We start from the raw sequence: 69,593 nt of genomic DNA on the forward strand, positions 1-69,593 counted from the left end.
TATCCAGTAAGGCAAAAAAAAAAAGCATGCAAACGAGAAATTGAATCAAGGATAGCAACAACTTTTCGAGCATCAACTTCAATGCCTTGGCCTGACACAAAATGGCCTAAGTACTCCACTTTAGTTTGGTTAAACACACATTTAGATAGTTTAGTAAAAAAAGCTTGTGCTGTACTAGCAAGTCCAACATTTGTGACAGATGTTCCAAATGTAAAGCCTAAGTGCCACTGTATATTAAAATATCATAAAAAAACCAAGATGAACTTGCATAAGAATGGCTTGAAGACATCATTCATTAAAACTTAAAAGGTAGCCGTGTATGTTTATTAAAAACAAACAGCATGACAATCCACTCATAATGGCCACGGTGGGTCCAAAATGTAGTCTTAAACCAATTGGTTAGGTGAACCATCACCTGACGATACCTAAAACGAATATCAATCTTTGAATAGAATTGAGAACCATGCAGCTTATCCAGCAACTCGTCAACCATCAGTTTAGGAAACACTTCCCTAATGGTGACAGCATCCAGAGCATGATAATCCATACAAAAATGCCAAATGCCATCTTTCTTTTGTCTTTTTGAATGACAGGATATTGATATAGCCAAAACTTTATGGGGGCATAGCTTCTAGTAAAAGAATACAATGATCATGCTTGCGTGGTAGAGGTAGACCACAAGAAGCCTGGAATACCTGCTCATATTGATGAACCAGAGAAACTAAGTCAATAGACAAATCGAAAGGAGAAACAAAGGGTGTGGTGATGTGGCACACTCTGAGTAACTCAGCAGAAAACTATCAACAATAGCTTCAATAGAAGATAATTGTCATAGCTGGTTAAGTTGAGCGGGTTGTGGCAAATTCAGGTGATACCCTTGGAGAATCACATAAAAAGCATTCAACACAAATTTCAAAGTTGCTATGTGATAGTTGGTGATATGGTCACCCAAGGTACCAAGTCATGCAGATTCGATGATCATATCTGATCCTGCGATTACAAGGATATCGGTGTGAACGAGAATAGAGTACCCTTACTTAGTGAGAGGAATGTCATGAACCATTCCATCCCTTGTCATTTTGAAACAGTAGCCAATTTACATAACAGAAGAAGGCTTTATAGGTAATTTGAAATGATGAACAATCTGAGGATGGATGAAGTAATCAGATGCACCATTATCGAGTTAGATCTAAACCTAAGTTCCATTAATAATACCAATAAAATGTATGGTAGAATGACTCTCAGCTCCATTAAATGTTTGTAAAGAAATGTGGTAGAGAGTAGCTATATTAGCAACGACTGAAATGTCCTCCTTTGACTCGAGGGTGGTCTCCTCAATTAACAAGGCATCTAAAGAATCCGACTCTGAAATAAGCATTAAGAGTTGCTTATGGGGACACTTATGATTCCATGAGACTATGAGAACTTTTCATCGTAATTATAATAGAGGCCTTTCTCTCGATGTAACTACATCTTGGCTAGTGATATTCGACGAATTAAAATATCGTAGTTTAGAAGAAGGAGTGGGCAATAATGGGAGCTAAGAAACCTTCAGACCAGTAACAGAGCCAACAAATGATAAACCAGTGCCACTTGCAATAGAAGGTGAGGACGTTAAAGACCCTGTGGGTTCACCCACCCTTAGTCGTGAAGCAAGCAATGATGTGTAAGATTTGTTGGATAAAAGATAAGCTAAGGTGGTTGCTTGCAACAACATAAGGGGCTCTCGAGCAAGTACCTCACGTTAGAGATTAGACTTCAAACCATTGATGAAACAGTGTAACAGGGCAGCGTCATCTAAACCATCAACACAATTAGCCATGTAACAAATTCATGATAACAAGAGTTAAAAGACTTAACTTGAGTAAGCTTAAACAACTTCACACGAAGGCACTCAAAATGAGAAAGACTGTAATGATCCTTGATCGCCCGAGCTAAATCAACCCGTGTGGGAATTTGATTAGATTTCTCCAACATTTGAAACTAGGGAACAATAGTACCATCAAAATGAACAAAAGCAACTAACAAATGATGCTCACTAAGGGTGTCGTAATATTAAAAAATTGCTCGGCATGAAAAAGCCAATTGAGAGGGTTAAAGCCATCAAACTGTGAGAAGTCTAGCTTAACTTGACAAAGTTGGAATGGCTGTGGTGGAGGTTGCAGAGGCAATAGAGGCACTAGCTATAAAGAAAATGGATTAAATGGAGGACACTATAAGAGCTGATTGAAACAATGAGCAAATTAAAGGACTCCAGCTACAAAATAAAAGCGTGCATGGTCGACTCAACATGCTCTAGATGATAATCCGTCAATGCTACCTGATCATGAAAAAGAGCATCCCGTTCATCAAGATGTTCTTGAAGGCGTTTAATAGCAGGACCCTGCTCTTGCAAGCATATGCCTTTAGCCATGGAAGAAAACAACAAAAGCACCAATTGACATGACTTACAATCGAAACGAGGAATGAAAATTATGCACAGGTATTATTATGATCAAATTATCACTGATAAGCAGTTACTATAGAAATCAAGTATAGAGAACCAAGATAACAGAGATTATAATGTAAAGAATAATCGAAAGGAGAGAGAATAATGGGAGGAGAATCTACATCAGATTTTGCTCCCTCACTTTCCATGTGCTTCTTCGAACTCATTCACTTTGCCACATTGGACCTTGTGCTGTTATTGGGCTCTAGACAATAGGCCCAGCTTCCCCACTTGTCCTAGCATCAGAAGTAGGCTTCACAACCATGACAGAGGGCATCGCCGAGGAGGAGTGGAGGGGGGAAGAACATGCATGAGCTGAGATGAGAGAGTGCTCAAATGTGATGAAGTAGAAAGAGTGTTCAAAGGTGATGAAGGAGAGAGAGGGAATGGAGGAGAGAGATTGCTAAGACTAGGACCAGAGCAAAACAGAGCAGTGACAATGGAGACTCTCACTCCTTCCCGTAATTGTTATGACAATGAAGGTAATATTTGTTGTTTTCCAACTTGTTAACCTTCATTATGGGGATTCTATTTTCTCTTGAGGGGGTAAAAATGTATGTGACGAGAACCTGCGGTCTAACTAGGCCAGTTCTAGCTTTGCTTCATCTGCTCAACAGATGCATGTTGAAGAAAACCAAACCAAATGACAATGACTCAACCTTCTTAGTCAAGAAATACAAACCCAATTTTTTTTTTTTTAGGCCAGTTCTAGCTTTGCTTCATCTGCTCAACAGATGCATGTTGAAGAAAACCAAACCAAATGACAATGACTCAACCTTCTTAGTCAAGAAATACAAACCCAATTTTTTTTTTTTAGGCCAGTTCTAGCTTTGCTTCATCTGCTCAACAGATGCATGTTGAAGAAAACCAAACCAAATGACAATGACTCAACCTTCTTAGGCAAGAAATACAAACCCAATTTTTTTTTTAGGCCAGTTCTAGCTTTGCTTCATCTGCTCAACAGATGCATGTTGAAGAAAACCAAACCACATGACAATGACTCAACCTTCTTAGGCAAGAAATACAAACCCAATTTTGATAGATAACAGATCAGCCAGTTTCAGATTGAACTTGCCGGGACTCTTTAATTGTGGGTCCCGACTTCGTGTGTTCTAGTGATCTTGGTCACGCAAATACATACGGAAGTCAGAAGTCGCCCCTTGAATATATGAACAGTACATACCGAGTATGTTAGGCCTATTATGATTATCATAACATGTGCACGGCTTAACGATAATGTATACGGCACATGCCTAAGAAAGCAACAATACTTGAGTTGACCCACAGTTTTCATTGGAATGGATCAGATCGACTTATTAAGTTTAATTAACAAGCCAGTACGCAACGCAAGCAACAACTAGCTAGGTTGTGTGAACAAGGTCAGCACGACAATGACATACCAAACACTGGCTCATTACGCCTGAATTAGGCACCCTTAAAATCTACCACTCAATAATTACTTCCTATATAAACTCTCAATCAATCAATGCAAGAAGCCAAGAAACCTCTCATTTTGAGTTAATATGATATTATAAAGAATAGCAGCGTATCATAGAGTCCCTTGATCATTTTGTTTATTTTTCTTTCATTGATCATGATTTTCTGTTTTGCCAACACTCGAATCTATTATATTTACTTTTTGTTAGAAAATGTTTTTATTCTTTTCTCTAAGGTTTGCTGCTCCACTAATTTTTCTTTTCGTTTCCTTTTTTACTTGTTATAATCCAAGCATTTAAATGATATCTTTAAAATTAAGTTATTAATTAGGTTATGACTTTCAAATGTTGGGCATGGTTTGTTAAAAAATAAATTAGGTTATTAAATTATTAAACTGGTAAAAAAACCTTATGCAAGATTTATTGGTTCAGTAATGATTAAATTGATCGATGATAATTAAATATACATATTTTATTTTTTATTAAAAATCTAATAAAACAGATTATAAGAAATAAATATTAGGGGCTTTTGTAGATATAGCTTATATTAAGGACTAAACCAATTAAATAACCCAATATTTATTATATTTTGTATTATAATCAATTTATTATATTTGTCAATAATATATCGTTATATATTAATGATAAATTTTTTGTATATCAATATGAATCGACCATACTCTCAAATTTTTAAAAATTTGATCCATCTTTTTTGGACATGAGATTTTTTTTTGGCCAGTAGACCAATTTATCCTAAATATTAATCAATTTTAAATCATTGAACAAGTATGCCAATATTATAGAACAAGTAATCTTTCAGTATAAAATATTATACTACATGAAATATTTATATCATATATTTATATAAAGTTATGTATCATATTTTTTTTTTTATTTACAAATATTCTTTTATTGATGACAATCTTATCAACATCAGGTAATAAATCGACATTAGGTAATAAATGTAGACACCTCTCACAGTTAAAATTCAAATCTTAATTTGGTTATGTTATCATGAATGAGTCTATTCCATTACACCCAACTTTCATTGATATTCATGCGTCATATTGTTAGCAAGACGGAAGCCACAACATTGCTGCCCAGCTGATATGGATCCTCCCTGAGAGCTGGGTCCAAAGATCGGATGCGTATATGATTTTACTCTCCATTTCATGTATTGATATTCCAAATCCTCCGTCCAAGAGCTGAGAATACATTCCCTCACATCAATCCAACATGTATATTCTTTGATTTTGTTCATTGAACATTTTATTTAGCTGCTGAAGTTTTTCTCTATTCTAAGACTTAATCATGACTGTCTTTTTTGGGTAAAGGCTTTAAGTCTGCCCTTGAACATCACGGCAGGCTAAAACTACCCTATAATTTAGTGCAAGGCTTCCAATGCAAGTAAAAATCTCGATGACATAGGAAACTATCATATCATAGAATTTCTGCTTTTGCTGAGACCACAACAATCCACTGAGTGAATGAACCCTGGCTTTCACAATCACAAAAACGAGCATCAAGTGCAAAAGGACTTTTCTTTTTTATTAGATGCAGGGAATAAAGGAATTATTCTTAGTCTAAGATAAGATGGCTCAGTGTCTCATCTCATGCTTATGAAGGACGTACGTTTTCTGAAACTCCGATAGTTAGATGGGTTCTCTCTATCAGGAGGCTTTCTCTGTTCATCACTTCATAGCCTAGGGGCAACGCGTGGACGGTCCCATTCTGTGACAATGTGGTTGCGAGTGATCTCCTTGAGGGAACGGCAACCGCTTAACGCCATGGTGAGTTCAAACTCGTCACGCAGCATCTCAAGTACTTTTCTCACCCCAGCCTCACCATCAGCAGCCAGTGAGAATACCACTGGTCTTCCAATCTGCACAAATTTCAGTCTCAAGGTTAAGTCATGCATCCCAGGAATTGGCCTCTGATCTGTGTCAAAGTGGTAAAACTGGTTAAATGCTATGATAGTTGCTTTCTTGTGCTTACAAATACTCCAGATGCTCCGAGAGCCAATGCTTTAAATACATCTGTCCCGCGGCGGATTCCACCATCTATGAAAACAGGAACTCTACCTTGTGCAGCCTTGACAACCTATATAATTAATTCATCCAAAACCATGATAAAATCCATGTCTTCATTTAACAGCTGAACAACATACATGACTATTATGAACAAATCTCAAATGAAGTGATTGGGAGCTAACATCAAGAGGGAAGAGGAGTTATAGATTGAAACAGAACCTTCAAATAATTAACATGACAGCTACTTAGTGAGATTAAACAAAGAATAGGGAATAATTCAGTTGTACAACCAATAATTATAACATTGGAGACCTGAATTTGACGGTCAATTAGAGTTCTATTTCTACGTAATTTATAAAACACACAATATGATTGGGATACAGCACATGTTCGCAACTGAAGAAAATCTTACCTCTTCCAAAGCCACAATTGTTGCAGGGACATAGTCAAGTTGGCGAGCTCCATGATTGGATACAATGATTCCAGCAGCTCCAACTTCCACAGCTGTCCTTGCTACATTATTAGCATGAAAAAATGAGGGTTAATTGCAAGATTTTAGAAAATAATTTCAATCAAGATCATCAAATGGACATGACCACAAGTTGGTTTGTATCAGATGCTTACCATCTTCTGCTGTTAGCACCCCTTTTACTAGAATTGGCAATGACGTAATTGTTTGGAGCCACTTGACATCCTATAACAAGCAATGTAGGTTTTCTAGAGTATTAAATCCACAGTTCATGTCACAGAATTTCAATTGCGTGGGAGATCAGTATCACCTTCCAGTTGAGAGACCGGTCAACTTGACCAGCAGCATAAGACGCTAAACCAGAGTCATCGGTCTGCAAGGTAAACCCAACAAAGTAAAACAAAATAGCAATACTAATTCCCAACAAAAATAGCAATACTAAAAAATCATTTTTGGAAAAGTTTTTATCAGATTTTTTAAAAATCTCTCAACAGTTGCTCACCTTATCTAGCTTCCCAAGATCTAATCCCTTAAAGTTCTTCAATATCAGATGCGGTGGCAACGTAAATCTATAGCAAAATTCATCAAACAATCTCACTATTTACGTCTTCAATCAACAAGATTTTTCAAATTACCCATGACAACCTTCGCAAATCTTTGTTTAAGCTTTATCTCATCAAAATTTTGCAAGTGTATGCTGACCTATTCTTAATATCAGCCTCCCTGCGACCAAGAATTGGAGTATCCACAGTCAGGGCAATCGCCTTGAAACCAGCCCTTTCAGCTCTTTTTACAAGCTGTGCAACCACATTTCTGTCTTTAAGCACCTTATCAATGAACATAACAGCAAATGATTAGGCCATAACAGATTGAGAATTTTAGATGATCATAATTCATGCATTAAGTGTTTACGTCAGCACTGCATAGCAGTATGCAGGAATTCACACCTAATATTTATTTATATATCAAAGCATTAATAAAAATTAAACATATGAAAGAAAAGGCTAAAGCAAAAAGAAGATGAGGGATATTCTCATGTACTCACATAGAGTTGGAAAAACCGAATGCCAGGTCCAGTTGAAGCAACCTCCTCAACACTGGAAGTAGCCCACGATGATAGTGTCTGAAAACAAATAATGAAAATCAATCAACTGGCAAGAGAATGATCAAGGCAGAATGCACACATACTAGTCCCTTATTGAATTCGTATTGAAGCCGACAAAAAAAGGAAACTATAAGAAATATGGTATGCTTAGCAATAAACTAAAATAAAGACTAAAGATAGTGGAAACTAAACCATGATAGTTCCAGCAGCCGATGCTGCTCTAGCTGTTGCGTATTCTCCTGCATGAAAGTTGCATCATTTGTTTTAGTCTAATTTTTTTCCTTAACAGCAGTAATAAGAATATACTTGAAAAGGTAATGAAGGCTCAGAAACTTCTCGGTTAACAAATTCTCCAAAGCAGCTGTTTGGCTTTAAAGTATTTTGTGCTGAAATAACAAGAGTCTCATAATGTAAGGTAAAGCATTTAAGGCTTCAAATATGTCTGAATGCCCCTTCAACTCTTCCTATTTGGCTTGAAAACGCTAGACTGCCTTAGATAATCTCAAAGCCATCAGCAGCCATTTTGGAATGAATCCAGCCTGCCCCATTTGGTTAAGGGAAAAGAAAGGAATTCTCTTTCTTTTGTGCAAAAACTTAAGATATGACACTTGAGCCAGGGTGGGCCGAGGTGTGGCCATAGGTTTAAAACTTCCTAATGTATTAGAAAAGAAAAGAATATATAGTACTTATTGTTATCATCATTTAATGACAACAATTAATTTTTCTCATAAATGTAATACAGGCTGATTCCTTTGAGCACATACCTTCAGGGTGAGCCATCTTCTGCATGGCTGTAGGAGCAATCATAATAGGCATGGATATTTTGAAGCCCAATACTGTTGTCGTCAAGTCTATCTTGCTCACATCAACAAGAATACGTGGTCGAAAGCTGTTTTAAGCGAATGAAATATATTTTCAGAAACGGCTAAAGGTCTAAAGAAAAGAATTTTTGTTGGGGGAGAAAGGGAGCTTATAAGCAGCAATCTAATAATTTAGACATGGTAGTTTGTCATAACTCAGTTTCGTTCACTTCTTTCCATGGTAATTAAAGGATAACAGCACTTAGCTTAAAGGGGGGGGGGGGGGGCGAGTTTTATAGGGGGAGAAAAGGTGAATTACAGAATTCTTGAGAATGCAAATCGATTCTCTCTGAGAGTCCATTGGTCCTCTGCCCCTGATGCGTAGTAATCGTAAATCATCTTTGGCAATTTCTCCTTTGCAATTGCCTCATACTCAGTCACATTAGTTATCTCGTCCGTCCTCATATTTGATATTTAACCTGTCCGCTGGATCTTGCAGGGCTGAAAATACAGGGTCAAAGAACATGAAAATATGTCAAATAAATCTCTGCATTGAAAGCTAAAAGCTAACACAGAGCAGCTAGATGATATACAAGAACTACAAAAACGAGTACAGAAGAAAGTGAAATTCAATCATTTCAGAACATACTGTCGAACGTGCCAGCTAGTGTTATCCAATCCAATCCTGTGAAAAGCAGTAATGGGCAATATCATATCCAAAGCCAAAATAGAACAATAGGAACTTTTGCCAGAGTGTTTTCATTGCATATCAGGTGCAAGATTCATCAGTCCCCTCCTCAAGAAAAGCAGGGTCTTTCCCATTTTTCATGCCAAATCTCGCTTTCTTAAATCTTTTTTAGCCTTTTTCTGCTACTGATAAGTACATGAACACGATCAATCTGTAAAGTTGTTATACATGACAAATTCTGAAATCGCCCACTCAAGGTCTAGCGAAACCCAAGATTAAATAGAAAAACAATCTACGATATTGAAATTTCAAGATTTTCGAATTTCAAACATCAAATGGCCCAAGTTCATAATGAGAAAAAAACCGAAAACAAAAACAAAAGCAAAAGCAAAAAGCCAAAAAAACAAAAACTTGATCAATGGATTAGGGGGAAAAGGGGACCGCTAATCACGACTAAAACTCGATAATCATGATCATTTCAATATAATATGATAACATGCTATGAAAGTACCAAGCAACAGAAAATTGAAAATGAAGAACTTAATACCCGAGGAAAGAACACCCCTTCAATTTGCGCTGCTTCGGAATGAGACGGCGCTGGACGGGAGCAGCAGACAGCTGAGAAAGAAGTTGAATGTGAATGACAAGCAATCACAGGGAAATATAGTAGTGTAGAGACATTCACCCAAAAAATAAATAAACAAAGGACAGTAGAGACAAAAGGGGAGAGAATCAGAATTCAGAAGAGAGGGACAAGGGATACCAATATGGGCCGGAGTTTGAAGATGAGCGTTAGTGACGACTATCATTGAAATCTGTTTGATGGAATGTGGAACAATTGGATGGACTAAGGAGAGCGTTTGGCTGTTTCTGAATGGTAATGTCTGGGGAAGGCAAAATTTTCTGGATTAGACCCAATCCAGCATGGTCATGTTGGGATGCTTACCAAGTCAATTACGTGTCCAGGCTAATGTCCAGGGCCGGAGATGTTTCAATGTTCAATGGATGGTACCATGAACTACGAACCAGTAACTCTCCCAACTGATTCTTTTATTGGATAATGTAATTCATTAATATGATTTACTTTTTCCTAATGGTGTTTATGTGTGTTGACTTTATATTTCTATTGATGATGATCCTCAACATGCGCGCCCGCCACACACACACACACGCATATATCTTTTAGATGCGTTGTATTTTGTTGAATTTTGATGTTTTGTATTTAAAAATAAATGCACGCAAGAACGCGAAAGGAATTTGAGAGCGTGATATGATGATTAATAACTGATAAAAATATATTATTTTATTTTATTTTCCCCATTTAAGTTGATCTCTCAACTGTAAATGATTTAATCCTATAAGTTTTTTATTCATTTCTTAATCTTAGAAATAAATTAAAAAGTAAATAATTTTGTCGCTAAAAACCGAGTTTGGATTCTCTCCCTAATTTTGTTTGGCGGAAGGATGGTTTTCTCCTCCACTATTGGAGTTGATTAGCACAATTGGCATATGCTTCGTACGATTTACGATTACTGTGTCACTCTTCATCCCAATTCTCGGGGGAGATACTTGTTAAAAAACCGCATGCTCCATTTCTTTTTGTTTCTCTCCCATAATTTTCCCTCTCTTTTATTTGGTTTTTTTTTTTTAAAGAATGAGGCTTGCGAATTTCATATTTACAGCTACAACGTGGGCATATTGCTTACAAGGTTGAAGATTCTCTGCCTCTTCCTCAACACCGAAAGTCCAAGTTGACATCTTCTAATTTACACGCAGGATGAAAAGATGGCGCACGCTTGCTCCTTCATGTCAGACTTAGTGCGTTCAATTAGAGCCATCAATTAAAACTGAATCCATAAGACCGGTCTTTTTAAATCCAAAAAGATTAAGGATTAAGCTACTACTTTAGTCATTAATAAGGTAAATTGAATTTAAAAAGGTCAATCCTTTTAAACTTAAAAATAAAAAGGCTAACCCTTTTAAGCCCTAATATATTTTTTTAAAAAAATAACATTAAAAAATAAACAAAAAGTAAACATCACATTATTCGAGCTCAACACTCACTCTCTAATTCAAACAGTAGATACACACATTATTATTTATTTACTTTGAATATTTTTGCATTCTTTAAATACCTTAAAATTATGATTTTGATTTATTATTTATTGCAAATAATGATGATGAAAATGGAACATATAAAAAGTTTAATATATTTTCCATTGATGAGGATTCACAAGGAGATCAAATCATACTGATGTTGATGATGATGAAAATCATCAAAATTTAGCTGACAATGCTACTAATGTGTAATTGATGTTGGAGTTAATTTTGGGATCTTATTTTTTTTATTAGACTTAAAATTTTTATGGTGTGAATTGATTTTATTTTATTTTTCTAGACTTAATATGATGTGTAATAACTTTATTAAAATTTTAAATATATTTTTTTAAATTTTTAAATTACAAAATTAAAAAAATAATTAGAGCCAAGGCCTTGAAGGCTGACCCTTCAGCCCTGAGGGTCAGGGTCGGGCTGTTAATAATAGAGCTCTAAGGTATAATCAGGCTTAAAAGGGTCAACTCGTTTAAGCCCTAGCCCTTGAAGGGCCGGCTCTTTAGGTCGAGCCAATCCTAATTGACACCTCTACTTGCAATGCAACCTTTACTTCTTGCAAATTGGTTTTTTTTTCTCATTTTTTTCTCTTTCTTTACACTATTTATCTCAATTACTCTCTCCGTTTAAAAATATAAGACATTTTTAATTGAATTTTACCTCCTAATAAATTAGTTACCTATTTTCAAACTAACCTTATCTTTTTATATTTACTCCTCTTAAACACCCTACAGTAAATATAAAGTCATTATCAATTAAATAACTTTTGAAAAAAAGGTAATGATTACACCTCGAAAGACTAAAAATACCTTACATTTTTTAACATTCAATTCCTCAAAAAATACCTTATATTTTTAAATGGAGAAAGTATTAGATTAAATTTTAAAAGGTTAGGATTTAATATCCCATAAAATTAATATTAAAATATAAAATTATGAAAAATAAATAAATAAATTTAAAATATAAAAAATATAAAAATTTTAATCTAAATTACAATTTAAGATTTATGATTGTAATACAATATAAAAAATATTTTTATAAAATATTAAAACTTAATAATTTAAAATTTTTTGATTCAATGGTTGGTATCGAAAGAAGAAAGGAAATGGAAAGAAAAGAATTGAAGAGAAGCCAACTGCTGCTCGCCATTTCACTCACCAACATGACCTTAGAGTCGAGACTACATTTTTCATAAGGAGATTTACAATACAAAAATTACTGAAATTTTATATTTTCTTGATCCTAATTTTGCAAATGACTTTTTTCCATGCATGTTTCCAAGTCGAAAATAAGGAGTTACTGTATCAAATTGAGCAAATCTAGGACTAAGCTTAAAGCCAAAGTGAATAGGATGACTTCTAGATGCAGACGTGATGAACTTGAGCTAAAGTTGCTATATCAAGATGGCTTGATTCCAGCATCAGCCAAAGGTTTGCCACTTCTATCTCTTCTGTTCAGACAAGCAAGGATTTCCATCTGCAAAGAGGGCTTCTTCTTCTTTGGCTTATACATTATGCAGAGTCCACTGTTTCCTCTCACGTCTAGCCTCGTGCCAAGTCTTCCAATGAACTCGTCCGAAAACTGCAAAACCCCACTCAGATTCAGCTGATCTAAGTTTGGGAGTGATCCTAAATTTGGCAGCACAGGTTCAATCAGACTATTGTTGCTCATGGAGAGACCTGTTAGGTTCTTCAAGGAAGAGAGACAATCGGGTAAGGGGCCAGTCAATCCACATCTTGAGATGCTAATTGATTTGAGATTCTTAAGGTTACCAATGAACAAGGGCAGCCCTGCTTTTATGGGGTTCTTATCAATGAGGAAGTATTCTAAAAGCTCCAAACATGATAGGGTTTCAAGAATAGGCCCACTAATAAAGTTATGACTCAGATCAAGTGAGACTAATCTCTTGAGCCTTCCCAGAGTTGGTAGTACTTTTCCGGTGGGTTTGTTGGAACTCAAATCCATTTTTGTGAGAAATTGAAGTTCCCCAAGGGACTCAGGAAGATTGATAAATAATAATTTTACATATTTTTAACTTTTTAATTTATATTTTTAAATATTTATTTAAGATTAATTGAGTTTAATTAGATATTATTTGATTTTATGAGTCAATATTTAGTTTTAAAATTTTAACTATCTAAATTTATGATTTTAATATATAAATAATATTCTTAATATTTATACACAATTGCTATTTAATTTTATTTTATTTCTGCAGTTTTTCTAAATTTAATTTGAAAAATGTCAATAAAGATTATTTTGGATAAGAAGAATATGGGCATGTTTGGAGATCAAATTAAGAATTAAATCTTTAAAATTTTGTTTAAATTTATTTTGAGTTATTTAGTGTAGTTTTCAATTAGAATTATTTAAAATAGTTTTATTATTTTATTAAATTATTAGGTTTAGTTTATTTATGGAAGAGAAGCAGACGCACAGCACGAATTTTTTTTTTTTTTTGTTGGATTGAAGAAGGGACACATCACTTATATATGAATAGAAAAGGCAGAGATGGGAGAGGCAAGACGACTCGGACGAAAAAAGGAGAAACGGCGATGACGGGACATTCATGCGGGAGCCATCGCTCTTCCTCTTTTTTGGTTCAATAAATTTTGATGGCTTCTCCTATTAGGTGTTATTTAATTTTTAATTTTATAAATAATTAATTTTTTTAGAGTGATCAATCACAAACTATAATATTAAATTTTAATTAAAGTTTTTAATATTTAAAGAAAATTTTATTTTAACTTTATCCTAATTTACTCTTTTTCTTTTTACTTCTGAATTTTATTTAATTAACAAAACCCAAGATTAAATAGAAAAACAATCTACGATATTGAAATTTCAAGATTTTCGAATTTCAAACATCAAATGGCCCCAGTTCATAATGACAAAAAAACCAAAAGCAAAAGCAAAAGCAAAAGGCCAAAAAAACAAAAACTTGATCAATGGATTAGGGGGGAAAAGGGGACCGCTAATGACGACTAAAACTCGATAACCATGATCATTTCAATATAATATGATAACATGCTATGAAAGTACCAAGCAACAGAAAATTGAAAATGAAGAACTTAATACCCGAGGAAAGAACACCCCTTCAATTTGCGCTGCTTCGGAATGAGACGGCGCTGGACGGGAGCAGCAGACAGCTGAGAAAGAAGTTGAATGTGAATGACAAGCAATCACGGGGAAATATAGTAGTGTAGAGACATTCACCCAAAAAATAAATAAACAAAGGACAGTAGAGACAAAAGGGGAGAGAATCAGAATTCAGAAGAGAGGGACAAGGGATACCAATATGGGCCGGAGTTTGAAGATGAGCGTTAGTGACGACTATTATTGAAATCTGTTTGACGGAATGTGGAACAATTGCATGGACTAAGGAGAGCGTTTGGCTGTTTCTGAATGGTAGTGCCTGGGGAAGGCAATATTTTCTGGATTATACCCAATCCAACATGGTCACGTTGGGATGCTTACCAAGTCAACTACGCGTCCAGGCTAATGTCCAGGGCCGGAGATGTTTCAATGTTCAAAGGATGGTACGAACCAGTAACTCTCCCAACTGATTCTTTTATTGGATAATGTAATTCATTAATATGATTTACTTTTTCCTAATGGTGTTTATGTGTGTTGACTTTATATTTCTATTGATGATGATCCTCAACATGCGCGCCCGCCACACACACACACACACGCATATATCTCTTAGATGCGTTGTATTTTGTTGAATTTTGATGTTTTGTATTTAAAAATAAATGCACGTAAGAACACGAAAGGAATTTGAGAGCGTGATACGATGATTAATAACTGATAAAAATATTTTTATTTTATTTTATTTTATTTTATTTTCACCATTTAAGTTGATCTCTCAATTTTAAATGATTTAATCCTATGAGTTTTTTATTCATTTCTTAATCTTAGAAATAAATTAAAAAGTAAATAATTTTGTCGCTAAAAACCGAGTTTGGATTCTCTCCCTAATTTTGTTTGGCGGAAGGATGGTTTTCTCCTCCACTATTGGACTTGATTAGCACAATTGGCATATGCATCGTACAATTTACGATTACTGTGTCACTCTTCATCCCAATTCTGGGGGAAGATACTTGTTAAAAAACCCCCATGCTCCATTTCTTTTTGTTTCTCTCCCATAATTTTCCCTCTCTTTTATTATTATTATTATTATTATTTTTTCAGGAACGAGGCTTGCGAATTTCATATTTACAGCTACAACGTGGGTATATTGCTTACAAGATTGAAGATTCTCTGCCTGTCCCTCAACACCGAAAGTCCAAGTTGCCATCTTCTAATTTACACGCAGGATGAAAAGATGGCGCACCCTTGCTCCTTCACGTCAGACTCAGCACATTCAATTAGAGCCATCAGTTAGAGCCAAGCTCATAAGATCAATACTTTTAAACTTGAAAAAATTAAAGATCGGACTGCTACTTTGATTATTAAAAAGATAAATTGGGTTTAAAAGAGCCTGAAAATAAAAAGACCGGCCCTTTTAAACCCTAATATATTTTTTAAAAAATTTAAAAAATAAACAAAAAATAGACAGCACATCACTCAAGCTCAGCACTCACTCTCTAATTCAAACAGTAGACACAAACATTATTATTTGCTTACTTTGAATATTTTTGCATTCTTTAAATACCTTGAAATTATGATTTTGGTTTATTATTTACTGCAAATAATGATGATGAAGAAGGAAGATATAAAAAGCTTAACATATTTTCTATTGATGAGGATTCACAAGGAGAAGGATCAAATCATATTGATGTTGATGATGATAAAAACCATTAAAATTTAGCTGATAATGCTACTAATATATAATTGATGTCGGAGTTGATTTTGGGATATTATTTTTTTTGTCAAACTTAAAATTTTTGTTATGTGAATTGATTTTATTTTATTTTTCTGGACTTAATATGATGTGTAATAACTTTGTTAAGATTTTAAATATATTTTTTTAAATTTTTAAATTACAAAATTAAAAAAATAATTAGGGCCAAGGCCTTGAAAGTTGGCCCTTCAACCCTGAGGGCTAGGATCGGGCTGCTAAAAATAAAGCCCTGAGGTATAATCAAGCTTAAAAGAGCCAGCTCATTTAAGCCCTGACCCTTGAAGGGCCAGCCCTTCAAGGTCAAGTCAGCCCTAATTGACACTTCTACCTGCAATGCAACCCTTACTTTCTTGCAAATTGATTTTTTTCCCTCATTTTTTCTCTTTCTTTACACTATTTATCTCAATTACTCTCTCTATTTAAAAATATAAGATATTTTTAACTGAATTTTACCTTCCAATAAAGTAGTTACCTATTGTGAAACCGTATTTTATCCAGGCATTTTCTAAATTTAACACAAACAAAAATAAGTAACCAAAAAAATAAAAATATATAAAATTGCAAAAATAAAATTTAATCCTTTTAGGATTATATTTTCAAAACAAAAAAAAATTAATTTAATTGATAGGGCTTAATTTTATCTTTTTTTATTAGGATTTTATTTCTTTTAGTTCATTAAAATAATAAAAAAATCTTGTTTAAATTTTTAAAATCTCTCCTAAATTATCTCAATCATCCAAAATATTGGGAGTTAACTTTTGAGAACAAACTTTTCCCTCTTTAAATCTTAGTTTTCATTAAATATATATATATATATACATCTATGTGTGTGTGTTTAAAAAAAAATTAAAAAAAAAAGGAAAAGGCTTATCACAAGCCTTATGCGGTTCACATACACTCACTTTCAACACAGCAAAAAAAAAGACAACCGCACGACCACATAGCTAAAAAAGAAATGTAGAAGAACACCAAAGGCAGACTTAGGAAAGATTAGATGTGAAAAATGCTCAGTCATGCAGAGAAAAGTGGAGAAACACAGCACACACACACGCGCGCAAAGAAAAGTAGTCAGAGACGCATGCAGAAAAAGAAACACATGCACGTACGAAGAAGCAAAGAAAAGCAAAAGCTGGACACGCACGTGAGTAAGAGAAACTGGGGTTCAAAAATGGAGAAAAGGAGAAAGGAATAGAGAAGACGTGCACGGCAAAAGGAGGAGCCCGAGCTTCAACAATAAAGGGATCTCTCACACAGAGTCTGGAGGAGGATACGGAGAAGAAACACTGGAGACGAGAAAAGTCAAAGAGGAGATAGAAAAATGAAAAGAAAATAGAGGCAAGAGAGAAGGAGAAAAGAGCACGAGAAGCCTGGATAGAGACTGAGAGAAGGCACCGAGAGATGAGTTTTTCTGAAAAAAAAAAGAGAAAGAAGGAGGGAGAAACAAAGATGGAGAGACAGAGAGAAGAGAACGTCTAGAAAAGAAGGAACACCGGAGACAGAAAAATGAAGAAAAAAACAGAGCGTAAATAGCATTCTGAATGGAGCATGAAAATGGAAAGGAAACAGATGAGAAACAGAGCATGAGATCGAGAGAGGAAAGCTTGAACAGAAACTGGGCAAAAAAAAACAGAGCAGCAAGAGACAAAAAAAGAAGGAAAATAGACACAGCATGAAGCAGAGAGAGACAGAGAGTGAAAGAGAAGGATCAGCTGGGAACAAGATCCAGTAGGAGAAAGAGACTGAGAATGAGAGGAACTGACAGCATGCACACAAGCAAGCTGAACAAGAGAGAGAGAGAGAGATTAAAAGCTGGAGGAGAATACAAAGGAAAAATAGAGATTGGAAACTAGAACCGAGAGAGTGAGAAAAAAATGCACAAACAGTAGCATGCATGCACACGTGAGTTTTTGGACTGAACAAGATCATCATTTTCTTCTTCCCTTAATCACATGAGTTCTGGATGTTTTACAAGCAAAAAAAAAAACAACCAGAAACATGTTCAAAGCTTGAGGTTGAGGCGATGAAAGTGTTGCCTTGAGAGGAAGAAGAATGCAAACACAAGCTATTCAGGTAATATTTAAATCATATCATCTCCCTTAATCTGGATTCATTGATGAACATATATATATATATATATATATATTGATAGATATTATGAATATGGATTGATTCAGATATATGTTTAGGCATTAAAAAAATTTTAAAAATTAAATATTTTTATGTTGAATTTAAAACATACTTGAGAGGTGTCTGACGAAAAAAAAAGAGAAAGAGAGAGAGAGAGAGCCTGTGAAAATATTATTGATAATTTATAAGGTTGATTGTGGTTTGGAGCCTTGTCTTTTGTGGCTATGATCTTGCTAAAAGTTTATGCCAAATATAAATTTTTTAGAATGTATCTCCAAGTCAAAAGAATAGTGAACTGTTAAAATAGTTTATTTCTCTATTTTTTCCATTGCCTTTATTGCATGAATCGTTTAGCCAACCATAATATTATGCACCGACTACAAATGTAAATATTTTGGTTATCTATTTTTCGTGTGAGATTTTAAAAATCTCCGTAGGCATTTAGAATGATTTCATACCGTGTAAATCAATAAGATTTTGCAGGTATGAAGATCAATTTTATAGGTATTTTTATGGGTTTCAAAAGTTCATTATTAAAATTAATTCTCTCTTTATAATAAATATTTAAATCTCATGTGAGATTTTAAAAATCTTTGTAGAGACTTAAATTAATCACTATCATGTAGGATAATAAATCCTCACAGATATCGTGATTAACAATTTATATAGTAAATAAATAAACAAATTTTGTAAATAAAATAATAAACATTTTTATATATAATATTAATTAATTAAATTAATAAATTTAAATTATAATCACATTTTTTAATTAAATCTTTTAGTCACTTTTGAAACTCCGTAGACCTTAGGAATAATCATACTACTGCATGAGTCAATGAGGCTTTGCAAGCATAACGATTAAGATTTCTATATTTAAAAATATGCATTGTATAATTATGCACTAAAATATATTCAAAGTGAATATTATTTAATCATTTTATCATGTGAGACCTTATATCTCTGCAGATATTCAAGATAATCTCGTATCGTGTAAATCAATAAGGTTTCGCAGATATGCGAGTAAAACTTATATGTTAATATGGGTTCAAAGGGCCCATCATTAAATTTAACCCTCTTTTTATAACCCAAACTAATAATTTATTTAAGTCTCATGTGAGATTTTAAAAATTTTTATAGAGATTTAAATTAATAACTCTCCTTTTATAATTCAAATTATAAATTTATTTAAGTTTCATGTGAGATTTCAAGAATCTTTGTAGAAACTTAACTTAATCATATTATCGTGTGGGATAATAAGTCCTTGCAGATATAGTGATTCTCAGTCTCTATAGTAAATAAATGATTTTTATAAATAATCATATAACGCACAATTTAAGAAAATTAATTAACTAAATTAATGTATTTAAATTGTAACTACATTTTTTAATTATATCTTTTAGTCATGTGAGATTTTTGAATCTCTGTAGGCTTCTAAGATCATCGTATTATCGTATGAGTCAATAAGACTCTGTAGATATAACGATTAAGTTTTTTATATATATACATATATATTATATAATTAATTAAATTAAATCAATTAATTAAATTTAATTTCTTTATCGTGTGAGATTTTGAAATCTCTGCATATATTTAGGATAATCATATTACCGTATAAGCTAATAAGGCTTTACAGGTATGATGATTAAAATTCTTTAAAAACATGTACATATATGTTTAAATAAATTATTATTAGCATTTAAAAATAAATAAATTAAATTACTAAATTTTTTTATCGTGTGAGATTTTGAAATCTCCGCAGATATTTAAAACAACTGCATTACCGTATGAACTAATAAAGCTCTCTAGGTATAGTAGTTAAAATTCTCAATTATAAAACATAAAGAAAAATCATTTTAAACCCTTTTCTTTCTTTATTCTAAAAATTCAAAAATTGAAAAAATGATAGAAATTAAATCATTTTTTGCAATTTAAGACACACATATCAAAATTTCATAAATTATTTTATTTGCAAAATGGTAAATTATTTTTAATTAGTTTCTCTTCAAAAAAATATTTTCACCAACAAACTCATAAGCTCGAACTCCGTGGATTTTGATCCCCATCACAAGGTACGTTGGCCTCAGAGTCAGATTCTAAGTCAAGTCCATCTTTCCTCGTAAATAAATAAATATTTTTTACCTAATTTTTATCAAACACATAAATATAAAAGGGATAATTAAAATAATTATAAAATCCTATTAATAGAGCACAACAAACTTTACGTAACCGTTCTGATGAATGGGTGTTGTGGAGTGCCTAACACCTTCCCCATGCTCAACCGACTCCCGAACCTATTTTCTGATTTCACAGATCACCCTTATCTTCCCTTTAATTGGTTTCCCGAGATTTACTTCAAAATCTTGGTGGTGACTCCTCGTTCGATTCGGTTTTCGCCGTGAAGGCCGAGACCTCCGCTCGCGCGCCGTCCGCGTCACATTTTTTTGGGTGCGACACCTATTTTCAAACTAACCTTATCTTTTCATATTTACCCTTATTAAACACCCTACAGTAAATATAAAGTCATTATTAATTGTATAACTTTTTTAAAAAAGTAATAATTATACCTCAAAAAACTAAAAATGCCTTATATTTTTTAACATTTAATTCCTCAAAAAATACTTTATATTTTTAAACAGAGGGAGTATTAGATTAAATTTTAAAAGATTAGGATTTAATGTCCCATAAAATTAATATTAAAATATAAAATTATGAAAAATAAATAAATAAATTTATAATATAATAAAATATAAAAATTTTAATCTAAATTACAATTTAAGATTTATGATTGTAATAAAATATAAAAAATATTTTTATAAAATATTAGAACTTAATCATTTAAAATTTTTTGATTCAATAGTTGATATGAAAAGAAGAAAGGAAATGGAAAGAAAAGAATTGAAGAGAAGCCAACTGCTACTTGCCATTTCACTCACCAACATGACCTTAGAGTCGAGACTACATTTTTCATAAGGAGATTTACAATACAAAAATTACTGAAATTTTATATCTTCTTGATCCTAATTTTGCAGACGACTTTTTTTCATGTAAGTTTTCAAGTCTAAAATTAGGAGTTACTGTAGCAAATTGAGCAAATCTAGGACTAAGCTTAAAGCCAAAGTGAATAGGATGACTTCTAGATGCAGACGTGATGAACTTGAGCTAAAGTTGCTATATCAAGATGGCTTGATTCCAGCATCAGCCAAAGGTTTGCCACTTCTATCTCTTCTGTTCAGACAAGCAGGGATTTCCAACTACAAAGAGGGCTTCTTCTTCTTTGGCTTATACATCATGTAGAGTCCACTGTTTCCTCTCACGTCTAGCCTCGTGCCAAGTCTTCCAATGAACTCGTCCGAAAACTGCAGAACCCCACTCAGATTCAGCTGATCTAAGTCTAGGAGTGATCCTAAATTTGGCGGTATAGGTCCAATCAGACTATTGTTGCTCATGGAGAGACCTGTTAGGTTCTTCAAGGAAGAGAGACAGTTGGGTAAGGGCCCAATCAATCCACATCCTAAGATGCTAATTGATTTGAGCTTCTTAAGGTTACCAATGAACAAGGGCAGCCCTGCTTTTATGGGGTTCTTATCAATGAGGAAGTATTCTAAAAGCTCCAAACATGATAGGGTTTCAGGAATAGGCCCACTAATAAAGTTATGACTCAGATCAAGTGAGACTAATCTCTTGAGCCTTCCCAGAGTTGGTAGTACTTTTCCGGTGGGCTTGTTGGAACTCAAATCCATTTTTGTGAGAAATTGAAGTTCCCCAAGGGACTCAGGAAGATTGATAAATAATAATTTTACATATTTTTAACTTTTTAATTTATATTTTTAAATATTTATTTGAGACTAATTGAGTTTAATTAGATATTATTTAATTTTATGAGTCAATATTTAGTTTTAAAATTTTAACTATCTAAATTTATGATTTTAAAATATAAATAATATCTTTAATATTTGTACACAATTGCTATTTAATTTTATTTTATTTCTACAGTTTTTCTAAATTTAATTTAAAAAATATCAATAAAGATTATTTTAGATAAGAAAAATACGGACATGTTTGGAGATCAAATCAAGAATTAAATCTTTAAAAATTTTTTAAATTTATTTTGAGTTATTTAATGTAGTTTTTAATTAGAATTATTTAAAATAGTTTTATCATTTTATTAAATTATTAGGTTTAGTTTATTTATGGAAGAGAAGCAGACGCACAGCACGAATTTTTTTTTTTTTTTGGATTGAAGAAGGGACACATCACTTATATATGAATAGAAAAGGCAGAGAAGGGAGAGGCAAGACGACTTGGACGAAAAAAAGAGAAACGGCGATGACGGGACATTCGTGCGGGAGCCATCGCTCTTCCTCTGTTTTTGTTCAATAAGTTTTGACGGCTTTTCTTATTGAGTGTTGTTTGATTTTTAATTTTATAAATAATTAATTTTTTATTGTGATTAATTATAAATTATGATGTTAAATTTTAATCAAAGTCTTTAATATTCAGAGAAGATTTTATTTTAACTTTATTTCAATTTGCTCTTCTTTTTTTTACCTCTGAATTTTATACTTTAACTGCTGTTGCTGACTAAAGTAACTTTATTACATAATTTTTGGATTATAAATTTTATCTGAGGTTTTGCTTGTTACAGTCAATTGATATAGTATTGTAAGAGTAATTTGGTTTAACTTGGGTGATTATTTATGCTTGGTTTCTTGTATGATTAACTTAAAATAGTTATTAGATTGTGGGTTAAAGGAGATCTCAGTTATTTTATAACTTAATTTCTTTTTAAATTCTTAAATGACAAATTGAGAAATAAATTATAAAGCCAGAATAATAAGGTTAAATACAATTAATTTATTTTGTGAATGAGGAAGATTAAGTTTAGGTGATTGGGATTGTGATTGATTGCACTGTTTATTTTTGATAATTTTTTCAGTTCAATTTTATTTACTTATTTAATTTTAATTTAGATTTTTTAATTAATTTCATTATAAAAAAACCCCATTATTTACCTTTTCATATTTATAATTCAAATAATTACTCTACTGACTCTTAGAAAAACGACCTAAGTTGCGCTTTACTATAAAATTTAATTTTTATTAATTTTGATGCTATTCAATAGTAGTGTCAAAATTTTGGCGTCGTTATCGAGAAGTCAAAAGTGTTAACTTTTTGAGTTTGGTTGTTAGTTTTTTTTCCTTTCTCATTATTTTTATTATTTTTTAATTTTCTAGGATTTTTAATTTTTTTTCTTTACTTATTTTAGGTGTTTTTCATTGTTTTTCTAGTATATTAGTGTATGACAAAGTCTTTTTAAGATAAATTAATTGATTTGAACTCTGAGATTGAGAGAACTTGTTGTAGTAACCGTAAGAAACAAAAGTACCGTAAAATTAGGGATAGTATGATTTTTAAAATTTTGTCTGAATTGATTGATAATGTTATAAGTGATTCTAAATCTAACTTTGACTCTATAATTAAGTTGAAAAATATGACTGAAAATAATAATGATAATAGGACAATTAAAGAATTGGCCGCCCCTAAAAATTTATACATTCAATATCCTAATTTAGATGCAAATGCTAGTTTTAAATTGAAATATAGTTTAGTACATTTGCTACCTAAATTTCATGATCTTGCAGGAGAGGACCCAAACAGGCACTTAAAGGAATTTCATATTGTGTACTCTATCATAAAGCCTTAATGAGTTTCAGAAAAGCAAATCAAATTGAGGCCTTTTCCTTTTTCATTGGATGGAGTGACAAAAGATTGAATATATTACTTACAACTAGGTGCCATTACCTCTTGGAATCAAATGACACAGTTATTCTTCAAAAAATTCTTTCGTGCCTCTCGCACAGCAGCAATTAAAAAAGATATTTGTAGGATTCTTCAGATGACTGAGGAGACATTTCATGAATATTGAGAGAGATTTAAGAAATTATATGCAAGCTGCCCTCACCATCAAATATTTGATCAGCAGCTGGTTTAACATTTTTATGAAGGTTTCTTATCAACATATAGGTGGTTTGTTAATGCTGTAGCTGGTGGTGTTTTGGTAAAACTTACTCCAATTGATGCCATGAATTTCATCTCTAAGACGGCACAGAATTCTCAACAATTTGGTACGTGGGCTAACTAAGCAGTCAAAAGGGTGAATGAGATTCAAACACTATAATATGATTCTAAATTTGAGAACAAGATGGAGAAGATCTCTAACATGGTTAGGCACATTATCTTAACACAACAAAAATTAATAAATTCACCAATAGTGTCTATTTTTCCACAATCATATCCCCCACAAACATATGCACAACCTTAGTTTTATAATCCTCAACAGGCTACTGTATTTTCAGCTTTAGTTGGGCCTCTAGGTGGCATCTGTTCTTTGGCCACACACACTAATAATCAGTACCCACAGTTGACTGATGAAGTTGAGAATTGTGCTAGAATTTTTCCAACTAAACCTATGCAATGTCTCCCAAAGTTGGAGGTAAATCTCCGAAGAGGATTGGGTTAGATTGCAATGCCAAGTGTCCTAAAGAAGAAGAAGAATGAAAGATAGATGTAGGAAGAGTGACTAGTAAAGCTACAAAATAGCTAAAAATTGAAAGGGTTTTCAAGTAATGAAGTTTCACCAAGGATTCTGATAAGTAAGTAGATAGTTTACAAGGTGGGAAGATTATATCAGGACCAGTGTGGATCTTCATAACATGAAAGATTGATGGGTCTTCACTGAGAAATTGGCACTCAACGCCAGGCCATGGAGTTTCTGTACAAGGTTGTGGGTATGCCTGTGCCCAATCAGGGTCATATGGAAGAGCTCCCGTCACTTCAAACAACCTCAATAGTTCCTCCTCCTCATGTGCATTATTCTGCATTGCCCTAATTCCACTTGAAAATACAAGAAACTCAGCAAGAAGAAGGAGATGCGGATATGCCATTTGATACAATGCCAAAGCCAGAATGAATTGCAGGAACTTTTAGGTTTGGGGACAATTAAAAAGGCTCTTACATGAATGGTGTAGATGGGGAAAAAGAAACTCTAGACATGTCATCTTTTGTGTCAGCGTGAAAGCTACTTGCAACTGCAAAGTAGAAACTAGAAAGCTAAGGGTGCTGCCTTGTGACAGTGTTAGTTTGCATGGGAAAGGGGGTAGGATGGGAAAAGAGAAAAGGCTTTAGCTACCAAAAACTGCAATATGAATTTCCAGGTCAGTCAAATGAGGTGTTCCAAAACAGCATATGGCCAAATCGGACAAGACACGATGATGTGCTCCTGTGAAGAAGTTTGAAGCCGACCAAACACCGATGATATAGCAAAGACTTACATTCTCAGCTGCCTCGTCCATAAACTACTATTTCACTGTATGTACTGTCCCATCCTGATCCTTTACTGTTCACTCTTGCTTTTCAGCCTTTCCTCTGCAACTCTATGTATCTATCATTTTTCAACCGGCGACAATTACCATCGTATCAAGCAATTATCTCAATGACTCAGTGTACGTTTGGATAACATCTTGATTTATGTTGGGATGACCCAAATTTAAGTTGAAATGTTAAAAGCCCATTTACTTTTGTTTGTATAAAAAAAAAAATAGCAACTGAGATCAAGAGTTGAACAAGCATTTTTCACAAAATTGTTAGCTCTAGCTTCTCAATGTTGTATAGGGTGGGCGGTGAATGTCGAGAAGCATTTTAACATGTGCTTGTATTGAAAAATTTATAATTGATATTAACAAATTAAGGTTAAAAAAATAATGTGATTTATATTTAAATATTTTTTTAAAAAAGTCAGTTAAATAAATTAAAATTTGTTTGGAGAATATAATTCAAAAATCAGTTAATATATTTAATGACAAAAACTAACATAAATTTTCTTGTATATATATTTTTATTAATTAATAAGTAAAAATATTAAACTTAAAATTATAATTAATAAAAAAAATATTAATATTTGAAAAGTTAGCATTAATATTTAAAAAAATATCAATATTTAACAAAATCTTAATATTTCTGCTTTTAGAATACCTACGTTTTATAGTAAATTTCATTATTTAATTTAACTTTTTAAATATTAATATTTTTTCCTATTAATTATAATTTTAAGTTTAATATTTTTACTTACTCCCTTCGTTAAAAAATATAAGGCATTTTTAACTAAATCTCACCTCTCAATAAAGTAGTTACCTACTATCAAACTAACTCTATCTTTTTATATTTACCCTTATTAAACACCCTATAGTAAATATAAAGTTATTATTATTGGGGGCACTTTTAAAAAAGATAATAATTACACCTCAAAAAATTAAAAATGCCTTACATTTGTGAGCATCCAACTCCTCAAAAAAAAATTTTATATTTTTGAACGGAGGAAATTTTAATTAATAAAAAAAATATATTGAAGAAAATTTATGTTAGTTTTTATCATTAAATATCTTAACTGACTTTTGAATCAAATTATCAAAATAAATTTTAGTTAAATTAAATAAATTAAAAATACCTTACATTTGTGAGCATCCAACTCCTTAAAAAATGTCTTACATTTTTTAACGGAGGGAATTTTAATTAATAACAAAAATATAAACAAGAAAACTTATGTTAGTTTTCATCGTTGAATATCTCAACTGACTTTTGAATCAAATTATTTAAATAAATTTTAGTTTATTTAACTAACTTTTTTTTAAAAAGTATCCAAACATAAATCACATTACTTTTTTTCTAACCTTAGTTTGCTAATTTTAATTGAATCCTAACCTCAATTGTAAATTTTTTAATCTAAACACATATTCAATCACTTATTGATCATTCATCAAATATGAATCTTGTGAAGATATTAGCTAGGAAATTCTTGCAAATATCATTGAAGTTTTGTATTTTGTGAGAGTGGTCACCTTGTCAGTTTTTTTTTTAAGTTTTGATTAAGTTATAACTCAATTCTTAAATTTTAACCCATTGTAACTCAATTCTTATAGTTTTGATTCAATTGTAACTTACTACTTTTACAACTCAATCCTTATAGTTTTAATTAATAACAAAAATATAAACAAGAAAACTTATGTTAGTTTTCATCGTTGAATATCTCAATTGACTTTTGAATTAAATTATTTAAATAAATTTTAGTTTATCTAACTAACTTTTTTTTTAAAAAGTATCCAAACATAAATCACATTACTTTTTTTCTAACCTTAGTTTGCTAATTTTAATTGAATCCTAACCTCAATTATAAATTTTTTAATCCAAACACATATTCAATCACTTATTGATCATTCATCAAATATGAATCTTGTGAAGATATTAGCTAGGAAATTCTTGCAAATATCATTGAAGTTTTGTATTTTGTGAGAGTGGTCACCTTGTCAGTTTTTTTTTTTTTAAGTTTTGATTAAGTTACAACTCAATTCTTAAATTTTAACCCATTGTAACTCAATTCTTATAGTTTTGATTCAATTGTAACTTACTACTTTTACAACTCAATCCTTATAGTTTTAATTATTTAAACATTGATATCTATATTTTAAAAAATAAAATTAGAAAGATTAAAATTATGTTAAAATTTAGGAATAATATTTTAAATTACAAAACCATTTTAATCTTTATAAGGATTATAAAGATTAAAATTTTAAAACACTTTTAGTATTTATAATTTTATTTTTAAAAATATAGGAACCAATATTTAAATAGTTAAAACTATAGGGGCTGAGTTGCAAGAGTTAAAGTTAAGAAATTAAGTTACAACTAAATCAAAACTATAAATATAGAGTTACAATAAATTAAAGTTGAAGGTCTAAGTTACAATTGGATTAAAACTATAAGGATCAAATAATTAATTTTTTTCACTTTTTTTCATATCCAACCACACAAAAAAAGGGCTAAGGCTTAATTTTGTCCTTCATTATGCGAAGGATCACTAATGACCCTAAACTTGACTTGGAATTATTTTTACCCTTCAATTTAAAAGATTCCCTCTCCCAGCACCCCCATGTCAAAGTGTGTTACATCCACTAGTATGGGCCCCATCTTTTGAATTTTAATATATTTTTATTGTCTAATATTACTTGTGGGTCCCACATTATTTTTTAATATTTTTATGCTCTCTCTCCTCTCCCTCTTTCTATAACTCCCCATCTTCTTCCCTACATCTCCTTCTCATATCTCTCCCCTTCTCCTCTCCCACATTTGCGATCCTTGTCCTAGAACATTTTTAGCCAGTAAATCAACCTCCCTATCAGCAACTCAGTCAAGCTTTAAAATATGGACTTGCCAATCATGCTATAACTAGCACTACATCTCATGAATAATAACGCAGTTCTCATAAGTGTTAATCTCATCTACTTGTATTAGTTTGATGGCTTCCATATAATCACAAAAAGGCTTGATGGATAATGTTTTTGTCACATACACACTGAAGCCCCATCAAGCACCCTTACAACTCTAGAAGCTTCTAACCTAATGAAATAATCACCCACCTGCATCTATGTCCTTCGTTACTTGGTGGAGCTTGCTGGTTGAACCTTCGCCATGCTTATTGTCCACAACACTAGAAACCAGACTACCCTGCCATTGGCAAAACCTAAGCTCTTTAACAACATCATTAATGCCTTTGAAAAATTTAAGCAACACACAGGTGGTGTGTCTGCCCAGCCCTTAATAATAATCTCTCCTTACTTTACCATGCATGAAGATATCTATAACCCTGTAGAAGACAAGAGATTCACTTTCATTATCATCCCTTTTCACAAGCAACAAACCGTTAAGAGTGGAATGGAAGACACCAACATGACCTTCCGTACCATTAACCAGAACTTGCTCACCAACTCATCTTGCTCCATCAGAATCCTCATCAGCAGAGGACTCACTGACTCTAACAGATTAGCTACCATATGTAAGGTAACCCTTACTAATCTATCATTAGCTCCAAAATCAAGTAATCATGGAACTAACCCGATTGAATTATCAAATTTGTAAAATTTACATAAATAGGATCTCAAGTTTTCAAAACTTATAATGCCATAAAATCATTTTAAAAAAAATGAAATCAAAGTAAAACATTTATGCGGAAGCATGATCATACAAGATAAATAACATCAAATTAGGATCAAAAAAGTAAAAATAAAAATTCTAGCAAAATACATTGTAGCATAAAATTTTATGTTACAGTATAAACTACAGAACCCATGACAGTAAAAAAAAGCTGCCATGGCATATTTCCTAGCCAAACTTTTGACACGCATTAAATCTCCATCCAACGTCTGATTGAGATGATCTAAGTTCCTACAGAAAGCTTTCTTCAAGCTCTAACTAATGGCACTAATTTTACATTCAAATCATTTCTCAATTAAAGGTTGGACACCAAAGAGCAAAGTTACTCTTTTATATTTTCAAAACACAACTAAGGTATTCAAACTCAATTTGAGTACCAAAAGCCCATAGCAAATGTTAGACCACACTCAATGGACTATAATGAACTTGTGTAATACACCACAATATTCAAATAACACTTATATCACATTTTTACTGCTTAACCCCTTAATCACAAAAACATAAGGCGAAGCTAAAATGTGTAATTTCACTTTTAAATCACCATCATTCACAAATATACTCACTCCTTATTTACACAAATATTTTAGCTTTGTGCACTATCTCAACTAAAAAAATACCACATGTACTAAGGTCCAAAATACACATTTCAAAACTCAATATTCAATAGTGTAAATATAACAAAATATGAACATTTTCATTGGCAATATCATGACAATTATACATTAATCAAAAGTCATTAAGGCATTATAATAGAAAATTTGATTCCTTAACCTCGTATGCCTTTCCCTTGTCCCAACCAAAGCTAACATCTATAAAACATTAAATAGAAAGATGAATACAATCACTCAGTAACTAAGGTCAATCTAGCCTATATAGTTCCATATCAATTAATTATAGATGCAATTGGCAATAGCACAAAATATTTTTTCACAAATATAACAAACATAGCCACAGTCACAACAATAACAACCATGTAACTGGGCATTAAAGACATATCATCATGTATTTACTAATTATGCAAAATATGAGGTCGTAAAACTAACAACCATACATCCCTAACGCATGCCAGACCACAATACACTAGTACAAAATATAAAATTTATGGGGTACTTTTTACATCGGTTGGAAGGCAAATGGTGTAAAAAATAAAAGCGGTGGCATTTTTGTAATTATCTTGAATTATGTGACACTTTTTACACCGGGTGTCCAGGCACCCGGTGTAAAAAGTTATCTTTTTACACCGGGTTCCCCCACCCGGTGTAAAAAGGACACTTTTTACATCGGGTGTCCAGGCACCCGGTGTAAAAACTATACTTTTTACACCGGGTGCCTGGACACCCGATGTAAAAAATGTTTTTTAAATTCATTTCTCCCTTCATTCATCAGTTCCCTCGTCTCCTCCTTCTCGCACCCTCCCTCTCGTCTCCCCTTCGTCCGCCCACTCCCCCTCCCCCTCGTCTTCTCCCTCGCCGGCCGCCCTCCCCCCCATCCGCCTAGCCTTCCCACCCGTCCGCCGAGCCCCCTCCCCCTCCTCCCCTCGCCGCCCACTCCCCTTCCCCCTCGGTCCGCCTAGCCCCCTCCCCTTCGTCCTGTCGCTCCCCCTCCCCCTTGTCCCGCTGCCCCCTCCCCCTCCCCCTCGGTTCGCCCGGCCGCCCCCTTCCCCTCCCCCTAGGTCCGCCTAACCCCCTCCTCCCTTCTCCCCCTCGTCCCGTCGCCCCCTCCCCCTCCCACTCCCCCTTCCTCGGCCGCCTATCCCCTCCCCCTCGTCCCGCCGCCCGTCCCCCTCCCCCTCCCCCTTCCTCGGCCTTCCCCCTTCCCCTCGTCCCGCCGCCCATTCCCCCTCCCCCTTTCCCCTTGCCCACCCCTTCACTCTCCCGCCCCCTGCCCCTCTCCCTCCCTCTTGCCCCCCTCCACCACTCCTTCTCCCTCCCTCTCAGTGTTGAGCCGTTGCTGTAGCTGCCACCACCCAGGTATGTGTTGAATATAAATTTTTAAATTTTATAATGTTTAAATTTAGTTTTTAATGATATTGATTGTTGTTGGGAGTGCTGTTAGTGGCTTCATAAAGCCTCAGGTTGTTGCATGTGATTCATTTATTTGGTTTAAAAGTGTTAATTTTCCTGTGTAAAATTTTCTAAAACTTTTGGGAAATTCAATTTTTAGGGGAGACTCTGTCGAATTTTTTTTGAATTTATTCTTTCCTCTAATTTTTTTAAATTTAGTTTTTAATGATATTGATTGTTGCTGGGAGTGCTGTTAGTGGCTTCATAAGGCCTCAGGTTGTTGTATGTGATTATTTATTTGGTTTAAAATTGTCAATTTTCTCTTATAAATTTTTTTTAAAAGTCTTGGGAGATCCAATTTTTAGAGGAGATTCTGTCAAAATTTTTTCAAATCTTAATTTAATTAGGAACTTAGTTTTTTAAAATAGTTTGAAGATAATAACATTAGTTATATTCTTTAGGAGGTGACATATGGATCGTAGTTGGATGAATGCTAGACGAACGAGTGACGAGTATGATAATGGGGTGAAAGAATTTTTGGAATTTGCTAAGAAAAATGCTGTTGACAATAGTGAAAGGTTCTATTGTCCTTGTGTTAATTGTTTGAATGAGAGGAGACTAGGTGTTCCCGAAATAAGAGAGCACTTAGTTTGTGATGGGATTTGCAAAAATTATACAATATGGATTTGGCATGGTGAACGATTGAAAAATTATAGTAACACATCTCAATGTGTGGGAGTTGATAATCTTGATGATGAAGTAGAAATGAATGAAGATCGATTAGAGGACATGATCCGTGATGTTGGGGAAGAGGCTTTTGAACGAGCACATGTGTATGATAACTTGTGCACTGACGCAGAGAAGCCTCTATACTCGGGGTGCACTGATTTTAGTTTGTTATCTGGGGTGTTAAAACTAGTTACCTTAAAGGCAAGAGCTGGGTGGAGTGATCAAAGTTTCACATGGTTGTTAGAGTTACTTCAAATAATGTTTCCGAAGGGCAATGTACTACCAAATCATTATTATGATGCCAAGAAGATCTTGTGTCCAATGGGTATGAAGTATAAAAAAATACACACATGTCCTAATGATTGTGTGTTGTACAGAAAAGAGCTTGAAGGGGAGGAGAAGTGTCCAAAATGTGAGGCACCACGGTACAAAGAGAAGGGGGCTCCTACAAAAGTCTTATGGTATCTTCCAATTATACCAAGGTTCAAGCGTTTGTTTGCAAATACTAATGATGCAAAGAACTTGATGTGGCATGCAAATGAGAGGATATCTGATGGAAAACTTCGACATCCAGCCGATTCTCCTCAATGGAAGAAAATTGATCAATTGTTTCCCGAATTTGGCAATGAGCCAAGGAACTTGAGGCTTGGACTTTCTATCGATAAATGAATTCTTATGGTAGTCTTAGTAGTATACATAGTTCATGGCCTGTTCTTTTGGTGATTTACAATCTATCACCTAAGTTGTGCATGAAACGGAAGTACATGATGCTATCCATGTTGATTTCGGGACCAAAACAACCGGGAAATAATATTGATATTTACCTAAGACCTCTGATTGAAGATTTGAAAGTGTTGTGGGAGGTAGGTGTGGAAATGTTTGATGCAAATCAGAAGGAGAATTTTAAGTTACGTGCTATGATCTTTTGTACTATAAATGATTTTCCTGCATATGGAAATTTGTCTGGTTATAGCGTGAAAGGTCATAAAGCTTGTCCAATTTGTGAAGAAAGCACAAACTACCATCAACTTCAACATGGAAGGAAGACAGTCTACCTTGGCCATCGGAGGTTTCTTAGACGAGATCACCCATATCGTAGATTGAAGAAAGCTTTTCATGGTCACCAAGAACACAATGATGCTCCGGATGCTTTGACTGGGGATCAAGTATATGAACGTGTGAAAAACATTAATATTGTCTTCGGTAAGACTAAAAAGAATACTGGTGCAAAAAGCATATGGAAAAAAAGGTCTATCTTTTTTGACCTCCCATATTGGCGCAATCTTGAAGTAAGGCATTGTATTGATGTTATGCATGTGGAGAAAAACGTGTGTGATAGTATTATTGGAACGCTTCTGAACATACCAGGTAAGACTAAGGATGGTGTGAATGCAAGATTGGATTTGAAAGAAATGGGAATACGGGAAGACTTACACCCAAGACCAGAAGGTAAACGAACTTATTGTCCCCCAGCCTCTCATACATTGTGCAAATCTAAGAAAACAAGTTTTTGTGAGTGTTTACATGGAATCAAAGTTCCTTCGGGGTATTCTTCAAATATTATGAAGCTTGTATCTGTGAAAGAGTTGAAACTGGTAGGCTTAAAATCTCATGATTGCCATGTCTTGATGCAACAACTATTACCTTTGGCTATTCGAGGCATATTGAAAGAAGATTTAAGACTTACAATAACCAGACTTTGTTTCTTTTTCAATGCTATATGCAGTAAAGTTATTGATCCCCGTAAACTGGAAGAGTTAGAACAAGAAGCTTGTACTATCTTGTGCCAACTTGAGATGCACTTTCTTCCTACATTTTTTGACATTATGGTTCACTTAATAGTGCATCTAGTAAGGGAGGTAAAATTGTGTGGCCCTGTTTATTTGCGATGGATGTACCCAGTTGAGAGATACATGAAAATACTGAAAGGGTATGTCAGAAATCCATTTCGACCCGAAGCATCAATAGTTGAGAAATATGTTGCTGGAGAAGCTATGGAGTTTTGTTCTGATTACTTGTCAAGTACAGAATCAATTGGACTTCCTAAATCTCGTCATGAGAAAAGGCAATATGGTCAAGGCACACGTGGAGTATCAGTGAAGAGCATGAATCATGATGAATTACAAGAAGCACATTTATATATCTTGAATAATATTGATGAAGTTAAAGATTACATATCTTCTCATAAAGAACTTTTAAAGGCAAAAAATTATCGAATGAGAATGACAGAACAAAAGTTGTTGAAAGAGCATAATAGGACTTTTGTGAATTGGTTCAAGCAGAAAATTTTGAATGAAAGTGGTGTTTCTGAAACAGTTAAATGGTTGGCTGGAGGTCCTAACTTTGATGTTATATGTTGGAGTGCCTATGATATTAATGGGTATTTCTTTTATACAAAGTCTTTGGATGAGAAGAGTACGGTGCAAAATAGTGGAGTTATGATAATGGCTGAAGCCGTACACTTTTTAGTTCAAAAGATATGAAACCTAAACTAGCATCCAGGACTTACTTTGGGGTTATTGAAGAGATTTGGGAGGTTGATTATACAAAATTTAGAGTTCCTGTTTTCAAATACAAGTGGGTTGACGTCAATAGTATTCGTGATGATAAGTTTGGATTTACAATGGTTGATCTTAAAAAACTAACTTTTGGAGATGAGCCATTTATTATGGCAGACCAAGCTAAACAAGTTTTCTATGTCACGGATCCAGCAAATAAAAATTGGTCAATAGCACTTAAAGGAAAAAGGATGATTGATAGTAATGACGATCATGAATCAAATTTTGATATTTCTGAAACTCCTAACTTCTCAAGTGGGCTACCAATTTTGGATGTGGTAGATGAAGTAGATGATGAACATGCCATAAGAAGTGATCACCATGAAGGGATATGGGAGAATATCCCTATATGAGTTTAGTTTTGAAATTAAAGTATGTTAATTTAGTTCAATTAAATTTATGTTGTGGGATTGTTTTTCTTAATTATCTTATCTTTGATTATTTTTTTAATTAATTTCATTTATTTGAATTAATAGGAATATGGAGAATCAAGGTGATGACACTCAGAGCCAATCAATTGGTGATGTTGCTCCTAGTGGGAAGCTAAGTCAGGGCACCCTAGTGAGGAGCCGAGTCAGAGCCAGTCTGTGAGGAGGGGGAGACGTGGCACACGATTAAGAGATCTGACATTAAGTAGGAGTGCTGGGCGTAGGTTACCAATTCAATTTGACCGGAGATGGAATCGATAGGGCCACATAAAGCCAAGTTTGTTAGTTTTCTTGGCCTCTATCTCGTAAAGCCTCCTATTGTGTTTGAGGACTGGCCTGATGTGCCAGAATGTGTGAAGGAACAGATTTGGGAAAGTATTCAGGTAAGTAATTAAAAATTAAAATTTTTTTATAGTTATATATTATTGGGCAATTATTGATTATTATCTTATGTCTTCATTGTAGCTCACATACGATGTTCCATCTAATCAAGATTGTCGACACAAATTGATTTCTTACTGTGGAACACGTTGGAGAAATTTTAAGACTGATCTTGCTAGAAGATATATCTTTATCGAGGTGCCAGAGGGTCAGGCTGTCCCAATCCTCTTGATACATACCAGTTCCTTGATGAAGATACTTGGAAGAATTTGTCAGATTCGGACTTCTGAAAAGGCTATGGTTTGTTAACTTTTAATTTATTTAAGTTTTATTTAGATTTACTTTAATTATAAATCTAAAATTCAATTTATTAACAGGAAAAACGAGCTAAAGGGCGAGAAATTGCTCGGCAGAATCAATGCCCCCACACCCTATATCGTGGAGGTTATGCTAGAGCTGATGATATACTGATGGCAGAGAAATAGAAGAAGAGAGAAGAAGAAGCCAAGTCTGATCCTTCCATACTCCTTTCTCCATCATCACCTGTCTCTCGAGAGGAGAAATGGAGATATAGACATCAGTACAAGAAAGGAGACTATACAAGTGAGACAGCACGAGAGATTGCCGAGAGGATTGTAAGTAAAATTATTATTCCTTGTCCCTTTAAATTTCTATACAATTATATATATTATTAATTAATATTGTTATTTTTATATTATAGGATACTCTTAAGGAGCAACAAGCCCAAGGAAGCTTCATTTCAGAGGGCAAAAATGATATCTTAACAGTTGCTACAGGCAAGCCAGAGCATCCAGGTCGTGTGAGGGCGTTGGATATGGTGTGGGCATTAAGGACTACTTTGGAGCACCTGCACGTCCTAATTCAGGAGATGTAGTGACTAGAGAAGAGCTTGATACATTGATATCCACTGTGAGGCAACAGACTAAGGATGAGTTTGAAGCTTCATTTGAAGCTCGGCTTCTACAAATGAAAGAGCAAATGAAGGAGGAGATGATGAGCATGATGAGCTCACGACAAGAGACAACTGCTGAACCAGTTCATACATCTCCTGCATTTCATAGTACAAAAGGGAGTAATATTCTTGAGCATGTGTCAGAGGGTCCTTCTGGTGACAACATTGGTGAACCATGTGAGATATTTCTAGAAGATCCTGATAAACGCTTGGTTGCTCTTGGTAGCATCTATAGCTTGGGGTCAACCATCCACCACAAGCAAATTCAAGATGATCAAGTAAGAGTGGTGGTTGCAGATCCAAAAGTGCCAGATGCTTTGGTTCCATTTCCTACTGATGAGGTGAAGACTGTGGTTGAAGCTATTGGCAATTTTATCCTATAGCCCAAGAGACTTGTGAATCTAGTTCAAGCTATGGTACGAAATTTCATAAATTTTTATTATGTAGCAACTTCCTAATATATGTTTTTTATTAACTATTTCTTATCTTTTTATTATGTAGAAGCTTTCCTCGTCGAATCTCCTAAAGCTTCCACAACCCTCATTGACTCCGCATTAGTGAATGATTTTAATGGCGTATGATTTATCATTCGAGTTCAAGAGTTTAGAAATGGATTCGGAGGTTGTGGGCAAGAAAGACATGATAGTGACAATTGAACGGGAAGATTTGGTTCGACTTCTGTCAAATAATCAGCTTACCACACCATACATTGAACTATTTATGATGTAAGTATATTTTTCTTTAATATAATTGCATTGTTGTAAGTAAACTTAATCATCAAGTTTAGTAAACTAATATAATTGTATTGTTGTAGGTAGCTTCATCATTTGTGCATTACATCAGGCAAAGGTGATAAGTTTGGATTCCTTTGCCCTCATCACATGACAGAGAAAGGTAATACTCCAGAGTTAAGGGCCGCGTACCTCCAACAGAGAATATGTGAAGTCAAAAAGGACGTTTTTATGGCTCCATATGTGCACTCGTAAGGATCAATTTATAATTAATAGTTTTTTAATATGGATTTACTTTAACTTGTATCATATTTAACAGGGACCATTGGCAGTTATTTGTTCTTTCAATGAAGAGCAACACTGTCGTCTTTTTATGCTCCCTCTATTACAAACTTGGAAAAGAAATGAAGAAGACGATAATCTTGTAAGAATACTTTTACTAAACTATTTAATTTAATTTTTTTTGAATATTTTTACTAACTTGGTAATCTTGATCATAGGGCAATGAGAACATATCAAAATGTAGTCTTACAAAAGCATGGACATGAGCTCAAGGATCCCACATGGATTGAGCCAAAGGTGATGCTATACTTTATTAATATATTCAACCATTAAGATTTCTTACTAATTTTTTATGATTTGTTCTTATATAGAGTCATAGACAACCGGTGAGGACAAACTTGTGCGGTCTATATGTCATGAGGCACATGCTCAATATTATCACATTAGGCATGACCGAATTTACAAAAGAGGTAAATATATATATTTTTAAAAATTTTATTTTATTATGTTATTTGAGATTGATTAATATGCCTACTTTATGAATTAAATTTTAGATGTTCGACAATTCGGATGCATTTTCTGAAGCTGAAATTGAAGACATCCGCATACGTTGGGCAACCTATTTTGTGGAGAACTTGTAAGGTTTTTTGTTACTTTTAAACATGTTTTAATTTTGATAGTTGACACAATTTAGATAATTATTAGTTTTCCTAATAGTTAAATAGTTTTGTATAGTTGATAAATACTTGATAAACAATTGTAAATGAATTGAGCTGTCTGATTTGGCAATTTTTATGCACAGGAATGGCAATTTTGACAATTTAGACAATTATTAGTTTTTTTAATAGTTAAATAGCTTTGTATAGTTGATAAATACTTGATAAACAATTGTAAATTAATTGGGCTGTCTAATTTGGCAATTTCTATGCACAGGAATGGGTAAAATCGATAAAATAAATATAATAAAAAAAATAAAATACTTTTTACACCGGTTATTACCACAACCGTTGTAGAATATAATATTTTTTACACCGGTTATGGTCATAACCGGTGTAAAAAGTGTACCTTTTACACCGGTGTAAAAAGTGTACCTTTTACACCGGTGTAAAAAGTGTACCTTTTACACCGGTTTCGATCCCAACTGGTGTAAAAAAGTGGTTATTAATAACCGGTGTAAAAGGTGTACCTTTTACACTGGTTCCAGTCCCAACCGGTGTAAAAGGTGCACTTTTTACACCGATTGGGATCAGAACCGGTGTAAAAAGTTAAAGTAAAATTTTTTTTAATTTTCTTGTATATAACTTTCAACATCGGCTTTATAACCGATGTAAAAAATTTAATTTTTACATCGAGTTTATAACCGATGTAAAAAGAGGGACTTTTTACATCCCTTGGAACAACATCGTCTCGTTAACCACTGTAAAAAGTCATTTTTAACTGTTGTAAAAAGTCATTTTTGTACTAGTGATAATATCTAAATGCATGATCAATCCCAATCTCATATCCTCTTATTATCTCTAACATAAAACTGATGGTTATTAAGTGGCTACATTCATAACATGAACTAACCCAACTTTTTACTTGTAAGGAGCTACCGATCCAGGGTTTACTTACTCACTTGTGTACTATGGTTTCCCCCAATACTAATAACCATAAGGTGTTGTATCCCTAAGCTAACCTCCTCATGAATCGGTGCAGACTAGTTAGGTTCGAGTTTTTCATAAAATAAATGAGATAATCTCAAATCAACTATGGAACAAAGGCTACTTCTCGATTCTAACAATTGGTGCCAGGGCAAGCTTTCTATTCCAATGATAAGCCACAGTACCATATGGGTGTATCAATCTACTCTTCTCTCTAGGTGAACTCTCGTTAATGATCATGCTATACATAACTTACACATATTATGCAATCTAGTCAACCTTTCATCTCATATGAATTTACAAATCCTTACTCATATACTCATCATATTTCACATGTCAATTACCACATTTTTATCAATTTTCACTATGACATGCCATCAAACATATTCATTAATCTCATATATGCATCATGCATAGGGTTCTTCATTTTTCAAAACAATTTCACATATGTGGAACATGCATATTATTTACAATCATTTAACACAACTTTTAAAAATGTCAAATTTGCATCAAAGAGTTCAAAATATCAATCATGTTTTCAAAACAATAATTTCAATCAATAAATAATTAATATCTAACTATACAAACTAGGTTTTTCCTAGTTATATCAAACCTTTGAGAGGTCAAAGGTTACCTCTCAATCACAACTTATTTTTCGAGCTAAATTCAAGCTCATTAGTTCTTTATAAGATTAGTTTATAATTAACATTAACACTCATCACTAATAATCATCAAAATCGCCACTTCTAACATCTAATTTCATACTTTAATAACCAAAATTCTCAACTACATGATTAACCTCACATCCAATGAGTTGCTTAATTCTCATTAATTTTATTTAGCTTCAACAACTTAAATAATCACTAATATATCATCCAACAACTCAAAATCATTATCAATGTCACAAATTACTCGCTTCTAACTTTCAAAATCAACACTTTAATAACAAAAGCTCTCAACTGTTGAGTTTAATTGCCATATTAGGCTTATTAACTCCCATTAGCTCTAACTAATACTAACAAAATCTTTAATCAACATTAATGGCAGATACTTATTTCAACCACTACCATTTATGGCACTTTAGGGCATAATTTCATCCATAATTGAGAGCCTACTCTCATGGATGCATAAAACCGCTATATCTAGACTTAGATAACTCAAACAACTCTCATTAGTCTCATTTAGACCAATGAATTTAGACCCATAGCCCTAGGTCTGAAAATCATTATCTCCCAACCATAAATTTCACTTCCAAAACGTGTAGAGAGAAAAAGAAAAGATAAGAAAGACATACCTAGGTAAAATGAAGCTTCAATTACTTTCAAAATGTTCAAAAGTTGATGCCCTAATAGAGAAAATACTCGCTTGGTTGCCCCCTCACTGTTTCTGATCTCACTTTCTGTTTTTGAACTAATTTTGCGTTAAAAAAAATGGTTCAGGAAATTATGTTGCATAACGCACAGTGGGTTAAAAATCTAATCTTTCTCTATAATTTGAGTTCAAGTGATCCAATTCACTTTTGAACCCAATTCAAAAACTAAAGCTAATAACCATCTTCAACTATCCTCAAACTCAATTGTACTTAAATTTACACAATTACCTTTTATTAGATTAATAAATCATAAGAAATTTTTTGTGGAATGTTACACCATCTAGATCATCAAATATGTTCTTCAACCAGAATATCACACAAGTGCATATATTTGTGGTGTGAAGAGGAGGGGGGCCAGAGAGAGAGAGAGAGGAGAAGGAGATGATGATGAAGAGGTCAGATTGAGTTGCAGAGAGATGGAATGGAGAGAGAAAGAGAGGAGAGAGGATAAAAAAAGGTAACGTGGGATTTATAAGTTATATTCTATAATATTAAAAAAATAAAAAAGATGAGGCTCACAAATAATATTTTATAATAAAAAAGTCAAAAAGTGAGACTAATATAGATGGATATTGGACCAATTAATGTTGGGGTGCCGGGAGAGAAAATCTTTTAAGTTAAGAGATAAAAATTATTTCAAATTAAGTATAAAGTCATCAGTGATCCTTCCCGTATAGTTGAAAGATAAATTGACCCTTAACAAGGAAAAAAAAAAGAAGAAGCAGAACTTATCTGATCTCTCTGGTGGTGGAATGAGATTGTTGTTGCACTCCAAAGTTTACTGCCTGGAAATAATTTTTTTCTTCACAACCTATTCTAACGCGATACTTGAATCTCATGAGTGTTCATTCACAGATCAAATGTAAAAAAGTTCTTATGTTTTTTTTTCAACCATCTAAATCACTTGTCAAATACAAACCTTATATGGAGATACGGGTTAATTAGGCGCTTCTTATAGAGATGTTATGGAAGTTTTGTATTCTATGGAGTGGTCGGTTTTACTTTTTTTTTTTTTTCACACTGGCAAGTTGCAACAGATAAAAAAACAAAAAACTTGCTTGATCCTTGATCTCTCTCAATAAATAATTATTAAGAAACTATATTTTAAGCCCCTGTTGTTTAAATTAGAAATATAGACTTAGAAACCTTGAAAATATTGTACCTATGAAATTTTTTAGATCCATACATTTAAGAAAAATCTAGATCCACATTTTGAAATATATCTCTATAGACAATATTAGTGGTGGTTGAATTTGATTGACAATTTGACGATTACAACGTGCTTTCCTTGGATTTATTTCCCCCAAAGTTTTGTTCAATAATTTTGCTAATGATTATGCATAGATGGCCAAAGAAATGCTTAGCTAGTACCAGTATATTTTTAAGCAATACCTCTAACTATAAGATGAAAGTTGTTATTAATAGTAAATATATGCTCTTTTTGTTAAAAAATATAAAATATTTTTAATCGAATCTCATTCTCAATAAATTAATTAACTGTCTTCAAAATAATACTACCTCCTTTATATATTTATCTTTATTTAATAGGGTATTTTATTTAAAATAAAAATAAAATAATTCATTTATTAAGGGAATTTTTAAACAAAAAAATATATTAATTACAACTTAAAACAGTACATTTTCAACATTCAGCTCTTCATTTAATGTCTTACATCTTTTTAATGGGATCCTGAGTAACATACTGATGAATATACATATAATTACTTTTTTTTTTTTGGGACCATTACCTAAAATTATGTAGTTTCTGCTTGCTAGTATAATAACAAAATATAATTAATGGGGTGACACAATTTCAAAGCAGCTAGTGACGTGAAGCCATTACTAATTACTTTGACTTAAAAGGGAAACTGTTATTTATTTTTCTTGGTTGCCAAATAATTGTGTTTTCATTAATCAAAATTAGGAACATCAAGTCCCTTATTATAAATATTATGTTTAACATCAAGTCCATAACTCATATCTCTTATAATTCCCTTATCTTTAATATCTTGATAAATGACTTAGAAGGAGTTTCTTATAATTAATATCCTATAACCTTTACAGACTACATAATATATCGTTATATGTCTCTTTATATTTTTGTAACATTAGGATAAAATTTGAACGGTTAGATGCCAATAAATAAAGGTTATGTCCAAAGCATATATACCTAAGTGAATAAGAAATTATCCTTCATTGTTTTTAGAGTTGAAAACAAGGGTTGGACTTGAAAGGCTGAGCTTTGATGCCCTATTTAAATAAAGGTTTGTGCTTGAAAAATTAAATTTTTTTAAAAAAATTGAGCTTCTAGACTCAACTCTAAGAGACCTTAGAAAAGAGTTCGGGCTCAGACTGTAACATCCTAATTTTAATGTCAAAAGTTAATTAAAGTTAATAGTGATTAGAGAATATTTGAAGATAATTAAATATCATGGGAGATTGTTATTAAGCTTACCTTAAGATAACATTCTAAGTTAAGATTTTTAGAACTTGAAAATATTATATATATATATATATATATATAAATTATTGTTTCCACTTAAGAAGATAATATTCATTTGGGTATCATGAAAATTATGTTTAAACAAAATTATAAAAGTAGAGTCTCGTTGATAAAATATGATTTTGAATCATAATTATAAAAGAGGAATAGAATTAAGATGAATATATAAAAGGATAAAAATAAAGGAGATAAGAGAAAGTAAGAAACATATTTAACGATTAAACAAAGAAAAATAAAAAGGAAAGCCTAACATGTGGCGGTCAGGAAACATAAAATGGAAAGAACTTCAAAAACAAAAAAAAGAGGGAGAAGATGGACGTGGGACCCACACGGATATAATTTGCCCCCACTCATCCGTCCTTTCCCCCTGCTCTGCTTCTTCGCGTTTCCAGCGGCGTGCCAGCGACAGGGTGAGACTGAGGGCGAGAGACTTTTGGAGCTAGGCTGATGATATTCAGGGTGTGATTTGAGAATTTTTAAGATTGGGTAAGTTTTTTAAATATTTTTTAATTATCATCTTTCATTTTGTTTTTAAATTTTTGACAGTAGAATTTAGGGCTTTTTATAATTTTAAAATTTAGGATAGCTTTAACCAATCTATTTGAGTTTAAATATGGCAAAGGAGTTAGATTAAGTGTTTAATCAGTTTGTATTTGCTTAGATGTTTGATTTGGAAAATTTGATGTCAGAGTTTGTAATAAAGTGAAGATTTGAGGTGTTAATGATATTCTAACATTGTAAATTTAAATATGCTCAAACTATATTTGTATAGGTTGGAATTGAGATTTAATCAATTTAAAATTTATTATTTGGACTCAAATTAAAACTTGAGAATTTTAGAGGAATACTAAGTAATGTAAAAAGAAGAATCTTGATTTTTTGGATTTAATTATTGTATGGAACTTTAATAATTAGTTGTGGATAATCTAAAAATACTTGTTAAAAGCTGATTGAATGGTTAGATCACAAGTTTGGATACTTTTCCATTTATGGGAGAATTAATGCGAATTTATGGGGTATTTTCAATATGAGCAATTTAGATAATGTTTGGCAAATTAAAGAAATTATTTCAATTAATAACTTTAGCTAATAAAGATGTAATGTTTAAATTTTTATGAGAATTAGATTTGATTTGAGTTCTTGTTAAACAATCGAAATTCTTACTTTGAGAAAGGCTTTTTAGCATAACTCTAAAAATGGAAACTTATAAGTTTTCTTATAACTTTTGAAAGCGACTTGGGAATAAATAAATGGTTATGAAATGATTAGAGTTGTGGGATCCATTCACTATTCTTGAATTGATATATATATATATATATATATATGTAACTGGAAGTATAATGATAAAATTCAAGTTTATTATTTTGGACGTTAACCATAAGTTTAGAAATTTATGGTATTTTGTATAATTTGAAGATTTAATGTTAAATTGAGGTTTTCAATGAAAGATGAAGCTATGATCCAGTGAAAATTAAAAATTGATAATTGAAGGTTCAATTAGGTTAACACAGCTAAATGATGATTGGGATTTAGATCTAGAATTATATCTGAACCTCAATAGTAATAATGGAAGTTTTAAGCTTATGTATTAGCTTAATCACCTCTTAGGAAATTGTAAGTTATTGATTATCTATATAAGTCACATAGACTTATTTTGATTTTAGTGTTAAGTGTCGGGCTTTTCAAAATTATGGTTCTTTTGTTAGCTTTGGCAAGAGGTAATTACTTTCCTATTTATTGTGCATGTTAATGCATGTTTGCGAGTTAATTTTCAAATGTATGATTTGATAGGTATTATTGAAAAGTTCATGAGACGTTCCATGAAACTGGAACATGTGCTATATTATGAAAAATTTTATTTTGATATATGAAATTGCCTGTGGGACTTATGCTTATTTGTTGAGAAATCATTATAGAATACTAATGCGATGATTGATTTAGAGATGAATATGTAATTGTTGGTAGTTAATTGTGGTTTTACATAATAAGTCATGTTATGTGCATTAAGCATGATAAATTGAGAATTGAGATATACTATATGTGATTAAGCATGTAATTGTTTGCATGACCATGTTGAAGGTAGGAGTTCGCCTTAAGGGAAATAGTGACATAAAATCCATGTGGTAAGCTTGTCATTCAAAGTTCAATGGCTGGCCTACTCATGTCCCATTTGTTTATAGAAGAACTCTTCCACTGTTTGTCAAGGGATATTGCCCTAATCTATCTCCACCAGTTTTATAAGGAGATTAGTTTGGGGTTACGGTACCCCACTAGTTTAATGAGGGGGGAACCCATGGTTCGGTTATGTATGTTTTGAGTTTTGGCCGGCCCACACCACTTAATCGAAGACCTTGTTAGAGCAACCAGTGACATGGATATTAACTTAGCCTATAGGTTCCGGAAAAAATAAAGAAGACATAAGGTGGTTAAAGGTTATGCATTGTGATATGTATGATTGGTACATATTGGCATGTGATGATTGATTGATTGGTCAAATTTTTTTGTAAGTGTCCCACTTGTCACCTCACAAGCACATGTTAGTGTGTATGGTAGGTAGGATTGCTGGTTACTGAGACAGTGATTCATTGGGAAGGTTTCGGAGGCTTAGTCTTACATTGACTTGTATTAGTCTTACATTAACTTGTATTGCCTCCTCCTTTATTTATGTGTTGAATTACTATATGTTGTCACATTTAGGGCTCATGTGCATATACTCTGATAATTTTTATATACTTGATATTGTTGATTTCTTGTTGTTGGTACTGCTTGTTAGTGATTTTTTATGTGGATCTATATTGTGTTGAGATATTTGAGAACAATGATGTTTTGAAATGTGAAAGGTACATTCATGAGAAGTGATTTGAGAATGAAAATTGAGTTTTATGGTTGTCATATGATTTAGGCTTCAATTTTTCCTAAGCCCATTTGTTGTGAACATTTGAGAGAACTTTAATAGGTCAAATTTATAGGTTTGTTTCTTTTAACCATGTTAATGAGTTTGGACGTATTTTTTTTATAATTTTTCTTGTGATTGGTTGAAAGAAATTTTTTTTAACCATAATAGTTTTTCTACAGCTAAGTCAAACTCTTTTCTATCATGGTTAATGCTTTGCATAAATTAAATTTCTTTTATAACTATGGTAAGGTTTTCAAAAACTTAGTTAAACACTTTTCTACCATGGTTAGTTTTTCAAATTTGAGAAATTCTACTATGGTAGATTTTTTTTAATTATCTTTCTCCATTTTATATCATAATGGTTGATTTAATGATTCTATGATTAAGTTATCTGGTATAATAAGGAGCATGTTACATGGGTAGCCCTTTAAGCTTGTTCCCTAAAGATTGATGATTTTTCAATTATTGTGTTGTCAAAAAAATTGATATTGATTCTTTTGCCATTTATTTTAACACAAAATTGATAGATTTTTTTATTAATTTCTTAAACATGATTGCTTTGTAAGGTCTATTTCTTGGTTTTGATTAATGTTGTACTATATGATACACAAGTTTTTGCATTTATCAAATTTGATAAAGTTAATTTGGATTGAAAATTTCTATCTTTATTTTAAAATTTGATTAAGATTTTATATCTATATTTGTATTTATTTATTTTATTAATTTTTTTATATTTTAAAATTTTTTTAAAAAATAAAAAGGGCTTACAGGCTAGACTCTGTGCCTTTTAAATAAGGGTTGAGTTTTAAAAATTGACCATTTTCTAAAAAACTGGGCTCAAGGGCCAAGCCCGCCAGCCCATTTTCCCACCTCTAATTGTTTCTCTCATTTCTTATCTCGTCTTATTCTTTTTTACTCTTCATATTAGTTATATTTTATAACCTCTTGTTCATTGGGAATAATAAAATTACTAGGCGCGTCAGAGAAGCTGAATCTCAATTAATAACAAAGAGTTTTCAAGCTCCCTTACCATAATTTACTTGGATGTAAAAGATACACAAGAGTTGGAATAACAAGTGTTTGATTAATGCTGAAGGGTTACAAATGGTAAAGATTTCAAGACTGAAAAAGAAAGTAAAAGCTATAAGTAAAGACTATCTAATAAGAACTATAGATGTGAAAAACTTCAGTATTTAGGTAGGTGTCGTTGTTTTGTTCTTTTTTACTTGATTGACTCCTCCTTTTATAATGACTTAGTTGTGGCGGTTGCTTTCATAGAATCTAAAACTCATTCGAGAAATATCAGGGATTTACTACGCATTGTCTACAAAATTCATGGCACGATCTACTCGCAATGTGTTTCATTGTTTAATTGCTAGCCCATGTCTCCAAGATACTCGTGAATAATGGTTATGTTTTCATGAGAATCAAGGCTCGTTGAGCTTATGGTTTTATATACCAACGGTCCAAGTAATAGCTCCAAGACTTAAGGGATTCAAGAACCCGTGCTTATCTGATTAAGTTATTCACTTGAGATCTGGATTGGCCCTATTGTTTAAATTGCTTATTGGACCTAACTTTTCAATTACTCAACCTACTTTAGGTTATAACTCTCTATATGAGACGTTTTAATTTTAGTCCAAATGCATCCATACAAAAGTTTGCACATGATCGAGATTTTCTATTCCTGTAAATCATAATTCACTGTATTAATAATACAAAACCAATAGCCAAGGTGCGTGGAATTTAAAAAAAAAAAAGCTGAGTCATCCCTCTTAAAAAATTGAGTCCCCAACGATGGTCGGGTCATAATAAACATATTTTTGCGACAAATGAACATAAATAGTGAAAGCCTTATGTAGGCTAAAAACAAAAAAAATAGTGAAAGCCTTATAAATGTGGCCCAAAACAAGTCGTCTGACATTAAACTATGAATATCGGCAATATTTGGCTAAATAAATATTTAAATTTTTTTGAATTCGAGCAAGAAGTCTATAATGATCAACACTTATCAATGATTAAATTAAATTAAATGGAACATTGAATATTGAATAATTCTTAAAAGAATGCATTATTTACTAATATCTCCGTTTTAAATTATAAGACACTTTTGAAGGAGTTTTTCTGTTCCAAAATATAAGATACTTTGAATAAATTAATGTTTCATTAAATACGTTAATTTCAATATTTCCCTTCTTCTTTCTATAATTAATATTGGTCTCTTCTCTTTTCAATATATTAAATTATGGGTATTTTTAAAAGTTTATATTTTTATTTTGGAAAGATAAGGTTGTTAAATGTATTTAATGAAATTTATTAGTATGTGAGATTTTATTTAAAAATATTTTATAATTTGGGACAGAGGGAGTATAATATAAAAACTCTTAAAAATTATGGATTAATAAGCATCTTAAACCCTAAACTATTACTCAAATAGTATTCTGGACCCTGAACAAATGAACAAAAACTCCCCTCAACTTATAAATTCTAAGCAAATTATTTTAGTCATTTATTTGTACAATGTCAACCATTATGTAGCTCAAATGGTGTGCCATGTGTCAAAAAGGAAATTTGTGCCATGTCATCCTTTGATTGGGCTCTACAAAGTCAAAAGTAATGGTGGTTATATGTAAATTAACTGCAGAGAGTAATTTGTTACTCAAGTAATGGTTTAAAATCTATGATATTCATTTTAAGAGTTTAGAATCCATAATGCTATTTAAATAATAGCTTGGAGTCCAAGATGCTCATTAACCAAAAAATCATATCATATTATTTATAAATTATCAACATGTCAATTTATTTATTTTTTTTAATTTCGTGCAAACTCATACTAATTATTTTCAATACAAAAAAAAATCACATTTTTATCGTTCTTTAAATCTATATGTATGTGCTAATTCTAGTGAATTTTTAAAACTCAATTTATCTGAACTTTCATTTAAAAGCAAAAGAATAGAGTATCAAGGGTGTTGGGTTCAATTAGTTAAGACAGGTAAATCAACTTATTTTAAGATTTCAAATTTGAATCCTAAGATATACAATTGTGTTAAAAAATTATGCCAAATATATCTTTGAGATACTTGTGAGATTGTCATTAATAATAAACAATCTTATACAACAGGGTTTAGATTAGTCTAGACAGGAAATTAAATAATAATTAGGTAATGGATTAGGAAAAGGGTTAAAGGTCATTTTTGCCATTGAATTTTTTGTTTAAGGTTTGTAGATATTCTAAACTTGATTTTAGATTATTTTTACCCTTAAACTCTTAGAATCCAATGCTTTGTTGTCATATGTCATTTATGCACCATTTGTTGATTGTTATCTACTAAATTAGACTCGTTTTGTTAACATTTTTTAGGGCCACATTGCATCCAAGTGGATGTGTGATTAGAATTTAATAGGTTCATTCTTTTTCTTTTGAAATATTCACTCGGGGACACCTAGTGTTCTAAGCTCGACTTGTTTGGATCATATTTTTTTATTAAACTCTAAAAAAAACCTAATTAAAAATGTGACTTAAAAAATGTCAAAAGAATACGTTCACCTAAGCAGATAACAGTTAACAACCAACATGTAAATGGCAAAATAATGAGACATCAAATTTTAACAATTCAAAGACAAAAATAATCTAAAATTAAGTTTAGGATATCTACATACCCTATGTGCAAAGTTTTGTAGGTAAAAATGACTCTTAGCAATAGAGCGCTAATTAAACAAATATAATTCAGCTGGCTTTGAATCTCTGCGATTCACAAATGATCTGTATGTCTAAAGAACCTGAAGGAGGAAAGCATACCTGAATAAATAAGTAGCACCAGACAGGACGTATGCGAAAACAAAAGCCACGATATGAACTCAATTCGGGAACCCAACAGATTCACTATGTTGGGAAGGGATAAAAACGCAGAGGGGAAAGCAATCTATTTCTTTTTCTTTTTCTTTTTGGTAAACGGAGAGAATATATTGGCAACCATATAGCCTGTTTAACTTCCCACACTCACCATTATTTTCGAACGTGCATGAGCAACAATTTTAGTAACTATTCTCTCCAAAAACCCGATAGTAATATTACACGTACGGTCCCAATTTTATTTCTCATTAGCGCAAACCTTTACTTTGTTTCTAATAAAGTTTCCACACTAATGGGATTTGTTTCTGGGCCTTGACCCATCCAGGTGGACAACCAAACGCTATAAATCTCGCTTTATTAACATAAATGATAAATCCACATAGCCTGTCAAATCATTTGCGCGTGGCAACTTCTATGCCACATATAAGAAAATAAAAACACAGCATCTATATGCTCTTCCCAGATCTTACAAAGATTCGAAAGACGTGACATTACATAATATAACTACATTTTCGGGAACAAAATTTAGGGCTGCAATCATTAGTATATTCCAACCAACAAATTAATCAACACTTAAACTCCGTAATAAAAGCCCTAAATAATGAGCCGAAAACAGGGGAAAACCCCTCCTTTAAATTTGCGTTGCTGTCTTTAGATTTGTTTACCACAAAACCCCATTACACGCCTTTTATTAATGCCCTAATTGTAATCTTTAAGGTGACTTCATTACGCAACTCTCTCATAACTCCCCAATCAACATTTGACAACATTCTCACCAACCTTGTTTTGTAGCCCACGAGTTAGTTCTTAGTTCCCTTACATCGTCATAGATTAATTATATTCTAACAAGCCAATCACACTATTAACTAGACCGAGTTAATCAATCCAAAAAATAAAAAATAAAAAGTAAAGATTTTCAAAAGCCAACACCGACGGAGGTAAGTAGTAAGTCGGAAGGTAATATGAGGCTAAGCTTGAAATATTCATTGTTCATGAACCTTTTCCCGCCTCAATTATTTTAAGCACGAATTCCCCATTATTGTATTCATCATTATTGAAACAATGATCTATATCAGGGAGAACATTTGAAAATCACATGCACCACACAATCTAAGGTCACTGTAATGGACATAATAAAAAACTATAAATCCAAAGAAAAGAAAAGGGTTTGCGTCATATACGTGGCAAAGATCCAAGTTATCGGGGACCCAACGCTTGGCGGCTGCACACGCAGGATTTGATCCTTGTAGGTCAGGTTAAAGTATTCCATAATCCATCTGTAAAGCTGAGTTTTTCTTCTGCTATGAGTTTATAGACAGGAGGACCCCACGACCTCCGTATTATTGCCCTAAGATCAGCAAGAGTTTCGCGGACCTTTGCAAATGATTGCTTAGCTTTTGTTCTGTGATTTTGGTTTTTATTTGTTCATACGATTATTTGATCGTGATGATGAAGTTACACCTGGATAGCTTCTCTAGCCAGTCATCTTCCTGGCCATTCATGTAAACCCTAGGGTTTTGCTTCATCGCACAGGTGTCCTCCTTAGGGTCCAAGTTCGTACCCCCACTTGGTTCAATATCATTCTTCTGTTTCAATTTCAACGCGGTTGATTACATTATGTAGTTCAGTCTTGGGGCGTGTTTGAATTCGTTCTTGTTTTGTTTTTTAAAAAATCCTAAAATTGGGTTGCAGGGATCGATGGTGATGATAATAATTAATTAATTATCCCTCCTTCTCATTAAAAATCTTATTTTCGTCGTTTGAATCAGTTTTCGGCTGCACTAGATCCTGAATTAAAATACTCCAACCTCAATCATTTTGATAAGTATGTATACTTCTCAAACGATCTTAAGAGAGAGCTTTCAATTCTATCAAACACAGTCTAATATATAACTTAGTACATGTATAAACTTCTAGAAAATTCCGCGCATAGTTTACACATGTAATTTTAATGAATTAAGCAACTGAAATATCTCTAATGATGCTGAAGAGAGGCGTTTGACAAGGTAGGCGCTTTGGTAAACCGACCTTGTTGGACGGCGTATACAATTGGGGTTTGTTGGCGGGGCATATGACTATGCTTGTGGAAATTACTAAACTAATTAAGTGTCTGATTGTAATTAGACCTTGTAATTAATCAAGACTTTCTATTCAAAGAATTGCTACGTGTTATAAAAGCGCCAAAGTTATCATGACGTTTATTGTATTAATGTATTGTGACTTCCCTTCTGTTTAGCTTGTTTTCTCTTTATGTTACTTTCAAGTATCAAAATTTTTATCTTTCACATCTATCTTCGAAATAATTGAGAGCTAAATAAGGCAAAAGGCACGCTAAAACCGGAGGCCAAATAAGCAAATGTCAGTAAAACCCAGATCCTCATATCTTCCTTTTCACGTAATCATGATCCACTGCTTCTATCCTTAATATTTTCTCTTGTCATGAACGAATAATGCTAAATCGATGAAGTTTTATACAGACGTATTAAATACATAATAACGCTTATCTCCGTAAATTGATGCGTATTTCGCTGTGATGCAGCGTTGACATCACAAATAAAATTGGTATTTAGTATTATCTCTGTAAGAAAATTTCGCCAGATACTTGTCGTGAACTCATCAAGAGCCCAACCGTAAATGCATCACAATAAAAGGATTAATTATTCACTAAATTAGCTGGCACAGTTCAGATGCGACAGAAATAAAATGGAAAAATATACACGACAGACACAGAGACAAAGGGTGCATTCGTAATTGTAACGAATTAATCATTTGACCCCCCACCAAGACCATATATAAAAAGCTTAAGTGGATTCATCATTTTGTAACTGCCTCGAAGCCGCATTGCTCACCAAACAACCTCACATTCTTCTCAATATAATATACTGCTGCTCTAGCTATATGCATAGCTACCATGTCCAAACCACCATATCTAATGGGAGATTCCATGATGAAATCCTTCAAACCAAAAGATCCTGCCCGTAAAGCTAAAATTATCACTTTCATGGCCTCCGTCCTCTTCTTCTTCATCTGCACCTCCATCTTCTATATTCTGAACCGCTCTCCCAACACCCTCGCTGGTCTCTTCAGCAACAACATCTTCTGGTTTTTCATGTCCAACACTCTTATCCTCATCATAGCTGCTGACTACGAAGCATTCTCTTCTTCCAAGACCAATCAAGATCATTACGAAGATTATGCAAGGCACCGCCAAGCCAGAAATTATAATCATTATGTCACCTCATCATCATACGGCGGTGTCCCCACCAACAAATATGAACCAGTTGATGAAAAACCTTGTGTCGTCGTCCATCCCAAGCAAGAGCTGCTCCAGGAGAAGATCAAAGAGGGTGTGCCTGACGATCAGGGGGAGAGTGAAATTGTTCCAGAACGTGTGCTGGAAATTGTGCCACAAAATAACCTTAAGAAGCTATCATCATCGAGTGAGGAAAAAACAGTACAAGATGATGGTAATAATAATAAAGCCTGTGAGGCAAAAACATTATTCCCAGTTGGAAGAGCTGTGTGGATAAGTAAAGCAGATAGGTATAATGGACATGTTAAACGAGTGGTGACTGATGAGAGAAAGAACAGAGTGAGAAGAGCAGAGACGATGAAGGTGGAAGAAGCAAGAGTAGAAGAAGAGAATAATGAGTTCTCGAGCATGTCAAACGAGGAGCTAAATAGAAGAGTGGAGGAGTTTATTCAGACATTCAACAGGCAGATTAGGCTTCAAGCAGCTAGAAATAACATTGTCCATGAAGCTTATTGATCGGAAGATCTTCAAAATGTTAGCTAGAATTAATCATGTAAGAGAAGCTAGGAATATAGTATGATGTTCCAAGATTTTTGCCGTCCTTTTGCTCTTGTAATTTTATTGTATGTGTTGTCCTTTGGCTGAATAATATAGTTGATATGTTTTGGACGTTACTCCAATGAGAGCTTATAATATCAGTCATATCTATTCTCGGGGCATAAATTTTCTTTCATTTGTCCATCCATTTTGTATTTTTCACATTTGTTTAAATATTATATGACCAATAGTATAGATATGATCATACTATCCCTGATCGATCCGTTGTTTTTATCCTTTTCTATTTTGCTTAATCCCCAGATAATACAAAACTAAACATCACGAGTCACGTGACTCAAACTTCGTGATAGATGAACAGTACTGGTATTATTGTTAGTTGCAGAGCTTCAGATGATTTTTGTTGAGGTTCTTGTAATGAATATAGAAGCAATTTTAACGCGCATTAATTATTTAATTGTTATTTTAAAGTTAAAGTGTGGAAATACACTTTTGAATTTGCAGGCAGCCAGGCACAGTACATCAAAGCCGTAACTATCACAATGCGCATAATTGACTCCTCAATATATTATAACATACATAATTAAACCATAAATCATTGTAGTTGAATCTGTAGATGATCCATCTCAACTTTGAATTTTGATCAGTCTATCTCCTTCTGATGAAGGCATCATGTGTAATACTCCTCCGTTTCATTTTACAAGTTATTTCTATCGCCTTTATCAGTACCAATGCAAAAAAAGCAAAAAGAAATAAAAGTGTGTAGAATTTCAAACATGTCTTAATATAATAAATCTAAAAAGTTATGTCATATTACTTTTTCTCTCTCATGAAAAGTAATTTTAAAAATATTTTTTAAATATTATCTAAAGAGCTACACTGTGATTTATAAATGGAATCAAATAGATATTCTAGAATGTGCCTTATAAATGAAACTGAAGGGATTATTAATTAATGTGTTATGGATCTTCATTGGCATTTCATGCATGGTTAAGGAAAGGAGTAATCACCACTAGAAGTACCCTACGAGGAAGTTAAGTGGGAAGGCTCTTGAGGGCTTGAAATTGAACCAGGTTTTGCAATTACCCTATCCCTGCAAATATATGCATTTAAGCCTTCAATTAGTCATGTTTTTCTTTGGGCCAAATTCAAGTCAGGGGCGGAGCCAGGGGGAAGTGTGGGCAGACAAATTTAAGCTTTGACCATTTATTTTGTAAAATTTTTAATATTTAAAAGAAATTAAATACTTTTATAATATAAAAATCATAAGATAAGAATAATTTAGAATTGTATAATATTTTTAAAAATTAAAAATATTTAAATTTAATTCGTACTCCATTCATTCATTATTATAAGGCATTTTTTTAAGCATATTTTAAATAGAAGACATTTTGTGTCTTACAAGGTCTAATTAATATGATTTTTCTACAAATATCCTTAATTAGAGATGTAATTAGTGAAATTTTTTAATTGAGACAACCTATTAAATAATTATAAACACATGGAAAGAATATGTAATTTAAATTTAATCAACTAACTTAATTAGTTTGTGATATAAATTAGTTAAAAATGTTTTATAATATGCTAAAATATACCGTTAGACCTTAAATTTTATATAAGGTTTCAATTCGATTATTAAATTTTATAATGTATTTTTTTAGTCATTTAACCCTAATATCGTTAGTTTCAAATGATTATTTTTTATGTCAATTGTTATTATTTTAAAAAAAATTAAACTTATTATGTCGATATTTAAAAGTTTAATGTAAAAATTTATCGAGATAAAACTAACAATGTTAGGTTAAAAAATTAAAAAAATACATTATAATGTTAAAGGACTAAAATAAAATGTTGTATAAAGTGAAATGACTAAATGTACATTTTAGTCTTTATAATATTAAAAGGAGAGAGTGTGTGTGTCTATATATATATATATAATAATAATAATAATAATAATAACAACTTTAAAAAAAATCATGTTTAAGTAATATACAAATGAGAAATTATAATATGTATGTAATTGAAGGGGAAGAGTAGATTTAAAAAAAAAAAGAAAAAAAAATTGGCGGGAGGCTACCCAGCTCACGCACAAATACATTTATATAGAAATTTATATGGAGGTAACCTAGATTTGTCCTTGTAGGTAGTTCAATTTAAAATCTTAAGTTAAAATATATATTTTATTTAAATAAAAAAATTAATTTTATATTACATTTTATTTCATAGTTAATAAATTTAAATAAAAATAGTATTAAAAAATTTAATTAATATCTTTCTAAAGACTGAATAATCTTTTAATAAAACGTCTTAGAATAGGAGGATAGGAAGAGGAGAGTAAAACCTTAACCAAAACACACAATTATACGGTCATACCTCAAAACTCGCTACAAAATTATTGTTGATGAAGACGGAAAAATTTGAGCTTCAGTTACAATCATGTGGGCCAGGATCAAGAGACAAGAAAATGACGTGACAGATTTCTTGTTACATGATGAGAAGTAATTATGGATCACTAAATCAGGTTTGGGAATAGGAATCCTTAATTTAACAAAAGTCTAAACTCTAAAGCTTTAATTGGTCGATAGTACGTAATTAAAAGATAAATATATGTATTGACTTATTCTACTTTAACCTATAGTTAGAATTAGAATTATAAACGGCCAAAGTTATTCTCGTTGAAACAACAAAGTTTAATTTAATTGATAAAAAAATTAATTTATAATCTACTAAATTGTGAGATCAAATCTCATTAATGTAAGAATCACAACATGTAAATATTTCTATAAATGTTCTTTCAACTTGAAAGCATATATTGATATTGGTTAATTTTTTAGATTAAATTCATCTAAATTTTTTGAACCAAAAAAATTATTCTCACCAGTCTTTTCCTAATGTGTCTTTAAAAAAAAAAAAAGTTATTCTCGCCGGTGAATCAACGTCTCAACAATGCACACAGGAACACGTACACAACAATAATTAATTTTCTGTTTACAAAATCTATTTTTGCAATTAAAGATTTTAAACCCAAAAAGGTGTATGAATGCTATATTATTTAGATCTATTTTAAAAATAAATTTTTACATGAATCATTTTTATTGAAATATTTTTGTATTAGAGTGTCCATTATACATGTAAAGATTTCTATGTTTTAAAAAATAAAAAGCATTTCAAGCTAAAAATATCTATAATCAATAATAATAAATGAAATTGAAAACGGGTGGATTATGGCAAATTTATAGATTTTATAACTTACTAAGATAAAGCTTATGCGCTTTCAATTTTTAAAACAATTAATCATTTTTACTATGAACACATTAACTTGCTTGTCGACCTTTTCATGCCGCCAGGACAACGTGCAATGGCCCAATTACAGCAATTAATCTAAAGATGAAACAGAGGATCAACTTGTGGTTGATGTGGTGGAGGAGGTTTTGTTTTCTTTCATTTAGGGATCGTTCCATCTGGTGCATCTCATTTTCTAGTACGTTCTTTTTACTTTTTTATAATATCTTCCTGTCCAGTCTTGTCTCTTCTGTCGTGTCGTGTTTCTGGTATCTCTTCCATTCGTTTCGACTTTTTCACGCATGTGGCTTATAATTTATCTTCCCTTTTGGTATGTAATAGATGGCAGAAAATGGCTATGGATACGTGTACACAGAAACACATGTTCTGATTTGTTGGATGTGAAAGGGCAGGCTTACCCTCATTCATGCAAATTTAGCTAATATTTATATAGTCTATGCACTCACTACTTTGAATACTTGAGCAAAAGTTATGCAGAATTCAATTATGGTCGGTCCCTACTTTCATTTTTCTCAACCTGCTCTTAATTACAAGTTATCATGATCTTTCTCTTAGCTCATACTGTTTTGTCCTTTGCGAGGTCGGAATCGTACGCCTTTATCTCCACAAACTATAACCAGTGAAGTGATTGTGTTCATTTGTTTCTGGTCTTTCAACAACTTGAACCCCTTAATTATAAGCTCCTTTAATTTCTTGCTGAAAGTATCTTCCGTGTATAACAGTCCTATGAAATCCAGTTTCAACCAGTCCCGTCTGGGGTCCGCATTCGGCAACTGCTCATCAAGGTCACGATGCCTTTCATTTCAGCTTAAATTAATCCTTACCATTCATTTAAATTAATTTTTAAATAATTTTAATATCATATTTATTAAAATAAAAAAAATATAAAAAAATTTAATATTAAATTTGAACTATTTAAAATACATTTAAATAGTTAATTTATAAATTCTAAAAATTTTTTAATATTAAATTAAGTCATTTAAATTCTATCTGAATTCAGAGTTTATTTAGATAATTAAATTATAAACTTATAAAATTTTTAAATATTAAATTGAACTGTTATATGTACTAGTCAGGTTGGTAAGGAATAGATTTATTAAAATTTTAAATTCTTTTATATTTTTATATCAATAAATATAATATTAAAAATACTTAAAAATTAATTAAAATAAAAAAATAAGGATTAAATTAAATTAAAATGGAGGGCCAAAATTGCATGAGCACGTGGTGCATCACTTAATGCAAATCCGTCTCGTCTTTACATTGTCTATAATGCGGAAACTGTGGAATTTGCTCCTTTCTAGCTTCCCGTGTTGAACCTATAACCATTCAAGGTCAGAAAATAGAGTTTTGAATGCTACAAATTGTTTTGGCGCAGTTCTCCAAACTATTTTTTTTTTTAAATAACGTGAGTTGAAATGACTTATTCAAAAGAAAAATATTTAAAAAAGAAGTTGTTGGGAGGAAAACTAAAGCATGATTCGTCTTATTCACGTCATTGGGCTTTATACTGATTGATTTTTATGTGGATGGGCTTTTTAATTATAAATGAAAAATGATTAGGGTTAACAAAACTAACCCAGTGAATATGTGATTCACTAACAAACCGAGCGTTCTCTTATCATTAATAATCTTGGCTCTCTCAAATATGCTGCTGATGGAGTTAATTCTTGAACGGGTGAAGTGCTTTATTTATCATTTGCTCAAAAGCTAAATAATATTTTTTTTATACAAGATATTAGAGTGGGTAATTTGGATTAAGTCTGAAAAATTTTTAGATTGAACTTAGCAAAATAATAATTTTTTAATGTTTTACCTTGAATAGGCCAAAAAAATTGAGTCAAGCCTTAGCCAAAATACCTAAATAAAAAATTATATTTTTTAAAAATATATAAAATATAATAAATATTAATTAATTAATTTATTAAGTTTTAAATCATTTTATACTAAAATATCATATATTTAAGTTCATTACCATAGATAATTTTTAAAAAAATTAAAACGTTTACATTGTCATATTTTTATTATTTTTAATTTATAAGATATTTCAAAATGATATTTAAAATATATTTTAATATTAATTTTTAGATTTTAAGACCCACATATTTTTTTTAATTTTTTTTTGAATCCTATATATTGTTTGAGTGTCCAAAAATTATATTTTATATTTTTATAAATAAATAAATAAAATAAATTTTAAAGTAAAAAATTTAATTAAAAATAACTTCAAAAATAAAATTTGAGTTTTTGGGTCACTTGAAAACCCAAAAGAATTCGAGTAGGGTTTGATTATTTGGACTTTTTAGAGAGTTGGACTTATTTGGATTAAGTTTAAATTTTTAACTCTACAATATATATTATACTATAGCAATCCATTTAAGCAGCACATACACAGGGACAATTATAATTAATTTCCTATAAATAAGGGAAAAATAATATTTTAATCTTTATAATTTCATGTAATTTTCTATTACCTCCTTCAAGTTTATATTTTTTTTTATTTGACAGATTGTTCATCCTCTAACTTTCAAACCGTTAAAAAAATAAATGCATCGGATCCAACAAGGCATAATGGCATTAGATTTTTCATTTTTGCTTATTTCTTCTCACAGACGGAGTTAGAACGTTGACTAACATTGCCGACCGCTTGACTTAGTGTTTTAGTGAAAGAAAATATCTAGTTGAAAAAGAAAACACAGTTGGAGAAATCATAGCTATCATTTAGCCAACATGTAGAGGATGTTGTTTGTGTAACAAAAAATGCACTAGGCTTGTTCTCCTCGTGCTAAAGGTGAAGATTATGATTTACCCCAACACAGAAGATTAGCGGGTATTTATCTCTGGCATGATTGGAGGTAGTTGAACTGACATTGCAAAGCTGAAGGGTGTGGTTTGTTAAATCTCACTGACTGTCTTTGTTCTTCCCTATTTTTCTAATAGAGACTGATGCCCGCAAACATTAAGAGACACTACAAGTGTACAGGTCGCAATTGAAACTAATAGTAAATCAAAATTGATCCCTTAGGAATTAATTAAAATGGTGATTAGGTATTAAATTTTTGAATTCATTCATGTTAAGCTAATAAAATTAAAGATTGATTTTAGAACAATTAAAATGAAAATATTAAAAGTGATTAATTAAAATAACTTTTAATCCACAAACAACTAAAGTCAACTAAGAGAAGAGTGTTCTAGAGTCCTAATCTCCTATTTGCTTTCTAACCCTCTCATTACCACATTAATTATCTTAAAATTTAGTTTTGATAATTCAAGAATCTAAATAAATTTAAAGTATCTTTCAATTACTAAGAATCCTAATTAATTCAATTAAAGTAAATTATTACCTTAGTTAATTAATTGCATTAGAAACCCTAACCTATGAGGATTAACTAGGTTTATTAGATACATTCCTATTCTAATGGCAAATTACCTAAACTAATCCTAAGCTACTATTTCTTAAGGTTCAATTTGAGTCTCTTCTTTCAAGATTCAACCCAAATGCCCAAATCTCAGCTAATTGTGGCCAATCACTAAACAAGAATAATATAGTTCAAGAACAAGTAATTAAAACTTTATTTCTGAATAACTAAATGATAAATTCAAGGTTATCTACATAAATAGGTTCATAATCCTCTAAAACAAAAAGATTTAGCTATACATAGCTAATATGAACACAGGAACATGTTAGAGCATAATTATGATTACTTTTTAATTATGTAATTAGTTACAGGTTGTGTGTAAAATATTTTGTAGCTTTGTCATATAGCATTATTCATCTTCTCAATTTATCTTTTCTTTATTGGTGTCAAAGCCAGGTAATTGCTTTCTCTTTTTGTCGTTTTCTCATGGACGCCTCTGCTAGTTTCCTGGTCACTTTCTCTGCTCCTCACTCTATCGTTGTTCATACCAGTATCAAAACTCATCCACTGTTCAGTTCTTCTCAATCAGCAACTTCAATCAAGTTGGATCAAGGTAATTATTTACCCTAGGAGTCTATTGTTCTGCCTCTTATTGAATGAAATCGTCTCGAATCTCATATTGATGATGCTAGCCATATTCCGCCTCGCAATTATAGATGGTGCCATAACAAACACTAATCCTGAATTTGATGAACGGGCTATTGCTGATTGTTTGCTTATTGATTGGCTTTGAAATACTTGTTGGAATATTATTTATGAATTAGCATTAATTAATAAGCCCAATAAATTGGTCCTTATGATCTTGTGTGGACCGTGATAGGTGGACCACACAAGTGAGCCCAATGGGCAGAGGCCCAACCCACAACCCAGTAGCCGTCAGTTATTTCCTATCTCTTAACCGACTGGGTCAGAGATAATAGATAATATAATTATTTAATTATTTAATAAGGCAGTTACCGATCTGATCTATATAAGACGATTAGTCGGTAACCACAAGACATACGACTCATTTTCTTCAACTTTCATTATCTCTGAACTCTCTGAAGGCTCTGGGGACTTGAGGGTTGTGTACCTGCCTACACTCGAGGTAATCGAGATTTCTCTAGCACTCATGGATTCTTCAGGTACGCATGAATTACTTTATTCTATCATATTATTATTATATATGTGAATTGAGATATACAGATTCAACACGTGGTATCAGAGCCTTGGTAACGACTTTTAAATTTATATATCTCAATTCCCTTTACGTATATATATATATATTTTTTAATATATTGAAAAGATTCATGCTCATGTTGATAAATTTCTTATGATCCATATTCTTCAGATTCGAATATGAGAATTTTGTTTTTTAAATCTTATTATATTTATTATAAAAAAATCGTTGTGCCATCACCGGAAAAGCTCCAAGGACGTCGGACATGACTGCCGGCCAGCTGCTTCTGGTGTGTCGTCTCTCCGTGGTTGCGGCGTCGTTCTCCCTTGCTCACGGCACTGTCTCTTCTGGCTCACCGTGCACAGCGTTTCTCTGGTTCTCTTGGTTCGCGCGTCGTCTGGACTGGTTACTGATAGGGATGGCATCGTCTCTGATCTACTCTCTGATCTCTGATCTCTCTGGCTTTCGGCGACGGCATCTCCCTGTCTCTGATCTCTCTGGTTCACGGCAGCTCCCTGCTGAAAGGGAAGCAGAAACGGGTTTCAAATCGGATCCTAGGGATCCGATTCGTGTATGATGGGCCCAGAATTTCGTTTAGGCCCAGACCTGTTTAAAAAAAAAGGGAGACAGTTTTGCTTTTGGTGGGGCTGGTCCATTTCGTTTTTTTTTATGAAACTGGTACTGGGCCCAAATCGTATGGGCCCAGTATATTGCAAAAAAAAAATAGTTAATTGCGTTTTCAGTCTCAGTTTAAATTACCTTCTTGGCCCATAATTTATTAAATTTACAAATTAGCCCTATGATATTTCTAGAAATTACACTTCAGTCCCTTAACTTCCAGAATTGCAATTTTAACCCAAATCTCTTCCAGAATTACTTATTTGCCCCTGATTACCTTTTAAAATTTCACTTAAGTACTGGATTCGTTTTTCTAATTCCCAAAAGACCCTAAGGACTTTTAAAATTATGTTGTTTTGTCCTAAGGTCATAAAATTTGTGACTTTATGAATTATTGATGATGCTTAGGATCTTGTAGCATGGATAATGGACATACCCCATAGGTGTGACATTATTAATGTGATTTTGATGGTTGGCTTTAAGAATAGGCTAATAGCACTCATTTAATGTATTAGATATTTATTGTACCCTATAGGTATGAAAATGTTTAATGCATTATTTTGTATGGACTTTTGTGTGAGCTAAATCTTTATGGTATATGAGACTTCTTGGTGCATGGTTATAGTTGCATAATTGATAATCGCTTGTTGGGAATTCTGTTTTATAATTATGTTATGCACGCATAATTAATATTTCCCATTTTCTGTTTTGCGATTTCAGTTTCTGCTTTTACGCAACTATCCTTTGTGAAGGCTCTTAATGGGACTAACTATGATGACTGAAAAGAGTCCCTCAATATGTATCTGACCATTTTTGAGAAAGATTTAGCTCTGAGAGAGCCCAAGCCTGCGGATCTCTCTTCCGAGTCCAGTGCTTCTGAAATAGCCTTCCATAAACAATGGAGTGAGTCCAACCGGATCTGTCTAGCGATCATCAAGTACACAATTGAAAAGGGAATTAGGGACAGCATTCTTGAAAATGATACTGCAGTGGAGTACTTGAAAGCTATTGGTAATAAATACAAGAAGCTTGACAAGACTCAAAAGAACTACTATCTGTCACTTCTTGACAATACTCGATACGACGGAGTTTCTGGTGTCAGGGAGCACATTCTGAAGCTTGTTCATTACTATAACAAGCTTAAGTCATATGGGATTGATTTGGGTGAAAGCACCTTGGTTTATCGTGTTCTTCAATCACTGCCATCAGAGTACGCATTCTTGAGGACTTCATACAACTCACAAGAAGCTGAATGGTCTGTTGACCAGATGATATCGATAGTCACTCAAGAAGAGGAAGCTATAAAGAAGAATTCCTCTCACTCAATAAACTATGTTTCCCATGGCTCTAGCAGCAAATCTGGAGGGTCACATAAGAAAAAGGGGAAGAAGCATGATGCCCCAAAGCCTAATAATCCAACTTTTAAGAAGGATGGTGATAAGAGTGAGAAGTCGAGGAAGAAACCCTTTAAAGGGTTATGCAATTATTGCAAGAAACTGGGTCACATTAAAGCTAATTGCTTCAAATTGAAGAACAAACAAGAAAGTGAAGGTACAACTCTTCAAACTGCCCCTCTAGCTCTAGTTTGTTTTGAATCTAACACCATTGAAACCTCCTTTGACTCATGGTGGCTGGATTCTGGTGCCACTGTACATGTTGTGAATTCTCCACAGGGGCTAAGAAACCAGAAGGTTCCAAGTGAGGCACAGAGGTCAGTCTTTGGCATAGCAGGGAGCAAGGCATCGGTTGAATGTATTGGAACTATTTCTTTGTATTTAAATTCTGGTCATATTTTACATTTGAACAATGTTGTTTATGTACCTTCTGCGAAGAGGAATTTAATTTCAACTTCTGCATTGGATATTTGTGGCTATTCTTTCTTCCAAGGAAATGGGAAAATTGACATTTGTTTTGATTCCATTAATGTTGGTGTTGCTTCCTTGATATATGGTTTCTATCGATTGAATGATTGGTCACTTGAACTTCCTAATCTTCATATCAATGCTGCTATTGGGCATAAACGTCAAAGGCCCAATGATAATTCCTCTATGTTATGGCATCGTCGTTTGGGTCATATCTCTAGAGAGAGATTGGAACGCATGATCAAGCAAGGCGTCTTACGAGACCTTGATTTCTCAGATTTTGAGACTTGTGTTGACTGTATAAAAGGAAAATTCCCTACTAGAGCTAGAACCAAAGGGGCAAAGAGGTCTGAAAATACTTTAGACATAATCCATACTGATATCTGTGGACCTATCACGCCTCCGGCTATGGGTGGTTTCAGATATTTCATCACCTTCACGGATGATTACTCTCGTCATGGATGGATTGAACTCTTGCGTGAAAAGGGCGAGTCCCTTAATGCATTCAAGACCTTTAAAGCAGCAGTCGAATTGAAATCTGGCAAGTTGATCAAGTGTGTGAGATCTGATAGAGGAGGAGAATTTTATGGGAGATATACTGAGACTGGTAGGAACCCTGGACCATTTGCTTTGTACCTTCAAGAGCATGGCATTGAAGCTCAGTATACTATGCCTGGCACCCCGCAGCAAAATGGGGTTGCAGAAAGGCGAAATCGTACTCTCATGGATATGGTTAGGAGCATGATCAGTCACTCCTCACTGCCGGAATTCTTGTGGGGTGATGCACTCAAAACTGCTGTTTATATTTTGAATCAAGTTCCTAGCAAGTCAGTTCCAAAGACTCCATATGAGTTGTATTTTGGAAGGACTCCTGCGCTGAAACATATGCGAGTTTGGGGTTGTAAAGCATAGGTAAAACCTTACAATCCACAACAGATGAAGCTTGATGCTAAAACTGTTGATGGTTTCTTTATTGGCTATTGCATCGGATCTCGTGGGTACAGATTCTATTGTCCAAATCACACTACTAGGGTAATTGAATCTGACCGAGCTTATTTCTTTGAAGATGCCTTAGACAGTGGGAGCTCTGTGCCTAGGCACATTACCTTGCATGACGAAAGTAGTATTTTGCCTATGCCTATCTTGACAACTCCTCATGTTGACAGAAATAATGCCGTGGATCAGAATGAAGCTCAAGATGAACCACCTTTAGAGGGTGATAGGGACATGGTTGTTGAACCGAGACGGTCCCAAAGGGTTCGCAGGTATGCTATTCCAGATGATTACATGGTATATTTGCAGGAATTTGATTCAGATGCTATTGATAGCTTAGACCCAATGTGTTACCAGGAGGCTATTTCTAGCTCGAATTCTTCTGAATGGTTGGAGGCTATGAGTGAAGAAATTGCCTCTATGTACCGCAATCACGTATGGGAGCTTGTAGAGCTACCAAAGGGGTTTAAACCAGTGGGTTGCAAGTGGGTCTTTAAAACAAAACGAGGAGCTAGGGGTGAAATTGATAGATATAAAGCCAGACTTGTAGCTAAAGGCTATAACCAGAAAGAAGGTATTGATTACACAGAAACCTTCTCTCCGGTATCCACCAAAGATGCTTTTAGAGTGGTAATGGCTTTAGTTGCACAGCTTGATAATCTTCACCAGATGGATGTCAAGACTGCGTTCTTGAATGGCGATTTGTATGAAGAAGTCTACATGACACAACCTGATGGTTTTGTTAAATCCAGTAAAGAACATCTAGTGTGCAGATTAAAGAGATCCATCTATGGGCTAAAACAAGCCTCTAGGCAGTGGTATTTGAAATTTGATGAAGTTATCACCTCTCTCGGTTTTTTTGAGAATGTCTCAGATCAGTGCATCTATCAAAAGTTTGATGGGAACAATTTTGCCATTCTTGTTCTCTATGTTGATGATATCTTATTAGCCAGCAATTCAATAAATTTCCTCAATGAGATAAAGCACCTATTGTCTTGCCATTTTGACATGAAGGATATGGGTAAAGCCTCCTTTGTTCTTGGGATACAAATTCATCATGATAGATCTCGTGGTATTCTTGGTTTATCACAGGCCACTTACATTGAGCGGGTACTTAAGAGATTCAAAATAGATTCATGTTCTCCTTCACCTGCTCCTGTACAGAAAGGTGAGCTGTTGTCAAAGTCACAGTGTCCCAAGGATGATAAAAAGAGGGCTGAAATGAGAAAGATACCATACGCTTCCGCTGTTGGCAGCCTTATGTATGTTCAAGTGTGTACTCGACCAGATATAGCCTTTGCCATTGGAGTGTTGGGTCGATACTTAAATGATCCAGGTCTGGATCATTGGAAGGCTGCTAAGAAAGTTATGAGGTATCTTCAAGGTACAAAGGATCATATGTTGACTTACAGAAGGTCAAATTCTCTTGAGGTTGTTGGGTATTCTAATTATGACTTTAAGGGATCAGAAGATCTTGAGATTGTTGGCTTTTCAGATTCAGACTTTGCCTCTTGTCTGGATGATCGTAGATCCACGACTGGCTATATTTTCATGTTGTCCGGAGGAGCTGTCTCTTGAAAGAGTGTGAAATAGACACTTACGGCAGTTTCATCTATGGAAGCTGAGTATATTGCTTGCTTTGAGACTACACGTCACGCTATATGGCTGAGGAAGTTGATATCTGGCATGCACCTAGTTGAGTCAATATCACGTCCTCTAACCATTTATTGTGATAACAAATCTGCAGTATACTATGCTAACAATCACAGAAATTCCAGTCATACAAAGCATTTTGATATTAAACTTATGTTTGTGAAAAAGAAAATTGCTGAGTCTCAAACCCGTGTGGTACATATTCCTGGCACGCAGATGCTTGCAGATCCGCTGACTAAGGGCTTACCTGTAGAAGTTTTTCAAAATCATGTAACTTATATGGGTATTACAAATTCCTTTGATGCCCTAGTTTAGTGGGAGTTTGAGAACCTTCTTTGTTGCAATTTCTCTTTAGGCTTTGTTTTCTTCTGTGAGTTATATTCAGTTCAGTTAGATACGTCTATATCATTTGTATCCCTATAGGATTCAATGATTCTGTTGTGGTACGCTATGCATGTCACTTGTTTCCCCATAGGAATCAGTGATTTATGTTGTTATCTTACTGAGCTGTATTTGAAATAAAATTTCATGTTTTACTCAGATTATGAGATATCATAATCACTTATTTCCCCATAGGATTCAGTGATTTTGTGGAGTTTCATTTTCTGAATTTTGTTTGTGGCTTGTTTATACAACTTGCTTAATTAATGCAATCCAAGTGGGAGATTGTTGGAATATTATTTATGAATTAGCATTAATTAATAAGCCCAATAAATTGGTCCTTATGATCTTGTGTGGACCGTGATAGGTGGACCACACAAGTGAGCCCAATGGGCAGAGGCCCAACCCACAACCCAGTAGCCGTCAATTATTTCCTATCTCTTAACTGACTGGGTCAGAGATAATAGATAATATAATTATTTAATTATTTAATAAGGCGGTTACCGATCTGATCTATATAAGACGATTAGTCGGCAACCACAAGACATACGACTCATTTTCTTCTACTTTCATTATCTCTGAACTCTCTGAAGGCTCTGGGGACTTGAGGGTTGTGTACCTGCCTGCACTCGAGGTAATCGAGATTTTTCTAGCACTCATGGATTCTTCAGGTACGCATGAATTACTTTATTCTATCATATTATTATTATATATGTGAATTGAGATATACAGATTCAACAATACTATAAGTATTGATGTAGCTTCTCAGTTGCTTTATTGTTAGTCAGTTCAGCAGCTGTGGAATGAGGCACGTTCTTTATCTGGTGCGTCTACAAAAGCTCGTTGATAGTGTATAAGACAAAGCTTCACTAGACTCATAAAAATGGCATGAGAATGGAAGAATACCTCTCCAAAATGAAGCATCTCTCTAATCAGCTTGCTCTTGCCGGCTGACCTGTTCCAACTGATAAACTTATAATTCATACTTTAAATGGTCTTGATGCAGAGTATAATGCAATTGTTGTTAAATTAATTGATGCCCCTAACCTTTCTTGGATTGATGCTCAGGCTTTCTTGCTTTCTTATGAGAGTCGCATAGAACAACTCTCAGTTTTCTTCACTCAGTATTCAACCAACAGTGAATCTTGCTTAGCATGCTGATCGACATTCCAACTGGCGCTCTTCTCAGTCTACTCATGGTTTTCACTCTCGTGGACATCTTGATGGTTCTGGTAGGAGGCGACTATATTGTGATTTATGCCATCGTCATGGCCATGTTGTTGCTAACTGTTTTTACAAGTTTGATCATAATTTTCAACCCTCAATCATCAATCCTCCTCCTTCATTCTTGCCTCAAGCGTATTATGAGTCACCTTCTATTGTTATGGATCCTACATGGTACCTCGATAGTGGTGCCAACTATCACGTGACTCCTAACTCTACTCAACTTAGCCGAATTGATTCCTCTGATATGTCTTCTTTAGCCGCCTGTACTAGTACTCGAACTCCTATTTATGGTTCTGGCTCAACTTGTATTCCATGTGCTTCTACTGATATCTGTCTCAATGATGTTTTGATTATTCTATCTGCCACCAAAAATCTCATGAGTCTTTCTCGTCTGGTTAAAGAAAATTATATGGATGTTCTTGTTTCTAATACTGGGTGTGTTGTAAAGGACAAGGCAACGAGAAAATTACTAATGCACAGGAAACCACGATAGGGGCTGTATCTACTAGACCATCCAAGTAGTTCACCTCAAGCGAATCTTACTTACTATATTCCTGAAGCTAATCTTTTTGAGTTTTTAAATTGGCATTACAAACTTAGGCATCCAAGCAATAAGATTTTGCATTGTGTTTTGAATAATTGTAATGAAAAAGTTGCCATAGATGATACGTTTGTTTGTGAATCATGTCAATGTTATAAATTTAAGGCATTACCATTTTCTAAATTTCTGTCTCATGCATCTGCTCCCCTCAATCTCATCCGTACTGATCTATGGGGACCCTCACCCATTTGTTCTATTCATGAGCATCAATATTATATTCATTTTATTGATGATTTTAGTCATTATACGTGGTTATATCCACTGAAATATAAAGGTGAAGCCATCAACGCTTTTAATTACTTTTGTGCATTAATTGAAAACCAATTTGATTGTAAGATTAAAACTATATAGTGTGTTGGTGGTACAAAATACAAGCCATTTATTCCTATTGCCTAAGCTAATTGTATTAATATACGTTTCACCTATCCATACACATCATCTCAAAATGGTCGTGCTAAGAGGAAACATCGCCACATAGTTGAAATGAGCTTGACTTTGCTTGCCCAGGCTCATATGCCTCTGACTTATTGGGTTGAAACTTTTCAAGTTGCTGTTTACTTAATCAATAGGTTACCTACACTCAGCTTCATGATTCTACGCCTCTATTTTAGTTGTTTAAATGGAGTCAAACTACACCACTCTATAGCCATTTAGGTGTGCATGTTATCCCTGCCTTAAGCCATACAATGAACACATGTTTCAATTTCATAGTCAACGCTGTATTTTTCTAGGTTATGCATCACAACAAAAAGGTTTTAAATGTCTTAGTTTGACTAGCCGCATTTACATCTCACATCATGTTGTGTTTGATCCATTTGTCTTCCCATTTGTTTCAGGTTTCTTGGATTGTAGATCTAGTAATTTAGATCATTCGTCTATTCCTCTTATAATCACAGACTCTTGTAATCACCGAGTTTTCTTTGATCTTTCAATGCCCTCTGTGTCATCTGATGTTTCTACCTCTGAGCTGTTGCTAACAATATCATTAATTGGACCAATAAGTCCTACACAATCAATATCCCATGAATTTGTTGAGTGGCCCATTTTTTCTATCAGCCTAGCTACTCAGA

At 33.1% G+C, this 69,593-nt stretch overlaps 4 protein-coding genes, 1 long non-coding RNA gene and 1 other non-coding gene across 9 annotated transcripts; 1 reads left to right on the top strand and 5 right to left on the bottom strand.

Moving 5' to 3' along the window:
* Positions 1-295: 295 nt before the first annotated feature.
* On the bottom strand, positions 296-3,402 carry LOC129305161 (uncharacterized). Its single transcript, XR_008591891.1, has 2 exons — positions 2,611-3,402; positions 296-2,403 (listed from the first exon to the last, which is right to left on the bottom strand). It is a non-coding gene; the product is annotated as an uncharacterized LOC129305161 (long non-coding RNA).
* A 1,924-nt stretch (positions 3,403-5,326) lies between these two features.
* LOC129305157 (glycolate oxidase 1-like) lies at positions 5,327-9,959 on the bottom strand. 4 transcript variants are annotated; one of them, XM_054945120.1, is made up of 14 exons: positions 9,780-9,959; positions 9,564-9,634; positions 8,978-9,013; positions 8,648-8,829; positions 8,293-8,417; positions 7,721-7,767; positions 7,469-7,546; positions 7,126-7,250; positions 6,926-6,992; positions 6,734-6,796; positions 6,579-6,648; positions 6,367-6,467; positions 5,920-6,024; positions 5,327-5,806 (listed from the first exon to the last, which is right to left on the bottom strand). In XM_054945120.1, the coding sequence occupies exons 4-14, from the start codon at positions 8,791-8,793 to the stop codon at positions 5,621-5,623; spliced, it is 1,113 nt and encodes a 370-aa protein (XP_054801095.1). In that variant the 5' UTR covers positions 8,794-8,829; positions 8,978-9,013; positions 9,564-9,634; positions 9,780-9,959; the 3' UTR covers positions 5,327-5,620. The 4 variants fall into 4 exon arrangements, with proteins under 4 accessions (XP_054801095.1, XP_054801092.1, XP_054801093.1 ...); XM_054945117.1 differs by having other exon boundaries at positions 8,978-9,227; positions 9,780-9,958; XM_054945118.1 differs by lacking the exon at positions 8,978-9,013 and having other exon boundaries at positions 9,780-9,958.
* A 2,567-nt stretch (positions 9,960-12,526) lies between these two features.
* On the bottom strand, positions 12,527-13,093 carry LOC129305516 (receptor like protein 29-like). The gene has a single exon (XM_054945523.1). The coding sequence runs from the start codon at positions 13,091-13,093 to the stop codon at positions 12,527-12,529; it is 567 nt and encodes a 188-aa protein (XP_054801498.1).
* An 8,259-nt stretch (positions 13,094-21,352) lies between these two features.
* Positions 21,353-21,841, bottom strand: LOC129305517 (receptor like protein 29-like). The gene has a single exon (XM_054945524.1). The coding sequence runs from the start codon at positions 21,839-21,841 to the stop codon at positions 21,353-21,355; it is 489 nt and encodes a 162-aa protein (XP_054801499.1).
* Positions 21,842-23,966: 2,125 nt separating this feature from the next.
* On the bottom strand, positions 23,967-24,071 carry LOC129307576 (small nucleolar RNA R71). Its single transcript, XR_008592462.1, has one exon. It is a non-coding gene; the product is annotated as a small nucleolar RNA R71 (small nucleolar RNA).
* Positions 24,072-52,328: 28,257 nt separating this feature from the next.
* On the top strand, positions 52,329-53,426 carry LOC129305158 (uncharacterized). The gene has a single exon (XM_054945121.1). It carries the CDS (start codon positions 52,411-52,413, stop codon positions 53,266-53,268), a length of 858 nt encoding a protein of 285 aa, XP_054801096.1. The 5' UTR covers positions 52,329-52,410; the 3' UTR covers positions 53,269-53,426.
* The last annotated feature ends 16,167 nt before the right edge of the window (positions 53,427-69,593 follow it).

Source organism: Prosopis cineraria, unplaced genomic scaffold (genome assembly GCF_029017545.1).
Source record: "Prosopis cineraria cultivar Desert tree isolate PC_DT_omini unplaced genomic scaffold, ASM2901754v1 PC3, whole genome shotgun sequence".
Taxonomy (NCBI): Eukaryota; Viridiplantae; Streptophyta; class Magnoliopsida; order Fabales; family Fabaceae; genus Prosopis; species Prosopis cineraria.

What these genes read in the sequence shown, in the direction of transcription:
- LOC129305157 (XM_054945120.1), bottom strand. Translation starts at nt 8,793, where the DNA reads ATGAGGACGGACGAGATAACTAATGTGACTGAGTATGAGGCAATTGCA. An exon ending in ACCGGTCTCTCAACTGGAAG is followed by an intron (nt 6,649 to 6,733) that starts GTGATACTGATC and finishes TGCTTGTTATAG; the next exon opens with GATGTCAAGTGGCTCCAAAC. An exon ending in CAATTGTGGCTTTGGAAGAG is followed by an intron (nt 6,025 to 6,366) that starts GTAAGATTTTCT and finishes TTAATTATATAG; the next exon opens with GTTGTCAAGGCTGCACAAGG.
- LOC129305516 (XM_054945523.1), bottom strand. Translation starts at nt 13,093, where the DNA reads ATGGATTTGAGTTCCAACAAACCCACCGGAAAAGTACTACCAACTCTG.
- LOC129305517 (XM_054945524.1), bottom strand. Translation starts at nt 21,841, where the DNA reads ATGGATTTGAGTTCCAACAAGCCCACCGGAAAAGTACTACCAACTCTG.
- LOC129305158 (XM_054945121.1), top strand. Translation starts at nt 52,411, where the DNA reads ATGTCCAAACCACCATATCTAATGGGAGATTCCATGATGAAATCCTTC.